Genomic DNA, 69,877 nt, shown 5'->3' with positions numbered 1-69,877 from the left:
TCCATAGTACTGTTTTTCTCTGATATTTCTTATTTCCACTGTTTAATATGTTTTTATTTAAACATAATTGAGAGTCTTGACAGTAGTTTTTTGCAACGTTTCTCTAAGCATGATTCAAAGCACAAACTGAACCTGTTCCAAAATGAATGAAAATGTGAAAGTCCAGATGCTTGATTGCCTTCGTGAGCTGAGGGCAAAGCTTGAGCCACCTGGTATTTACCAGTTTTATTGCTGCACACTTCCCATCTTTAAAATCCTCTTCAATCATTAACTGATCTCTCACAGCTCAGCAATGCAGGTAAAGTCCTTTCTTCCTGCCTGGCAGGGAGAGACAAAATGGTGTCGTGAGTTGAAGAGGCACAGAGGGAGTCCCCATCTCTGCCCCCATTCAGAACATGATTTAATTAATCTTTACATGATGGTAAAAATGGCTGCATCTTCCTTTTTAGTCAGAGTCATCCATCTCTTTCACATCTATATTGCACATCTTTGTCCTCTTGCTTTTTACAAAGAAATTCTACTTCTTTTTTCCCCCATCTGCTTGGTCTCCACTTTCCCTGTGAAAGCTGTGGTGCAGGGAAAAGGATGCTGTCTTGCTCTGGGATAATCTGTGCATTTGTTGGCAGACAATCAGGTAAATAGCAAAGCAGAGAGATTTGGCACAAGACAAAGTCCGAGTGTTTGGTTTTTTGGAAATTTTTTTTATTGTTTCTAGGGGATTTTTTTCCACATCTCTTTTTGGGAATGTTTCACTTAGGCCGCCCTTCAGTCCAGGGAGAGAATAGGAGACCATTATATGAAAGCCTGAGGTTTGATGTTACAGCTATTCACAGGAAAGTGGGACTTTCCTTTTATTGTTCACAACAAACAGTTTCCTTCATGAGAAGCATAATAGAAAGGCAGTTCTGAAGTTAGGGGAAAAAAGTGTTTTGCCCAACTTTAATCAGATATGAATTGCTTGTGAAGTTTTACAAGAAATATATTGTTTGAGCTAAAGAACACCAGCTGATACTTCCTTTCCTTTTTGAATGCATCATTACTAAATAAATATGGGAAAAAATAAAGTGAAAGTGTTCTAATGTTTCACAAAAAAAACAGCCAAACAAAAAAAACCCTAAAACCAACAACAACAAAACCAAACCAAACAAACGAAAAACTGTTTAAAAATAGCTAATAGGTGGTGCTGGGTCTCAGCATATGGTCTGTCTCTTCTTGGGGGTGAATTGCTCTGTTCCTGGATCTGTAGCACCTCTGTGTGGGCTGAGCCAAGAGAAGTGATTCCTCATCTCTGCTTGCAGGATTCACTGAGAACCCAGGGTCATTTCCCACCTGCTTGGCAGCTCTGTCATGAAACATCTTAGAGGTGTCCATGCTAACCCTTTAACTGCCAGTTTTTCATCACCAGGCAGAAATAAATCCCTGTGCTTTTCAGAATAAAACTTGACCCAGAACATAAAAATTTTAGCATTTTCCAAGCCTGGAGTTCTGTTAATCACAGGCAAAGCTTGATCCATTCCCACCATACAGCCCCTTCTTTTATGGAATTTTGAAATCTTCTTTCTAACCTATATGTTCTGGTATAACAAAGTCAAGTCAAACTGGAAGCCAATGAACCTCAAAAGAGCATTAAAAATATTATTCTTTTTTTAATTTTAAAATACTTTTCCTATTCATAATGATTTAATGAAGTCACGCCAAAGATTAAATTGCACTAATTACATATTTTTTGAAATTAAACCCCTTTAACTATAATCTAACAAAGTATAATTAATGCTGGCATGCACAACCCTTAATTAACCATGGAGTTTTTACAGAACCTGATGTTCTTAATGGGAAATTTCTTGTAGGAAATTTCTTTGGTAATTTTTTTTTTTTTTGTAAAGTCACCCCAGGACAGAATATTAAATTTACTGTAATGTAGGAAAGATCCTGTGTTAAATAAATGCATGAATAATTTGCCTTCCAGCATTGCTCTCTAGAGGGATGGGTTCTCTCTGTGCATCCTTTCCTAGGTGTAAATATTGGGAAAGCTCTCCAAGCAGAACTAGAGGCACAGAGTTAGCCTTATGCCAAAAGTTCTTTCCATGTGATCACAACCCACTTTAGAGGGCCCTTGGCCATTTTTGCACATGCAGCAGGGGGGCAGGTCCACAAAATACAGTTTGTTCATTGTCTCAGACAATGTCACATTAATTAAAAAACCCATCCAAAACCACATAAAATTTAGGATCTCACAAGAAGTTCCCTGAGGAAGGGAGCATTAGGCAAAAACCTCCATATTTTTCCTTGGTGTCTTGGTCATGGCACTCATTCAAAAAGAATTTTAGATGGATAAATTGCCTGAAAAAAAATTATTAGAAAGATCAAAGGAGTGGTATATATTACACCAAGATTCACTGTAGCTCCTGAGCATGGAGAGGTACTCACAAAAAGCCTTCACCTTTTTCATCCTCCCTCAGCCTGTCAATACTATGAACCCAGCAGGAGAGCATCCCCACAGCTGATTTTTGCTTGGCCTCTGCACACCGCCAGTCCCACAGTCCTTCTGGTTGGGTGAGCATTGTGGCCTCCCACAAACACTCTGCCCATGCAAGATACCCCCAGAGATGAGGAGAGACCATCTTCACCACCCCATGGTGCTCCTGCTGGAGCCACAGGCAGCAGGTTCATCCCTCAACCCCTGGATTAAAGGTTGGGCAAAATGGTCTTAAAGATCTTTTCCAACCTAAGCAGTGTGATGATTTTACACTTAGGATGTACCTGTGTGTTATCAAAACCCACCTGCCTCAAGCTGGCCCTGCAAACCTGAGTTTTCCTACCATGCAGAGCTGTCCAATTTGGCCAAGGCCCTCACACACAGCTCTGTGGAGGCCATCACCAGCCACAAATTACCAGCTGATTTGTGTGGGGCAGTGGATCAGGCCAAAAGGAATTGATATTGTTGATTGTTGTCTTGAAGTGCTGCAGCCTACTCAAGGCAAAAAGTGAAATTCACCACGAAAACTGAGAGTTCCCTGTCCAGATGGATCTAAGAGGATAGCTGAGCAGGGCTGGCTGCAAAAAAATGTGTGGGAGGTTGTTTGAAGAGATGTCCTGTACTTCCCACACTGAGCAATTCCACTTTCATGTGATCTTGGTGCTCTCCACTGCATTCTGTCATGGACAAAGCAGAGACAGGAGGCTGCAAATGCCACTGCAGCCTGTGGTGACCCAGCCTCCGATGCTCCCTGGGAATATTTCAGAGATGTTTTCCTGAGATGTTTTCCTGGGAATGCAGGGAGGTCTCAGCAGGGCTGGAGGGAAGCAGGTAGCCCTGCCAAGAGTTTGTCACCTGATGTATTTGGCATGCAGCAGTTCTGGGAAAGATGTCAAGTGAAAACAGAAAACAAGTCTGTATTGATAATTCAGACCAAGGTGGTGCAAAGTAGATGAAGATGACTGGCCCAGCTCAGAGCAGGGAAGTAGTGGAGCCACCATTCCTGGAGGTATTTAAAGGATGTGTAGAACACGGCACTTGGGGACATGATTCAATAGTGGGCTTGGTGTGTTAGGTCAGTGGCTGGGTTAGATCTCAAGACTCCTTTCCAACCTAAACAATTCTATGATCTGCTGTCTGATTTGCTCCAATGCTTTTCTGACCCTGATTTTTTACCAGCTCCATCTTCTCCAAAACTACACAGACCTTCCCAGAAGGGAATGAAGGGCTGTTCTCATCATCCAGCAAAGAAGGGCACCTGTCCCCCTGCTGCACCGTGTCCCTTTGGGTGTCTCACACTGGCAGCAATGAGAGCAGCACTGCCACACTGTTGTTAGATGGCACTGAATGATGTCTCTGACTTGCAAATGTTCTTTAATGTAGCACCAAATAAGACAATAAAACCTTAGAGGGAATAGGGTGCAAAGGGCAGATGTGTCACATCAGAGAGGCAAATAAAGCACTTCAGTGATAGCTGCCTTAATGAAAACACTCCAGAAATACCATGTTTCAGCCCAGGCTTGCTGTGGGGTCATTAAAAAAATCCTTAAAATCAAACAAATAAAATGTTATAAGTAAGTAACAAATACATAAAGGGCATTTTTCAGACTTTGGTCTTAAAATCCACTGATGACACACACAATGAAGGTGCATTTCAATATAGTGGGCAGAGTTAAGGCTCTGTTTTGCAGTATGTAATGTGCTATTTTATACATGGTTGGTTTTTTTGGAGAGAATGAACATGTTTATTATTTATGCAAGACATAGAACCTGCCCATTCCTATCAATATTCTGTGCAGACACAGAACTGAAATATTTGTTCAATGCATATCAGTCCACAGAAGTGTAGGTATGCCAGCATGAAAGCCAGGCTCAGGGAAAAGAGGCCAGACATGTGCTCTGTGCCATGGGGAGAGTCTTTGTGTCAGGAGTAGCATGATCCAGTTTCACCTTTTCTGCATATTCTAATTAGCCAGCAGCAGTCTTCCACCCTGTACCACTCTGGGCAAGCAAAAAATAGCACAAAGCTCTCTCACTTTCCTTTTAAAAGCTTTCTCCTTCCACCTTCCTTTTAAAAGCTCTCTTCTTCCCCCACTGTTTTTCCTAGGGGAATGGCTATTATGACTTTTTGAGCCTAGTTACTCTTTTTTTTTATCTTCATTTCTGATTTCATTTCACCTCTTCCAAAGTATCACAAACTGAATCGCCAGGGGTCCTCCAAATTGCAAATGCATGCCCAGCTCCTGCTGGGAAAGAGGGTCTCAGATGGAGATAGAGGCAGTGGACTGGTATCACAAACAGCTGGAACCTACAGTGTGAGCCAGGGTGGGAGCAGAGGGGAGATGAGCCACCCACAGGTGCTCACCTAGGACAAGATGAGCACCAACTACAGCAGTTATGAGAGCAACAGTCACCCTAAGGTCAGCTTGAGCAATCTGATCTAAGGAAAAATTTAATGGCAGAGAGGTTGGAATAAAGTGATTTTTAAAGATTCCTTCCAACCCAAACCATTCTATGATCCTCTCAAACTCCATCCTAATGTCCACAAGTTGCTACAAAAGCAGCTCTTTATAGTCTGCTGTAAGCTCTGCTTTCTGTGAAGCATCCACCCTGCAAACCCAAGAATCACAGCATCTGTTTATAGCTTTAAAGGAAAGGTGAGTTTCTACCCCAAAGGCACAGAGCACTTTGCAAAGGAGAATCATGCTCCTTCTGAAGCCTGCTGTTTGCACACGGTTAAGAAGTGGTTATTGTGGTGGAATAAACATACAATCTGTTTTGCAGACCCAGGTCAGGCAGAAGAGGTTTGTTTGTGCTGCTTTTGGAGAGAAGGCAGCGATCCGTATGAGCTGATGCAAAATGAAAGTGCTGGGGCTTGTGTACATTTTCAGCAGATAAAAAACTGCCCCGAGAAAAGGCATGGAAAGAAACTTTGTTAGAGCAGATGTGCCCGTGCCTCATTGGTAACTCAGGGACTGCAGCCCTGTGGCCTCAGCACAGCTCTGCTCAGCCTGTCCCTCTTGCTCCAGATGCTGCCGTGTCCTCGAGCAACTTCCAGGCCTGTGTCCACATTATCCATTATTTCACAGTGCTGCGATTCCAGGCAGAGCTCCTGCTTGAGGAGAGAAGGATCTGTCTCCTGGCTTCCAAGGATACTTCAAAGAATATTTCATTTCTTCCTTCTTTGTCTTGCACGACAGATCCATAGCTAAAGATGGGGCAATGTTGGAACATTTCTTATAGAGAAGAGCAGGTATCAGGCTGGCAGAGTAATTCCTGTGCTGAGTTCTGTGCAGGAGCCAGACCACACCGTCTGTACTGCCCATGGGCTGTATTGCAAAAAACCCTTCAGCTGTATGAACACAGTTGAACGAAACCTGCAGGAGAGGAAAAAAAAGATTTAAAATCCCTCCTTGTGCTGCACCCCTCCGTCAGTAGATGGCTCTGCACGCCTGGCGCTGCCGGGATAACCACGGAGCTGTGGCGGGGCTGGGGCTCAGGATGGGCTCAGGATGAGATCAGGATGGGCTCAGGATGGGCTCAGGAGAGGCTCAGGAGGGGCTCAGGAGAGGCTCAGGAGGGCCTCAGGATGGGCTCGGGATGGGCTCGGGATGGGCTCAGGATGGGCTCGGGATGGGCTCGGGATGGGCTCAGGATGGGCTCAGGAGGGGCTCGGGATGGGCTCGGGATGGGCTCAGGAGGGGCTCAGGATGGGCTCGGGATGGGCTCAGGATGGGCTCAGGAGGGGCTCAGGAGGGGCTCAGAAGAGTCTCGGGATGGGTTCAGGATGGGCTCAGGATGGGCTCAGGAGGGGCTCAGGATGGGCTCAGGATGGGCTCAGGATGGGCTCAGGATGGGCTCAGGAGGGGCTCAGGAGGGGCTCGGGATGGGCTCAGGATGGTCTCAGGAGGGGCTCAGGAGCTGCTCAGGATGAGGTCAGGAGGGGCAGGAGGCAGCCCGGCTGCGGGCCCTGCTGCAGATCCTGCTTCCCACCTGGGGAAATATTGAGGTGTCCCAAAACCTGCAAAAACCCACGAGCTTTGTCTAGCCACTGTTTTCTCTGTCATTTTTCCCAACCTGACTTTATTCTTTTTAACTGACGCCCATCCCACCGTGCTGGCTCCGGATGTCCAGCCCAGGATGAGCAGGGAGTCACCCATCGCTGCCCACCCCAGCTTTGGCTGCGCGCTGCTGGCACTCGCTGGGTGGGAACCTCAGCTCAGCAGCTCCGGCAGCCCTGCCCTGCTGCCCGCAGCATCCCGGGCACCGCAGCTGCATTTCCACAGCGGCATCGCATCCCCGAGAGCGCTGGGAGCACCTCAGCTGCATTTCCACAGCGGCATCGCATCCCCGAGAGCGCTGGGAGCACCTCCGCTGGCCACAGGGCGCCCTCAGGCACCGAGCAGGTGAAGGCAGCAGCTGCCATCCACCGCACCGCAGAAAATCCAGCTCAGAACAGAGCCTTGTAGCATCTCTTCCCATGCCTAATGCTGGAAGCCTCCAGAGGTCCAACCTGCTTGGCTTTTTTTCCTATCTGGCAACTCAATTTACTGGCGTTTGTCTCCTGTGACCGTGCAAAATCAAAAATTGCGTTTCATAGAGAACACATTTAGGTTGGGGATGCAAGCCAAAAGCACTCTTATGGAACAGCACAGGCTTGGAACAGTCAGGGAAAAGTGCAACCTTTCCAGCTAGAGCAGATTGCTATGGAGATATCAGGAAGATTTGTCAAGGGTGGCAAATGCCTGAGTGGTTTAAATCATTTTTACCTACACAGTAGCATCCAGACTGGCAAAAGGGGCTGCAGCTTTACCTGTTATCTAAAAAAACTGAGCTTGCTCTCTAAAATTAGAATCACAGAATCATTTATGTTGGAAAAAACCCTTAAGGTCCTCAAGCCCAACGTTTAGTCCAGCACTAAACCATGTCTCCAATCACCACATCTACACATCTTTTAAATACTTCCAGGGGTAGTGACCCCATCCAGCCCCATAGGCTCCTGTTTGTCCAAGTGGTGTAGCAGGTCACTGACCATTTCCCCTTGGATTTGGGGGTCTTCATTTCCTCCTCATCTCTTTTCCAGCTCAGGGGCCTGGCTGTCTGGAGAACAACTGGTCTTAAAAGACTTAAATATTGAGGTAAATAAGGCATTAGGTACCTCAGCCTTTGTCACTACCTGTCCGCTGCATCCAATAAAGGACAGAGATTCTCCTTAGTCCTCTTTTTGTTGTGAATAACTTTATATAAACATTTTATATTGTCCACTACAGCAGTAGCCAGATTAATTTCTATTTGGGCTTTGGCCCTTGTAATTTTCTCCCTGCATAATCCCACAACATCCTTGTAGTCCTCCTGAGTTGCCTGCCCCTCTTCCAAAGCTGGTAAACTCATTTATTTAGCCTGGGTTCCAGCCAAAGCTATCTTTTAGCCAGGCCAAGTCCTCTCCTCCACCAGCACATCTTGTGTCACATGGGGTCAGCATGCTCCTGCACTTCTAGGATTTCTTCTCTGAGGAATGACCAGCCTGCTGGACCCCTCTGCCCTTCAGGAATCCGGTACTACACTGTAACCGTGGTTTTTGTTCTCTCCCTCACCACACAGGGTATGATTAAAAAAGGTCTCTGAAGTTGCTTAGGCAAGGGATGGCACCATTTCTACACTGAAGAGGCACAGAAAAATTTTCCTCAGGGGATTGGAGCTGACTTGAAGGAGATTGCCTGTGACTGGGGGCTTGGTCAGGTCATTGGATGTGGGCCGAAAAGACCCCCCTTTATCCACGCTGAGCCCCTTCAAAGCTCTTCCATCCCCAAGGGACACACATTGTTCTGCCTGTGCAGAGCATTCCTCAGCTGGAACCTCACCTTAAACTGGTACTACAACCCTGTTATCAATGTTTTGTTGTTTCTTTTTAAACCCTGCTGCCTTCCCTCCCTCCCACTACCTCCACTTTCTATTTATTTCCTCTGTGTCTGAGTGTTTTCATTTATGAAGATAAAAGCCATGGAGAAGTGAAAGTGAGAAACTTTCCCACTTGAATTTCCACAAAGGCAAATCCTTGACCCTGAGCTGCCAGAGAAGATCCTTGCATGGTGGCAGCGTGCCTGGTCCCAAAGAGGGACACAAAGGCCCCATCTGTGTGAATGCAGTGTCCAGGCACTGGTGCCCAGCTGTCTGCACGCTCATCTTGGTGGGACAGCCCTAGACACATACTTGGCTACAGCTCCCCCCAAGCAATTCCTGGGGTGTATTCAGGGCTTAACCCAACACAGGAGCCATGCCCAGCAGCAAACTGGATGCACACATTCCTTTAAAAGGTAAAAGTGTCACAGGATGGATGCAGCCTTATCATACCGTGCAACCTCAAGGTCAGGGAAAAGGCAAAGAAGACTTTTATAAGACAAAATTGAAAGTGATGATGTTTCAAAATGGAAGTAAAAATGTTCTCTCTCAGCAATGCTGAGCTTTGGCTCCCTTGACAAATTCCAGACAAATCAAGGCAAGAGCGTGCTCATTTGGACAGACAGTGGCTGAAAGCCATTCCTTCAGGGAAGCTGGCACAGCATGCCCAGCACACAGAACAAACCATGCTCTGCCTATTCCCACCTGCCACCAGAGCCCTGTGTTCAGCAGGGTCAGCTTCTCTGGGGGATGTCCCTTGGGCACTGCAGGGCACCATTTGGAAGGGAAATGTAAAGAGCCCCATGTCACATGCACTATAAAAATAGCTACATCCATCTACAGAGCCTCTGCCCTGCTTTTCAACTCAGTCCCACGTCCTCCCTGGAGCTACAGCTCCCAAACAGACCTGACTGTGCAGAACCTGTGTCCACACCGTGGCTGGGCAGGACTGTGGTTCAGGCATCTTGGTGCAGACCACTTCATGGGCCAGTTTGGTGGAAATGTGGAGTTGTGGAAGGCACCAGGTGCCTTCCCTCCTGTCCCACCTGCTCTGCTTCGGCAGAAGGTCACAACAGGGCGGCACAGGAGCAGTGCCAGGCACCACAGCTGGATTGGGCAGCTGGTGTGTCACAAGAGCCCAGACTCCAGGATGCATCCCAAGAATTCCATCCCCTGAATGCAGTTGTCATTTGGGTAAGCCACCCATGGCAGCCATCACCAGGGGACTTCAGTGACTGCTCATATTTCTGCTCTTACCGCAAATTTGCAAAAGGCCTTGAGATCTCTGGAGCAGCCCCATAGTTCCAAAAGGGCTGCCCAAGCCATGAGCAATTTGCTGCTGGGGTTGCCTGGGCTGTTGCTCCCTGAGATCCTCAGTCTTCCCATGCCTCACTTGTGCACCACTGAGCACAGGGAAGGAGACATCCTCCTGCCATCTGGTCAGGCTGTGTAGGAGGAAAAAGCAACCCCATAACTCAAACCAGGACAGCCCTGCACGGTGTGAGGGCAGTGCTTCAGGGGCAGCAGCCTTAGGAATGAGCAGCAGTGCCTCTCTCCCCTCCCATCTCCATGTGCCCTCCAGCCACTCCTTTCCCCTTTTCCTGGTGCCCATCTCCTTCCCACTGAGCTGAGCTGCAAGCCACTGCTCTGCCTTTGCTATGGCAGGCTCCTCATTGACTCTGGGTCAGAACCTGTGCTGGGGCCCTTCTCCCCAGGCTCAGTCTTGTTGAGAATCCAAGCAGACAGGGACTGGCCTCTGTGCTGGGTTTTATCATTACTCATCCAGCTTGGGCAGGATAGGACAGGGTAAAGGTTGCACAAGGAAGATGCTTGATGCCTTGTAAAGGGCCAGCCTGAAGAGCACTGAAATCCTTGGAGGATCTATTGCCTAAGGATGCCTTCATGACTCACAGCTATGAAAAGGAGCCTTGCTCTCTGTACTGGGCCCTGAGCTGCCATACAAAGGCATCTCAAAAGCATCCTGGGCTGGGCTGATTGGTAAATGGCAAAGTTTTCAGGTGTTTATGAGTGAAAGGTGTGTTTGATGACTAGGCCATAACGTGTTAATGCCTGCTGTGCCCTGATGTGCAATGTGTTCACTATTTTATAATTAGCCCCTAAGATTTGTTTCAAATCAGCCCTGAAGGATAATAGCCTGTGTCTAAAAACCTCCTGTGTCAAATAGTTTCAGGACCCTCACTGTGCTATCACTCAGGGACTGAAATCTGCAATCAAAAGCTCTGCTGAGCCTCCACTTTCCTTAAAACATTTCCCTCCTTGAGTACAATCTTCACATCAGCAGCAGGAAAGCATTAGCTCCTTCATTGCTGAGCAGCACCAGCACAGCTGTGCATGGCTATGATTTTAAGTTCTGATATGAAGGAGCTGATATGGAGCTGCTTTCTCAGCAGTAGAACTCCTGTCCCTGCTTAACCACTCACATTTACTCCTGGCTTTAGCCCCCAGCCTCAAATCAGCATTGGGACACCCTGGGCTTGTGCACAGAGAGGGCCCATGGGGTGGAGGAGCAGAAGGAGGGGCAGCAGACCTTGGGTTTGTGCTCACAGCAGCTCCTGTTGTGTTGGATGAGTGGAACTTGATGTGTCTCAGAGACCCTTAGCAGCAAGGGGAGGGACGTGGGAGTATTCCTGTGGTGCAGGCTGGCTGCCCACGAGTACAGGAATGAAAGGGAAAAATCACACTGGAAAGAATTGTTCATCCATACCAGTCTCACTCCCAGCCTTGTCTGCGCCTATGTGCTCTGCTGGCATCATGAGAACTCCAGGTGGGCCTGGCTAAATGCACTGAAGGGTGTGAAATTGGTTATTCCCTTTCCTACTAATCCTCCTTCCCCTCCCAACACCTCCACCACTGGCCTCCTTCAAAATCTCATGTCAGATTCTCAGGATGTCTGTAATCAAACAACAAACCCAGCAATCAGTAGAAGTCTCCATGTACCTGTTGTACTGAACAGAGGCATCTGCCATGGTCTCTCCTGGCAAATGCCCATCCCCTGAGCAGCCCTGAGACCCCTGGACATTCTGTTGTTTTGATCCAAAAGCTGCCAGGCATCTTGGAAGCCAGATTTTCTTTCAAAAAAAGTCTGTGTTTCCAAAACAAAACTGCAGGATTTTGCTTTCTTTAATGTTGTTTGAGGTTCTCTTCTAATCCCACATGAAAATAACTCTGCAAATCCCAGCATAATTTCAAGGAAGCGGGGCTTCCCAGTCAGCTCTGGCATTGTCAGCCCTCTTTTACCTCCTTTCTGTTGTGCCTCCACTTGCTGAGACTTGGAGGCACCACTGTGCTGGTTTTAGGGAACACTGTGCCAGTTTTCCAGAAGAGCAAGAAGCAAGAGGACAAGGTTTTAAACTGAGCCAAAGTCCAGGAGTTTCCATATCCTTCTATGTAATCGCTTCCAGCAGCTTGCTTCTCTTCTTCTGTTAAAGATGGGCTCTCCTTGAGGTCTTGCCATGGAGGGGCTGCTGTGGGGCAGTAGCCCATGTGTCAGAGCCTTACAGGGTGCAGGATGATCCAGACCTACTGAAGCAATAACCCCCAGTTAGCCTGAAATGGTGCAGATAGCTCCAGGCAAAATAAAAGTCTGTTTCCCGAACTGGAAACTGGAGGGAGACCTGCTAATTCCAGTACTGATCAACTCTGCCACTAGACTGAGGGGAAAAAATTAATATAATTGCTGTTAAGAGCTGGGGATTGTAGAAAGACTGGTGGGATAATCAGTGAGAGAGCAGTTGTACCATGGCCTGTCTCTCTTCCAGCAGCGTAGGAAGAATATTTCTCCATGCTGTGGGATGTAGAGGAGAACAAGAAACACAGGCAGTGCCTATAGAATGGGGACTCACTGTGTCTAGAAGAGGATTTGAGGGATTTAGGGGGATCATCTGTACCAGCTCTCAATGTGATGTTGCAGCAAAAAGGACTGAGACTGCAGAACAGATGGGAAATCTGTGCTTTAGTCAAACACAAGCTGTTGGACACAACAGGAGGAGCTGGTTACATCTTATAATTCTGTGTCAAACAAGAAAGCAAATGAGATGTTCCAATGGAGTGTAAGTTTTTGATTTGCCAAGGGTCACACATGATATTTATCATAAAAAAAGAAATGTGAAGACGTCTGTTAAGCCCTGTGGCCAACATCCATCTTCTGAATCTTTCTCTCTCTTGAACGAGAAATAACAGTTTTCATCGCTTTTCCTTTCTTTTCCCTCCTTAGACTGGAGTGGGCTGGCTGAGAAAGCTGTGGTTGTGAAAGGCTGCACCCAGCACTGGTATTGGGAAAGCTGCTTTTGAGCAGAAATTCTGATTACAGCACAACCTTGTCCTGCTGCACTTTGCACTCAATCCTGCTTGGATCCTATAGCACGAACCTTCTGCAGATTCCGCTGCAATGGGAAACATCACTCTCACTCCAAAGGTTCTCCTGGTCCCTGCTATCATTGTCCTGGCTCTCATATAATTTGCTCTGCCTCCCTGCCCTGCAGCAGCAGTGAAATGGGCTCAGAGCTTGGATTTGGTTTGGAAAAACATCCAGAAGGGAGAATGCTCCCGGCATGCTGGCAGCACTTGTTAACTCAATGTCAGAGCTGCTACGCCAGGGACGTGGGAAGTGACATGCAGCTCATCTGGGAAGCTTGGCAGCACTTTCCCTGCAAGCAGCTCAGCTGTGCTCCTCAGGGAGGGAGGAGGAAGTGTCCTCATTTCCCCACGAGCACGAGGCACAGTGTGCTCCAGCATGTGTGCATGAGAGCTGTACCTTCACCTGGGATGGGACCAAGGGACATTTCCTTCCCTCTTACAGAACCACGTCACAAGGGAGGTTGTAGTAATACACAAGAGATCAAAGATATTTTCCTGCTAGAGGGCTGGGAAAAGAAGGGTTATTAGGTGCTTTCCCATCCAAGCCTTTGGGAACTCTGCTGGAATTGCAGAGAGCCTCTGTGCTCCTGCTGGCCAAGATGTGAGCTGCCTGGGAGGGACAGGAGCTGCTCCAGGGAGCAAAGCCATGGACAGGGATGCTGGCAGGTTCCTTGCAGTGTGAGAGGGACCCTGGAGAGCAGCAGAGAAAATTCACCTTCTCAGTCATTGCTGAGCTCATGCTCCTAGCTCCTCCTTTCCACACCTTGTCACCCTCAGCTCTTCAGCACAAAGCCTGAGCCAATGTCACCACAAAAGCAAGGACAGCCCAGAGAGCTGTGGCTCATCTCCCCGTGATGAGGTCTCCATGCTGACCTGTAATCAAGGAAATTGCAGCCTCCAGATCAGGACCAAGGATGACATTCAGTCCTAGGAGAAGAGGGAGGAATGAGTCTGGTTTCCCAGGGCTGCTCCCTGTAAGTGCGGGGGGGAAAGCATGAGGAGTTTGTTGGAGCACCCATTTCTCAGCGGAAGAGAGGTGTCTTCAGCCCAACAAGTCTGAGGACTGAGATAAAGGGATGGTGGAAGGACAGTGGTACCAGCACATCTCCTGCTTGCTGCTGCCCAGAGAGTGCTGAGTATTCCATTGATCCATGTGCCAGGACAAGGTGGGGCAAGCCAGTTGGGCCACAGTCCCTGAAGGACACTGTGCACAGCCAGGGCTGCAGCCATGCCCTCGGCCTGGGCACTGGGAATTCTGTGGCTGTCTCAGCCAGTTCCCAGCTCCCTGATCATTCAGTCCTCCAATATTGTCTTTCTCTCCCTCTATCACAGACATTTTTGGCATTACTGATGCTCATTCATTTTTAACGCTGAATACACTTTTCCTGCCCAAAGCCTTCCCTAAACATCAGCTAATGAAGCTTCTGTGCTCCCCTCAGAGACTGGCATTGGATGATGATCCCTGTACCAGGGATTTGCCCAAGAGCATGAAACAGCTCAGCTCCAGAGCTGCTCTTGGGCCTGGAACTGGAGAGGCCCAGGGCTGTGCTCAGAGAGGTGGGTGTGAAGCATCCCACCCCTTCCCCTGGGAGGGACACACACAAGTGGGGGTAAGGTCTTCACCCAGCGTTAGGGGACAAAGGACTGATGGTCTGTATGGGCTAAGCTGCACACCCAAACTGCCATAGCAGATGTCAAGTCATATTGGGGTACAAACTGAAAGAGGGGAAACCAAGGTTAGATATAAGTAAGAAATTTTTTTCTGTGAGGGTGGTGAGACACTGGAACAGGTTCCCCAGGGAGATTGCAGATTCCCCAACCATAGAAGGGCTCAACACAAGGTTGGATGGGACTTGGAGAAACCTGGTCTAGTGGGAGATCTCCCTGCCCATGGCAGGGGGTTGGAATTAGATAATCTGTAAGGTCCTTTCCAGCCTCAAACACTCTGTGACTCTGTGATATACAATATAGAGGATAAGAAGTGTGGTCCTGCCTGTCTGTACCAAGCCTGTCAGCTACAACTGCAGAGGTGTTTTGCTCCCAGCAGAGACCATCCATCACCCAAATTAAGGCTCTGAGCAGCAGCTCCTTGGTAAAGGATGGATGTTATTAGCTCCAAAGCTCTTGTGTCTAAAAGGCAAAATAATTCACCAGCCTGCTCCTGTTGCCTTGGTGTGCCTGGCCCAGGGAGCATCCCAGAGCCAGGACCTATCTGCATCCCAGCACTAACAACCTTCATCATCATCATCATTATTATTACTAATATTATTACCACTGTGATGGTCTCCCCTGTGCCTGCCTGCAGTTTCCTAGAAAGGGCAGGTCACTAAAGCAGTGAACAGCACACAGTACAAGCACAGCTGAGGGAGCTGGGAGAGCACTTCTGTGAAAAAATGATTCCTATTTTCCAGATAGAAGCTTTGCTTCCAAGTGGCAGCTGGATCAGATAAGACAAACCAGGGAGCAGGAGCTGCTTTGATCTGCTGCGTGGAGCTGGAGCATCTCATCACTGGAACCCAGAGGTTCCAGGCCTGGCTCAGCACAGAGGGATGCCTGTGCCTGCAGGCTGCTCTGCACATTTCCAGCCAAGCCCATTGAAGGATACCTCACTCTTTATGTCAAGTTGTTCCTTAATGTGCTTTCTTTCCTAGGTGGCATTTCGAGAAACACATAAATGTCACCGGTGTGTTAAAGGAAAGACAGATGAAATACAGTGAAAGGCCCATAAAAATGAAATGTGTGTATGCCTCAGCCTCCCTCTTTTCCACTCATTTTTCTTTCTTTTCATCTAGAGTGGAGCAGCTACAGTAGGAGCAAAACCAGCAGGAAGGAACTGGGCAGAGAGCAGGTGAGGAATGGGGCATGTCAAGTATTTTCCCTAAGCACAGAAAGTCTATGGGTTAAGGTGGTAAAATGTGTCAGTGCCAGCATGACCCTGGTGTAAGGTGTGTTCAATCAGAGCAGCAGATTCAAGCTGTCCTCTCCCCTCCAGGGCAGGGTGTGCAGGGCCTGGCCATTCCTGCAGCCCCAGCCCCACACACCTCCTGCTCTCCCCCATGATCCCAAGGGACTGCATTCCCCAGCTCCATGTGTAACACGGGGTTGCAGGGATGCTGGATGTGTTTATCATGGTTATCCAGGAGCAGGAATGCTGTAGCCATCACTGCCAGTGCTGTTCCACTGCTTTTCAGGTCAGTAGGGGCAAACCCACAAAGGATTGTGTACCAGGGTTTGGGCTGCTTAAAATCCTTCTGAATGGGATGCTATAGAGCAATATCAACTTTTAATGGTGCGTGTCAGTGTGGGGAAATATTCACAGGCACAGATTGCCCAAACAATTTGTCAATGCTCCACCCCTGGAAGTGTTCAAGGCCAGGCTGGAAGGGGCTTGGAGCAACCTGGGCTAGTGAAAGTTGTCCCTGCCCATGGCAGGGGGTTGGAACTGGATGTTATTTAAGGTCCCTTCCAACCCAAACCATCCTACAATTGCATTAATAAATAACACACACTGGGCTTTCCTGGGTGAGGCATATGTAGGCACTGCAGTACCAGGAGATGCTGCAATGGGGTTGTGCAGATCCATGTGCTGGGTTGGCATGGCCAGGTTTTGGTTGGGGGAGAGCTACAGGAGTGGCTTCTGTGAGAAGCTGCCAGAAGCTTCCCCCATGTCCAGCAGAGCCAATCCCTGGCAGCTCCAGGATGAACCCACTGCTGGCCAAGGCCAGGCCAGTTAGAAATAGTGGTAATGCCTCTGTGATAATATATTTAGGAAGAAGAATAAAATGTTATTGAGCAGGTGTAATTGCAGCCAGAGAAGAGCAGAGTGAGAACACGTGAGAGGAAGAGCTCTGCAGACACCCTGACACTGCAGACACACTGACACCTTGGCAGGTCAGTGGAGAAGGAGGAGCAGGAGCTGCTCCAGGCACCAGAGCTGGGATTCCCCTGCAGCCCATGGAGACCACGGGAGAGCAGAGGTCCTCCTGCAGCCCATGGAGGAGCCCCCAGGGCAGCAGGTGGATGCCTGGGAGGAGGCTGTGAGCCCGTGGGAAGGCTGTGCTGGGGCAGGGTCCTGGCAGGGAGCTGTGCAGAGAGAAGACAATGCTGGAGCAGGTTTCCTGGTAGCATTGCGACCCTCTGGGGCCCCACGATGGGGCAGCCTGTTCCTGCAGGACTGACCCCGTGGAAGAGGGACCCACAGTGCAGCAGTCTGGGGAGCACTCTTGCCCATGGGATGGACTCATGCTGGAGAAGTTCCTGGAGCACTGTCTCCCATGGGAGGGACCCCAGGGTGCAGCAGGAGAGCGACTCCTGTCCCTGAGCAGTGGGAGAAGCCACGGGTGATGAACTGACCATAACCTCCCCTCCCTGTCTCCCTGAGATGCTGGGGGAGGAGGTACAGCTGGGAAAGAGGGAGAGGCGGGGGGAATGTATTTTTAAGGTCTGATTTTGCTTCTCATTTCCCTTCTCTGGTTTTGTTATTCATAAATGAAGTTAATATCTCTAATTCAAGTCTGTTCTGCCTGTGATGGTATGTGGTGAGTGATCTCCCTCTGTCCTTGTCTCCACCCATGAACCCTTTGTTACATTTTCTCTCCCCTGTCCATCTGCAGAGGGGAAAGATAGAGAGGCTTTGATGAGTGCCTGGCGTCCAGCCAGCACCAACCCACTACACCCACAACCTTAGCTGGCTGTTTTTTGAAAATTAAACCCACAGACAAAATGTGCAGCAGATATTTAGTGTTTAGGTGATGTGTAATGATGCAGAGCTGTGTGTGTGCCTGGGGAAGTTAGAGGGGAGTCTGTAGCCTTTATTTCCTGGACCATATGTTACCCCAGATTTGCCAGGGAGGAGCAGCAGTGTGCAGAGATGGACACACTTAGAGGGCAATGTTTATTCCCTGAGACCTCATCTCACCCTGCAGTATTATGTTGGATAATCCCAGAGTGATAATGGGAGTGATTTTTGCTTCATCACCTTCTTTGCTTCAGCCTTGCTGGCAGGGGAGTGGTTATGTCACATCCTGACCTCAGCAAAGCAGGAACACTTCTGTTCCCAGTCACAGACATGGAAACAGTTTTCTAGGGGTTTTTTATTTATTTTACTTTCATCTCTTCAGCCTGGGGATGTTCTTACTGCAACGAGTCACTGGGTGCATATATAAGAGACAATACTTGGCTAAATGCACAGGGGAGCACAAAGAAACACTAAAATGTACCAGAAATCAATATATTTACACTAGATTTCACTTCTGGTGGTTTCAAGCTGTTCATCAAGCCAAAGCTGTTTTTTCTACTTTGTACATGAGCATTTATAAAATCAACATGTACAGCCTACAAGCAAGTGTATTCTTGTGTCCCCACAGTTTACTGCCTTCCTGGAATTACCCCTCTGTGAGTCCAGAACAGATGTCGACTTCAAACTTATAATAAATCCACCAACCGTCCAGCCTTGCATGCAGACATGGTGTCATTTTTTTTTTTTTGTTTAAATTGGACAGAATACAAACAAAGGAAAGAATTTGTTATCAACAACCAAAAAGGGAGAGAGTTTTTTTCACACACGAGCGTGTGAAAAGCCAGAAGGCAAAGCGGAGATGGGAATCTGGTGCCTTGGAAAATGTGCAAGCAGTTTTATGTGTCAGTCATATTTTACTGTCTTGTCCACTGTGTCATGAATCTCTGCCTGTATCTGCATGTAAAAATGCCACAGCCTAATTATTAGCTATTAATTATATGCTGGATTCAAGCGAGAATTACCATAATGTGCCACAGCATCCATAAATACGAGATCCAAGAGGGGCAGAATGGCCTTTTGTTTCCCTCTGCAGAATTATATGCATGACCCAGTTTTTTCTAATACTGCAGTGGCAGGAGAGACATAGCATTGTTTGTTCCACACAAAATGGGGAGGGGGGAAGGGCTCTATTTTGAAATGTACAGTAAATAAACTCTTGCATTGCAGAATAAGACCGGAGAAAGGATGCTCGAGCCGCTTGCTCCAGCCAGCCACATTTGCAGAGACATCTCACAGTTAATTATAATACTTGCCTGAACAGTCTGAGGCCACTCTCAGAATCTAATTTTCATGTTAAATACCCCTTTACTGCATGCTGGCTCTCCTGTTTGTGATGCAGGTTGGCTCAACCTGCTGGTTTGGGAGGGGACCTGTGAGTCCCAGCCCCTGGTGCCTGCAGGGTTTGGAGGGGCTTGGGGTTCCCTGGGTGCCAGTGGAAAAGAAGAGAGCTCAGTGCTTAGGCTTGGATGCCTGTGGGACACCAAAGCTGGGAGATGAATGATCCTTACCCCCAAATACCTCATTCTTCAAACTGTGTGGTCACTGGGATGAGCAATGAGAGAAAAGGCAGCCAGTTCTGGCTGGGAATGAAGATTTTGGTGGCTGAATTTTCACAGCTGAGAACCCCACACCTTGGGCAGAGGTCTAAAATTACAGGAGAAGAGGGAGGATCCAGTTTTCTTGGAGAAATTGCTGGCCTAAGGGTGGCCCAACAAAGGGAAAAGGACAATGCAGTGATTATCAACTTCCCCCAGGAGTCAAGGAGATAAATAAATACACCGTGAATTCTTCAGCACAGTCCCAATGATGACAAAATTGCCAGAGAATGCACAGCACAGAAACCTATTTCTGTCCTTAAGGAGCAAATCTGGGAAGAGCAGAGGAAAGGAAGGCAGTCCCAGAAGGGCACACAGCAGGGCCTGGGATGTGACCATGGCAGGAGAGGATTTTCCAGTTATCAACGACAGTGAAAGTGAGGGATGTTATTTTAATTCCCCACAACTGGAAATGAGACAGAATCCCAGTCCGGTGAATCCCTAGGATGCTGGGGACAACACTTCAGCTCAGATGGACACACAGTACATTCACCAGGCTCCAACCACGAGGAGCCAGCTGGGAACTGAAGGAACAGTGATTTCGGGGAGAGCAGTCACAAAGTGGCAGACTTAATCTTTCTCACAAGCAGAGAGATGCAAGAGCAGGGGTAGAGGGAGGCTGGACCCAAACCAGGTGATTTTGGCACCCATGGGGAAGCTGTGGGTACCTCCTGAGGGAGAAGGAGAGCCAGCACAGCAGGGAAAAGGCCTAAGGACACTGGGTGGTTTATCCTGCCAGGAGGAAGGCAGAGAACATGAACACTGAGCCCAACACCAGAGGCCCTGCTGCAAACCCAGGGCAGAGGGAGGTGGGACTGTGGGAGCTCATTGTGTATTTACATCAAAACCTGCCCCACTGTGAAACCACACAGCCTGAATGAGTTTCAGCTAGCACGGGTGGGAAACCAGCAGGAGGATCTGTAAACACATCAGGAGAAGAAAGAGGAAGGAGAGGAACCAAGGGATGACTTGGGAAAGGCCAGTGCTGTGTTCACAAAAAAGGTTCCTTATCATCAGCTGACTGTAATTACCAGTTAATCAAACCAAGGGGTAGAGCAGAAAGAAGTCATCCAGAGGTGGTTTAGGTGGGACAGAGGAGATGGAGTCAGCAGAAGCAGAGGATGATCCTGAGGGAGGTGAGCAGTGGAAGGAGTTGGGATGTTCTTCCCAGACACCCTGGGCTAGGAAATACCCTAGGGAGCAGGAACCAGCAGGCACAACGTCTCCCTTTAAAATGCAGGATTTATACATCAGAGCCTAACTCTGAGTCTTGGAAAAGACCCAGAACAAATTATTAAACAAACAGCTGATACAAAGCCAGAGGAAAACATAGGAATAAGAAGAGAAGATAAATTTGTCAAAAATGAATTGCCCAAACCAGAGCAATGTTCAACTCTGGCTCTCTCGTGGGCAGCTGAAATGTGCCATGATTTAAGCCAAGCTTTTGAGATAGTCCCATCTGACATTTTACCAATTCCCTTAAATTAAGGAAATATGAGAAAGTGAATTTAGGGACAATTTAATAAAATACAGCTGGAGTCACTGCAGATAGTTTTCAGTCACAAGGAGGAGATTTTGAGCGGGGTCTTCCTGGATCAGGCATAAAGGTGATCTTATTCAGCATTTTCATTTACTGACCCAAGCCATGGTCTAGGGAATGCTTTTCTAAAATATGCAGGTTGTGCTGGATGTCAAGCACCTGGGGGACTGGATGAGAATTCAAAACTGCCTGGAAAAATTGGAGAAAAAGCCTGACTTGAATCAGTTGAAATCCAGTAAATAATACAAAGTATGGCTCTGACAGGAGCATATCAAACACACAGTACCCACCAGGGAGCTCCTACCCAGTGATAGTACAGCAGAAAAGGAAGGGGAATGGCAATTCACAGAGGATGGAGGTGAGAAATCTGCAGTTGGGAAAACACCAGCAGAAGCAAATCTCCTTTCTGGATGCAATATTGGAGTGCTGTGTGTAAGCCAGAGGAGGTAATTGCTCAGCTTGCCTCCATGCTGATAAGGTCTCAGCTGGACCAAGTCTCCTATTTAGGGCACGCTTTGGCAAAGATGTTAATTAATTAAAAAAGATTAAGATAGGAAAAAAGTAGAAAGGTTGGAGGATTTAACTTTGTTTTGCCAGGAAGGAGAAGCTGTGATAAAAAGCTCCTGGATACAGCCAATTCTTACAAAGAGCAGATATTCAAGTGTTGCAAGAGGCAATCACATTAAATTGCATCAGGGCAGGAGCTCCATCCCTGTTAACCTTTTATCTGCCTTTTTCTGTCCCTTGTCCCCCAGCACACCCTCTTTGGGTGCAGGGATCTGAGCAGCTCATGGGGCTCACTGGCTGCACTGGGGCTGAACACAGCAACAGGGGCTACCTGGTGCCCCACTCTCCATCTCCCTCCCCTGTGTCCCCTCCTGCCCAGGGTTCCTGGGCTCTGGCAGGGACATCTTGGCTGGACTGCCTCACCCAGACACACAGATCTGAGCACTGCTGAGCACAGAAGCAGGGAAAAGGCAGCCACGGCTCTGCAGCAAAGGCAGCAGGACAGGGGTCTGGAGCTGGATGGTCCAGCTTAGGCACCAGATAATGTGTGTGTGTGGCCACCCCTGGAGTGGGTCTTCCAGCCCCTGCCTCAGCCCCTTGGACTCTAATGTGGGCTCGAGCTGTTGGATACGCATCAGTTGAAAATAAACCCAGCAATAATTAAAACACTGTGCAGCGCTTTTCCCTTTGGGGAGCCGGGGGGAGGGAGGGGGGAAATCTGTTTGTATTTTTGGCCTGGTTTTCCTCATTTTCTGCCACAGAAAACAATTCTTCTTAATGATGACTGTTCCACATTCCCACTCGTGTTCCCTGCCTTTGTTAATGTGAAGATTTAAATGCACCATTTAATGCCAACATGGGCCAATGAACTCATGGCTGCACTCGCTCTCCCGGGCTGCCAGGAGGATGCACGATTCTATGACAGGCAATTAAAAATCCCATTATGGGACTAAGGAATAAGAAGTAGATGATGTATTAAAACAAGGAACATGTTTAATTTATAAATCCAAGTTATTGCATGCTGTGAAGTGCTAGGGAGAGAAATGAATAAAGAAAGGACTTTGTAGAGCTGCTCGCTATTAAGTATTATAAACAGCAATATATGTCTGGCTGTCAGAGCCTCCTGGCAGCTCTGCATGCCAGGCAGACCTCTGCCTCCCCTTCCCCCAGGGCAACTAATTTCTTCTATTTCCAAATCCAATAAGAATTTTTGCTGCATTAGCCAAAAAAACTCACAGCCGCAGCATCAGGGAGTGTGACGCGAGCAACCTGGCCTAGGGGATGGGATCTAAAGTGGAATTGCACAATTGCTCTATTAAAAATTCAGCCACGGTAATTAAAATTTGATAATAAAGACCTGCTCAGCACCTTGAAGCTGTAGGGATGAATTTCTCAGGCATGTGCCTGTCCCTGCTGTGCCCAGTGTGGTGGTCTCAGGATTGCTCTCCTGGATGCCTGGCTGGGAGAGTGGGCTGCCAGGGACTCCCACATTTAATTTCTGGAGGGAAAGGGAGAGGTGTATCACATAGATATACAAATAATTGCATAGATGGCCTCATCCTTCCAAGAAGGATCGATGCAGCATGGTGCAGTCCTGGTGTAAACCCCCCCCAAGGATGGCTGTTGGGTCAGATTGAAGTCCTGAAGTACCTGAGCCCAATTCTCCCTCCAGATGGGAAGGCTGAGGCTTCTCCATGCTTCCTTCACAGTTGCAGTTATCCTCTGAAGGAAAATGCTTCTGGCCACAGCAGCTCTGGGGACAGAGGGATCCTGCGAGGGACACTAGCCTGGGATGACCCAGCAGCCTGATCAGAGGAAATCCCAGAGATCAGTCAGGGAGACAGATAAGGGGAGGGCAAAACATCCAGCAAGACATCTCTGTTCCACAGGGAGGGCTGGGAGAGGAAACGGCCCATTAGCAGCGTCTGGGGATATCAAAGAGCCATTGTGCACCGGGCTCTGCATGCAGCTTTCTCAGCGTTTGCACCTCCTTGGGGACACTGCTCCAGCCTCTCACCTCCTTACGTCAATGCATTTCCCAGCAGATTTCCCCATCTGTTTATCATCTCTAGTGGTGAAGGGTCTCATGGGGAGCTCTGCCTGCTCTGCATCTGCTCTTGTGACAGGCTCCATTCTGTCTGCAAGAGATGAATGAGCAGCCCTGGGGCGGGGAAGTCCTGGGAATAAATACTCTGGTCTGGGGAAGGGACCTTTCTATGGCGAGGGTGAGACCCTGCACTGCTGCTGTGGTAAGCTGGAGAAGAATGGGAGCCAAGGGGGTCTTTGTCTTCATCCCCAGAAAAGCAATGACATGTTCCTACATGTCCCACTTCACATGAATGATGGAATGGTTTGGGTTGGATGAACCTCTAAAGATCATCTCGTTCCAACCTCTCTGCCATGGGCAGGGATGCCACCCACCAGACCAGGTTGCTCCAAGCTCCATCCAACTTGGCCCTGAACACTTCCAGGGATCTACAGCTTCTCTGGACAATCTGTGCTAGGACCTCACCAGTCTCTGAGTAAAGAATTTCTTCCTAACATTTAGACTAAAACTCTTGTCTCTTAGTTTGCAAACATTCCCCTCTGTCCTATTAGTATCTACTCATGTAAGAAGCTGCTCTCCCTCTTTTTTATAAGCTCTCTTCAATTACTGGGAAGCTCTCTAAGGTCTTCCCAGAGCCTTCTCTTCTCCAGGCTGATCCACCCCACCTCTCCCAGTCCGTCTGCAAAGGACAGGGGCTCCAGCCCTTTGAGCTTCTCTGTGGTCTCCTCTGGACCTGTTCCAACAACTCCATGTCTTACTTGTTCTGAGGACCCCAGATCTGGACACAGCTCTCCAGATGGGGTCTCACAAGAGCCTGTAAGGATCCTGCTCTCCCTGGATATTCCTCAGGGAAGAACATTATCCTGCCTTGTCTCCACCAAGGCAGTGCCCATCTCCTGACACGCTCATTGGCCAAAGGACACACACAGCAAAGGAAGGTGATTAACAAATCCCAGACCAAACATGCCCCACACCAAACTGTCTGAGAGTGGGCTCCAGGGGGACCTGGGCACAAGGGGAAACAACCAGCAAGAAAAAGTCCAAACGATGCAAAGCTCAGCTCCTGCAATGCACAAATGCCCAACTCAGAAGGGCTGTGTAAACAGAACGTTTGTGGAGGGACATCTCACCCAGGCAGCCAAAGGGACTCCCAAAGCCAGGAAGCACACATTTGCCCTTCCCTCCTGTCTGTACCATGCCACTGGAGGACACAGAAGCCCCTAGCTCCTGAGGGTTTTGCATATGACAGATTGGTGTGAAAAGCCCTGTGTCCTCCGGTGTTCCCCAAGTCCCCACCTCGGCGCTGGGTGGCTCTGATTCCTGGTTATATCACTGACCCCTATTCCTGCCTGAGCTTCCAGCCATCACAACATCCCAAATAAGCAGATTTTCCCCTCTAAGGTGAGGGCATGGTCTGCTAGATGGGACTTTCCAAACCATTACAAAGTGAAAGTCGCTGTGACTCGGGGAAGTCCACAAGACACTTGCTGCCTCCTCACTCTCTTTGACTTGATACTGCAACGATATTCATGGACTTCATCCAGGGCAAATGCCATGTCCAGCGTCTGGGAAGGAATAACCCCCAGGCTACAACACAGGCTGGGGGTGACTGGTGGAGGAGCAGCTGTGCAGAAAGGGCACTCAGTCAGCAATGCATCATCACAGCAAAGAAGGCAAACAGGCCCTCGGGCTGCATTAGGCAGAGCATTGCCAGCAGGTAGAGAAGGCAACTCCTCCCCTCTGCTCAGCCCTGCTGACACCATGAATGGGTACTGCAACAGCCTCCAGTACAAGAGAGATGGAGACACATGGGAAAGAGCCCAGGGAAAGGCCATCAGGACAACCAGAGCTCACACAGCCCTGTGGGATCACACAGCCTGCGAGGGGAGGCTAAGCGTGCAGGGCTGGAGAAGAGAAGCTCTGGTGTACCTGCAAGGAGGATATGGAGATGATGAACTCAAGCTGTACACAGAGGTGCACAAGGGGAACTCAATAGACACTGGACATTAGCTGAAGCCAGGGAGGATCAGACTGGATATGAGAAAACTGTTCCCACTATGAGGAGGTCAGGTCAGCACCGATACAGGGTGTCCAGAAAGGCTGTGCTGCCTCCAGCCTTGGAGGTCTCTAAGAACCAACTCACTAAAGCCCCGAGCAACCTGGTCTGACCCCAGAGCTGGCAGGATGAAGAGGTTGGGCTGGAGACCTCCTGCAGTCCCTTCCCACATGAGCTCTCCTGTCATGCTACAGTGCCCAAGGCCATCCCATGCCCAAGACACACAGCGCATCTGTGGCTCAGCAGTGCCAAATGCTGGCTTTCCTCTCTAGGAACAGCACTGGTGATTGCATCTCCTCCCCTGCTGGGGGACCTCCACCAAACCCACAGCTACCAGATGGCCAAAAGCTGCCTCCCCCAGCACTAGCAGGGAGAGGGGGAGCAGGGAGCCTCCCGGCGCTCTCCCAGGCATCCCTAACCACAGCACATTGTTCTGGGCATCACACAATAACCCCAGACAGAGCAGGGCGTCGTGGGGGTGTGGGATCCACAGTCACGTCCAGGAACAAAGCCCTGTGGGAGGGCAGGGGGCTGAGTGCCTGGTGTGGGGTGCAGGAGGGAAGAGGAGGGCAGCTCTCCTTCCTCTGTCCCAGTCAGAATTTGATTATCCATACCCGGCGATCGTAAATGTCCCCCACTCATCTGGTAACAATAAGAAGCCAGGGAACAGCTTGTCCTCGCCTGGCACCGCGCCACTGCCCGGGCCATGCAGCCAGAGCCACCTCCCCAGGCCCCTGATCCTCACCCCTGCTCTCTGCAGACACCTGCAAGGGTTGCAGCAAGGGGGGGGTCAGCCTCTTCTCCCAGGGACCTAACGAGGATTAGCCTCAAGCTGCACCAGGAGAGGTTCAGGTTGGACATCAGGAGGAAATTCCTCATGGAAAGGGTTGTTAAACATTGGAATGGATTGCCCAGGGAGGCAGTGGAGTCACTGTCCCTGGAGATGTTTAAGGAAAGATGGGACCTGGCACTGAGTGCCGTGGTCTGGTTGACAAGGTGGTGTTTGGGTTGGACTCGATGATCTCAGAGGTCTTTTCCAACCCCACTGATTCTGTGAGTCTGAGTCACTCCTCTTCCACTCCTGCTTGAGCACAAGGTGAGCCTGGTGATGGAAACCAAAGGTCTACAAGTTCCTGGGTCAAACTCCTCTCACTCTGTGGCCTTTAGACCTGGGCCCAGCACCACCAGTATCAGAAATTGTGCATAAAAAATGGCTGCCCCTGGGTTTTGACTCTATTGAGTGAGTTTGATTCTGAGAGAGGACAATATGGGGCTCCTGCTAAGGGCACCACTGATGGGTAGTGGCTAGTGGAGATGGATGGATGGATGGATGGATGGATGGATGGATGGATGGATGGATGGATGGATGGATGGTGGATGGATGGATGGATAGCTGATGCCTGGGAGAAATGCACAGTCTGCAGCTTGAGACCAGTGAACTGGCACAGTGGGAGGCTGCAGGATGGAGGCAGTAGCCAGTTTTCCTAGGGGCCCTGGAAAAGCAAAGAGAAAGGGAAAGATGAACACGCCTCTGTGTACTTTGGATGGGGTTGCTGTTTGTTGTTACATTATCTGCTTTCCTGTTTCCCTTTCCTCCCTTCCCTCCAGTGGAGCACTGTTTGGTTAAGTTTCTTTGTTCACAACTGGGGAAGGATAGCTGAGGAGGGAAGCAGGGGGAGGATGGCTGAGGCATGGTGTTAGGGAAGGGGCACAGAGGCAGATGTGGAAGGCTTATAGGGCAGGAGAGTCCCTTGAGTATCCAAGCTGGTTTGACTAAATTTTCCAATGTTTCTGGCTAGAAATTAGTGACGTGTTTGTGAGGACCCTTAAAAATTAAGGGTTCCTTAATTGCTCTCTTGTGTTGCCAGAAAGGTTACATTTATTACAGAATTACCTCGGTTGCAGCATCCAGAATTTTGAGGGATGTGTCCTGGCTCATTTTCAAGGATAATTTGCTCCACAGACACTTCAGGACTTGAAGAGGTTTCCAAAGCTGAAATAGAAAAAACTGCTAAGAGCAGGAATGTGGTAGCTACATGTCCAGCCCTCTGCTACCTCTAACCAGGCTTATCCCATAGCTGTGGCACTGGGGTGCCACCATCCCAGTGCCTTGCAGTGATGGGGCAGGGCTCTGGGTGAAATGAGCTGCAAGCAAGGCCTGGTGCAGCCACAGTGCTCCCAAGGCACTCCCCAGCCATGACCATGTCACAGCAGTCATTCCCAAACTGTCCCAGGAACCTCTCAGCAGCCCTGCCCAGTTCCCTCAGTCTCAGGCCTTTAACCCCAGCTGTCACTGTAACCCCAAATGGCATCTCTGCTTCTCCTCTGACCTGGGGTGACCTTGTAACCAGCTCTGCTGCAGCATTTGTACCCACACTGATTATCTTTCACCCACAGGCTGCCTGGAACCATCCCTCACCCCCACCCTATCACTCTTGCATCAGCTTTGGTGTTGCGCAGCCTCCACACACCCAGACTACTAATCTGGCACAAAAATAACTGAGTGGGAAAAGGGAACAGGTTTCTGCTAAGTCAGGGCCGAGTTACCCAGCACAAGAGCTAAGATAAAGGGAGCATGGGCTGGAAGCCTGGAGCTGCAGGAGAAAGGACAGGAATGAGACCTGTGTGCTGGCAAGCTCCTAGGCTGGCTCAAGCTGATGTGTTTAAACCATGGCTGAAAGTGATTTGAGCTCAGGATGTGGGACTCATGCCTCCTTCTCCCTCACATCCAGCTGGAGTTTAACTGGTGGCAAACAGAGCAGAAACAATCACAGAGAGGGTCTGACAAGCTGCTGAGGGAACAGAAAAACTGCCCGGTTTATAGAAGGACCTGGAGGCTGGTGAGATGGGAGGGATGTGTTCTTCCCAGGAGCTGGCCTGTGAACTGCTCACTGCTTTACACATCCAGCCCTGTTATTCTTTCCAGCAAGTCTCCACTAAGGATCCTCTCCTCCAAAGTCATTTAGCACCGGGGCTAATTCTCAGTTTCCTGGAGGAGGATTTGCAGGCAGTTAAAATGTGTGAAGGCAGGAGAGTGCCAGACTGCAGGGAGCTTCCTACAGCCTCCTCTTGCCTCCTAAACTGGTGTGTAATGCAAGGCTGGAGCTCTCCTGCTGGAAGCCCTGCTCCCTGGGTTTTCATCTCCACTGAAAGCTTATCATGGCATAACCAGCTCCTTGTACAACCCACCGGGTTACTCTAAGCAGTGTAAAGTATAAACTATAAAGGACTATAAATTAGTCCTTAAGCTCTGCTTATGTGATGATTAAATGGCCTGAAGAGATTTAAATCTGCCAAGCTTGGGCGGGGCTTTTAAGGAGTTGCGCTGGCTGCAGGAGCCCAGGGGAGATGAGAACACCTCGCCACCTCCAGGTGACCCTGCCCTGCTCCCCGCGGAGCCCAGGACACCCAGGCACTGCCTGGAGCCCGGCAGCTGCCGAGTCCCACCAGGCTGCTCCAGGCACATTTCCCACCGCAGCAAAGGCTGGGAACACCCAGCGCTGCCAGGGCTGAGGCTGCACAAACCCCGGTGACTCAGAGAGCCGGCGTGTTCCCAGGCTCCGTCACCTACCCACGCTGAGGTGACCCGTTACTGATTTCCCCGATGGTTTCCTCTGTGCCATCTGGGACCTCAGCCTCATATTCCTCCCTGCTACTTGCCTCCTGAGCTGTCCCCATCCAGGGTCTCCTCCATCCCCCGCCATCATCCTCACGGAGGCAGGAGAGCTTTGCCTTCCTCGCTGCGCTGTCACCGGATAGCCCTGGGAGCCGCTGAAAGGCTCTGGGTCTCGGTTTCGGGAGGCACTAACCCACACGGAGGCAGCCCTTGCCCCTTTTCAAGGACACTTGTGTTTAATGTGTGCTTTTATCGCCTGGTCAGGCGCTATTTTAAACTCTTTGCATGTCTTTGTTGTCACCCTAAACTGCCCTGAATAACTCAGTATCCAATACACATCAAATACGTGTGCAGGGACAGTAGAGCCCCATGTGAGCTACATCTCACCCTGATCATCCTCCCCTCCACCACTACCTGATTAAACTGTGGCTGAGATTATCTGTGACCACTCAGCAATGAGATCCGCCCTGCTGGGGGCAGCTGGGCTGCTGAGCATGGTCACTGGGGAAGTGACATTTTCCTGGGGCTCCAAATGAAACCCCAAGGGTGCAGAGCCAGCTGAGCAGAGGGAGCAGTGTGCTGTGCTCTGTGCAGTGAAGCCTGTGGGGTTAGAAGTGGTGAGAGTTATTTGCTGGTTCCCCTCTGTACCCGGAGGATGTAGGCTGGATTAGGCAGTGGCTGCCCGTGCCACTCCAATGGCCCTGCAGGTGACACAGGCTCAAAGCTGGCAGGATCGCGTGTGCTGGGTAATCTGACACAGGGGGGATCTTGCACCCACAGCTGACATGGATAACGGATTGGCAGGGAGGGCTGCTCGCTGTTTGCATTTGATGTTGAACCTGCAAGAGTGCACAGTCCTTCCTGGAAAGCAACTGGCTTTGGGAAGCTCATACCGAGCTTTGCAGGGCTCTCTGAAAGCTCTGCAAACCATCCCGTCTCTTGTCACCTCCCAGTGCCACTTAGGCCATGCTGCCCACAGGGGAGCAAGACAACACGTGATTGATCCTCTGCTTGGCATGAGGCTCTGAGCTCTGCTGCCAGCGCTCTGCTCATGGCTAAAACACTTAATCCACTGCTTCACTTCCTCCAGGGTAAACCCAGGGACATTGCAAGGCATTCCGGTTCATCCACAAAAATGCTCTTCATAATTTTTCATTTCAGCTTCATGACCATCAAGATACCCCAGCTGAGAGCAAGGCTTGGCTTTGTTAGGCACTGTTCAAGCCTCAGCCCCAGAGCACCTGCACCAAGGAGAAGGAAAGGGATGAGGAAGGGAGGAGGGAGGTGAATGAGGGCACTGGAGGAGGTGCCCAGGGTCCCAGTGCTTCTGCTGAGGTTAACAAGAGCATTCTGCTTCTGTAGCCAGACCTCACTCTGCAGCTGAGCCAAAGCACCTCCTGCAAAACAAGACTCCAAAGGGATAAAACCCCAAAACAAGAAGCTTCAAATGCATCCATCATTTTAACTTGGAGAGGTGCAGATGTGACTGCTGGGCTTGTTCCACGTGCACCAAACCAGTCAGATAAAAGTTGTCTTGCTTGACAGCACTTGCATGACTTGGGGGTCAGGGAGGAAATTTCTTCACAGCAAGTCACTGACCAGGGAAGGATGTGAGATGCCAGCCTCATGAGCCTCACCCCCTGATCTCACCAGGGGAGAAGATGCAGGGCCACCTGCTCTTTACCTGCTGCCTCACCTCCCCATCCCACCTGCTGGTTATCCCACAGCCCTGGACACAGGGCTAAGGTGGTGCTCATGCCTGGCCATCAGATGCTCTTTCTCCTTTCTTAGTCCTCTGGGAAAACAGGGTCTCCAGCTGTGCTCCCACTGTTTCCAGAAGAGAGATCAGCTCAGGTGTGATGGCAACCACATCTCCACCCAACAGTGCCATGCTTCACTCCCCATCTGCCACCCCTGGCTCCCTGGTGCCTGGCCCTGAAATCCCATGGGGCTCTTGAGGTGGGAAATCCATCAGTGATAACACACCTGGCTTGAAATGTCTGTGCTTTTGTATACATGTGTGTGTGTATATCTATATATTCCTGCTGGGAACATCTGCTCTTGGTAGACATTTCCCTTCCCAGTTTCCTGGAGATCATAGGGAGGGTCAAAGGGGTGAGAACGCCCACCCAAACTCTCCCTTCCCTCACCCAGGGAAGTCTATGGGCTTTGTTGATTTAACTTCCCAATTCATGTTAATGCAAGTTGTAGTTGTGGTTTCTATATGAACTGGAGTCACAAATTTTCCCATGCAGCAGCTACTTTCCCATAACAACAACACCAACACAGAAATGTTCTGTTTCTATGGGAGATGTGGAAGCAATGGTCCATGTACAGAGAATGAGGCAGTCTGAAAGGAAATTATGTCTGCCCCATTAGCCTGGTGTCTTCTAGTGCAAGTAGGGATGAGAAATCACTTCCTGGAATGTTTCTGGTTTCTACAGGGTGAAATAAGTGATGGTGCCCCATCCTCAGAAGGGTTCTAGGCCTGGCTGCATAGGGTCCTGAGCAATCTGGTCTAGTGGAAGCTCTTCCTGCCCTTGGCAGGGGGTTGGAAGGAGATGATTTTTAAGGTCCTTTCCAAGCCAAACTATTCTGTGATTCCATAGGTCTGTGGCATATTCTTCAAAATTTCCCAAATAACTTCTCTTGGCAAGACAATTCCTCCCATTTCATGAATAGGCTTGAATAAGCCTCAGGTGAGTAAGCAGGAGCACTGGCTTTCCTCACAAGGCAAGAGACCTTGCTGTTGGAGAGATGATAATTTCTGGTGGCAAACCAGGTCAGTGGATGCCTACTCGGACTCCTACCACCAGCTTAGCAAAGACCCAGCAGTCTTTGGCCAACATGAGCAGTGAGTTTCGCCTACTCTGATTAAAAAAACCCTCCTTGTTTTTCAAAGTTACCAGTTCACTGACCGGGGTGTATTTGCATGACTCACGGGGTGGCACAAGGGGGAAAAAGGAACCGAATGCAGGGAGGTGAGGAGGAACTTCTTGAGCTGCTGCTGCTTCCAACAAAAACACTTCACACGAAACTCCAACCTCAGCCATCCGTTCCCTATTTTCCTCTCAAAGAGTGACAAAAGTGGAGAAGCAGCAAGCTGGTCACTAATAAGTAATTTACATCTCAGCCAGTATGAACCAGTGCAGGCAGCGTGACTGGGGTTTGTCATTGCAAGGGCTCTGAGGGGGGAGGGACAGGGGATTTGCAGATCAGCCCGTGCATTTTTGGATAATCTCTGGACTGCCTTTAGGTTCTGTATAAATAATAATAATTAAAAGCGGATGTAACTAATTGGAATCCATTCCAAAGCAGTAACATGATCCATCTTATTGCCAATCCCCTGAGTCACCCTGTCCTCCAGATGATTATTTTTCTGCTTTTCCCTAATACAAGCTGAACGCTGCCCTTCACAGTGCTGATGGACCAGTGTGGGTTGGTGCTGTTGGGGCTTTTCAAGCCCTCTTCCAGCCCAGACACAACCAAGCCACTTAGTCCTGCACCAAGAGTTGCCCTGTACTTCATCAGAGAGCTACACATTCTTAAAATTAAAATTCACTCCACCATCCACAAGCCTGGTGTTAACCCAGTTGTGTTATTGCCTATTACTTGCCCAATTTATTTTGAATTAAAAGCAGCGATGGGCATCCCATTGCTTTTGAGGAACCTTGCTGTGTCTTGGTTTGCATTTTGATCTCTCTTTGGGATGAGGCTCCCCTTCGCTGACCTCCTGGGAAGAGCACGCTGTTCCCGGGTTTGGGGGCCCCGAGGGAAGGCAAAGCCCAGAGCAGGGCTCTGCAGCACTTGCACAGAGCACAGCCAGCTGTGGGGAACATCTTCTCCCTGCACACGTGACACACTCGGTCTCACTCCCCCCGGGAACAGCAGTCCCGCCACCGCCACCCCAGCTCCGGGAGGGAAGCTCTCCTGACTCATTCCCAGGCTCCCAAGGGTCATTACTCCTCTCCAGCTCCCTTCCAGCAACAGAGATGGAGAAAGTGTGGGGAGAAAAACTCCACTTCGTCTGGGAGAGGAGCCTTCTAGCTGGACTCAAAACTCCCTGGAATCGGAATGAGGCTTCTGGTGAGCTTCAGAAGGGCTTGGATGGAATCCATGCCTCTTTAGAGCAAGAGCACCACATTTCCCCCAACCCTCCCCCTTTTTAGATGGGATTTTATAAGTTCTGTGCTGTTTCCTTTGGCAGGGCACTGAAACCCTCCCTTGGTTCATCTGCCTTCAGGGGATCTCCAGAAGGTGACTGCTGGTCATCAGGATTTCTGCAGGCTCTGGAAATCAGGTGTTTGAGTGTTTTTCTCAATACATAACCAGAAATGTGGAGACTCATAAATAGTCTTGATTTGCAGAACTCATAAACCTTGAAGGCCCTGATCAGCCATGCCTGGGGGTGCCCTGGTCTCCTGGTCAGACTTTGGAACAACGCTGAAGTCTCACCTCAATTCCCATTTCCTGAAAGGACAGTGGACACAGGTTGCATCCTTTCCAGTCCTGACTCTGGCCCCATCTCCTGTTCCCCCTGATGCCCTGGACAAACCTGGATCTGTTTCCATCACTTGCCACAGCTATCGATGGACACTGTGACCGTCACCCTGCTCTGCCCACCCTGCTCAGATGCTGCAAGATGGGCAGTGAGGGCACTGCCATCCATCCTCCATAGAGGGATGGGTCTGTTCCCTGATAGGAACAGGAACATTCCATCACAGGGAATGTGGTACGTGTTCATAGAGTCATGGAATGGTTTAGGTTGGAATGGACATGTAAAGGCTGTCTAGTTCCAACCCCCATTCCACCGGCAGGGATGCCACCAGGCTGCTCAGAGACCCGTCCCAGCTGGCCTTGGGATGAGGGACGAGGCAGGGATGGGGCTCCACATCTTCTCTGGACAACCTGTGCCAGTGCTCACCACCCCTTTCGTGAAAAATTTCTTCCCTGTATGTCTGACATTGGACAACACGAAAAACAAAACAAACAAAAGTCTCCCCGGAGATTTCACGGTGCCGAGCACCCACACCTCGCTGTGATTCCTCCGCGCCCGCTACCCCGGCACGGCGGAGCCCCACCCGACCCAAGGCAGGGGGGATGCGGAGCGGCCGCTGTCCCCGGGCCGGGCCGGGCGATGGGGACCGGGGCGGGCGATGGGACCGGGGCGGGCGCCGTCCCCGCGCTGTCCCCGCGCTGTCCCCGCGCTGTCCCCGCGCTGTCCCCGCGCTGTCCCCGCGCTGTCCCCGCGCTGTCCCCGCGCCGCGGGAGGGCGCCCTGGCGCGCGGGCGGGTGACGCCACGGCCGGGCCCCGCCCCGCGCTGTCCCCGCGCGCCGCCCCCACGTGCGCGCCGCCCCCGCGGCAGAGCGCGCGCGGCGGCCCCGCAGCAGGGCAGGGCAGGGCAGGGCAGGTGGGAGCGCGGCTGGGCCCCCGCCCCGCCCGGCCCGGCCCGGCCCCGGCCTCGGCCCCGGCTCGGCCCCGGGCCCGGCCCGGCCCCCGCCATGGGCGCCCGGCCGCCGCCGGCCCCGCGCCCCGCCGCCTGAGGCAGCGCCTCGCCCGCAGCCCCGGCACCATGGGGGCCGCCGCGGCGGGCCGGAGCTCCGCCGGGTTCGCCGGCATCCTCGCGGTGAGTGTGCGAAGCGCGGGGATCCGTCCGTGCGTGCGCCGCCCGCGCAGCATCCGCGTGTCCGCGGCGTGGGTGGGGATGTGCTGGGGATGTGCTGCAGTGCGGGGCCGCCCGCCCGCCCGCGCCTCCTGCCCCGCCCGGGGCAGCTCGGCAGAGGGGGAGGCTGTTCGGGTGTCCTGCTGACCCCGCTCCGCGCGTCGGGGGCCGTGCCGGGCCCCGCTGCGCCCTCCCCGGGGCTGCTGCCCGCCCCAGCCCCGCGTCCCGGCAGGGGACGCCGGCTGGGTGCGATATTCCCTGCGATATCCATCCTGCCCATCCCTACGTTAGCGCAGGCGGCGGCATCCCCCAGCCGGGGCTGTGCCGCTCATCCAGAGCTGAGCGGATCCTTGCTCCGCTCTCTGCGCTGCTCCGGGAGCTCGGCACTGGAGAGGGATCCATCCATCCATCCGTCTATCCATCCATCCATCCGTCCCTCCCCTCCGCGGCCGCTTTTCTTGCCACCCTTTGGACAGGCAGTAAAACTCCCCGCTGCGAATGGCAGGCGGCTGCCCTGGCTTATCGCGGAAATGTTTTCCGGCGGCTTTATCTCCCCTTTTACCTGCCCAGGTAGGGCACTTCCCAGTCAGCGCTTTAGGTCTGCGTCCCGTCTCTTTGGGGAGAGACAGTAATTCGGTGTGTCAGGCAGACGCCGCAGCTGCTGCGGCTGGGTTGTGTAACCGAGGAGAGCACTTGCTCTTGAACTCAAGGTGGATCTGAGCAAGCTGGCGCTGGCTCGACAGGAATCCGAGTAAACAACAAATAATGTGAACCTAGAAGGGCATTAGCCGGGAAGCAGCCTCTGGAGGCGAAGGGGAACTTGGCGCAGTGGCGGAGCAGACGGGGTCCGTGCTCGGTGCTGGCTGGGCGCTCCCCAGGGCTGCATTCCCGCTGGGAGAAGCGAGCCAGGAGAAGCCTGAGCTGCTGCACGTCTGGAAGATGAGATGCTGATGGGGAGTTTCAGATATGCGGCTCCAGCTGGGATCCTGGAGGTCAGTTGGGAATGGAGGGTGTAGAGGGAAGAGGTGGAAAAAAAGAGTGATGTAAAGGTGTGGGGAAATACAACAGCAATTTTGGGGCATGAAGCAAGACTGAGCAAATTCACATGTATGTTACTTGTGTGTGTGAGTGTGTTCTCACTCCTGTGTGTGGGATTATACAGGCAAGGCAAAATTCCCATTTGCTTGTGAGCTTGGGTTTTCATCTGATACCTTCAACATTTGTTGGGCATCTCCCTTTGGTCACACAAGGAGTTTGTGTCTTTCCAGCCCGAATGAAGTATGTTCAAGGGAAGTATGTTCAAATAGATAGCTTGTGGGTCTTTTACCAGCACAGCAATCCCGAATTTACCTGGCTGCTGAGTTTTGGAGCAGTAGCAGCTTGGCAGCAGTTGTGTGGGGCTGTGTTGGCTGTGATTTCATTTGCTTAGTGGATTTTTTTGGGACCCCGCTGACTGCAGCAAGGTAGTTTCCACCATCTCCCCTATTACCCTTGCCTGGAACCAGAACAACATCACCTTACTCCAGCTTGGGGCTTTTGGAAAGCTGGGGGATTTCATCTGTTTGGGGTAGAACTGTGGCTGGCAGGGGTGCTTCCAAGCTCTGGTCCGTGCTGGCTGCAGGGCTGGCTGCTGGGTTTTCCTTCATGGGGACCAGATGTTGTGGTGCTGCTGTTCTGGCTCGCTCCACTCCCTGTTTCACTCTTGAGATGGGTAAAAGAACTGCTGAGCAGTGAGTCCCAGACTCTCATTTCACAAACCCCAAACCAGCTGAAATAGCTGGTCATGTTGCAAGAAGCTGAAATTTGCCTTACTCTTCATTACCCTCCTTACAGGCAACTTTTTTGGGACTGAGTAATTTGATCCTTTTTGCAGTGATCAAGGCAGGACGTTTTCTGTCTGCCAAGTTACGGTAAAACTTCCAGACCAGTTTATTTGTCTTTCTGGTGTTTTTATGTGTTTATTTCTTTTACTTTAATGTTGCAAGCACTTTCGCAGTAGTGTTGGCGAAGGGTGCAGCTGACCTCTGGGAAGGGCGGCAGGCAGTGCAGCTCATCCCCAGCCTGTGCCAAGGCAATGCCACAGAGCCAGCTGCCATTCCTACCAAATTCTGCTGCTTTTGCTTGGAAACCATTCCCAGAGTATCAGTTTAGCACTCTTGGTCCCTACTCACTTGCAGGTCTCTGCCCCTGCTCTTCTCTACCAGTATCACGTGCCCTGTGTTTAGCTGCAGTTTGTGTTTTGGGTTTTTTTAATTTTAATTTTTTTCATTTTTTACTTTTGTTTTAGGTTTATTTCTGTGTTCCCACAAGTCTGGCAGCAGGGCAGCACTGTACACAACCTGAGATTATGACAGTCTCAGTGTTGCAGCATTTTAGGACACAAATTCCAGGACAGCAAGTTGATTCACCAACTTGCTGCTGGTGTTTTGACTCACTGTGCAGGTTTGGGTCCCTGAAGGAGATGCTGTATTCATCAAATCATAGAATGGCTTTGGGTTGGAAGGGACCTTAAAGATCATCTAGTTCCAGCACCCCTGCCATGGGCAGGTTTGCCAACCACTGGACCAGGTTTCCGAGGTGCTTGCAGCTGCATCCTCTGTGCACACACCAAGGCAGCTTGTGGTCCCTGAGAGCAGTTTCCTGTGCAGATTGCCCATCAGGTCTCCCTGCAGCACAGTTATTGAAAAAGGGTGATGGGAGCACAGCGCAGAGGCACCCTCTGAGGTGGAGTCATCAGGCTGGATGGGGCTGAGGTGGGTCATGCCCACAGCAACTGTGGGGTGCTGCTGCCTCCAGGGTTTGTTTGCAGCTGAACGTGGAGGTCCCTTTGTCTGAGTGTTTCCTGGTGTGGGGAGCTCAGAATGATGGTGTCCCTCAGACTGATCTGATTTCCTCACACCTTAAAGCCTTCATGTGCTGAAATTGGTGAAGGTGGCTGGGAGGTGCCTTTGCCTGTGTGGTGCAGGGCGTTGGTGCTGAGTTGGGGATGCTCTTCAGGCTTGTGGCCACCCTGTCCTGCTTGACCCTTTTGGAAAGGGACCCCACCCCATTAAAAACCTTTGTTTGTTCCTGCATTGGGCACAGAGAGCATTGCTGAAACTGCTGAAACCGAGTCTGCTCTTTAGTGTTGTCTTGCACCCGTTCTGTTTTTTTTCTGTGTTTTTTTTGTCACCCTGTACACTTCCTTTGGTACCAGAGTAATGAAATGGAGTGCAGTGGCTCAGCAGAGCTCACTTCATTACTTAGTTGCTTTTTTCACTGGAACTGGGAGTGTCAGCCAGAAAGCTCCAGGTCTGTGTGCTGCTGGGCAGCCCTGAGGGGAGAGACCAAACCAGCAGACACTCCTTTTTGCTGAGGAAATCCTCCTGCTCCTGGCCTTCACTTTCAGAGACCTGGGTGCTGCAAAACCTGAGCAGATGGATTATTTTAGGTAGCAGAAATACCAGGCTGAATAAATAGCAGATGCTCAATGCTGCTTAGCCATCCCCCACTGGAACTTGCTGTTCTCCCTTGGAAGTGCAGCTCCCTTGGAAGCTGAAGATCTTGAGATGTTCAAAAATACCAGCACCACTTTTCTTGAGATAGGGTTTAAAAAAAACTCAAAAAAAAGCCAACTCAAACCTAGTGCTATTAAAGGCTTTGGTTACCGGGGTGAGGGATGGGAAGATGCTGGAATGGAAGGAGGGAACCCATGACACATGCTTGTAGCGGGGCTGTCCATGGGTTTCCCAAAATCTAGCTTGATACAGAGCAAGAAATCAGGATCTGAGACAGCAGCACACTCTCCTGGCAAGGCAGGAGAGCCACTGCCTTTCCTGCCTCTGCTGTCACCCTGTCACCCTGTCCTGTTCAACGCTGGCACCGGAGCAGGGTGAGTAACACAGGTGACCCCTGCTGCCACTTTAAGAGGCCAGTTTGCTAATTCAGGGATGCGTCATGGAGATTACAGGGGAGGGTGGCAGGTTTCCTTAGAGCCAGCTAAGCGCTTTGTTAAATCATGTCTTAGGGGAGGGGAAAAGTAAAATGCATCCTGTAAGCCTTTGCTGCCTGCCAGGGCAGCCCCGGTTTTTAATTTGACGTGCTGTAATTAGTCTAGCCGCTGCAGGATCCTCGTCAGCTCCTGCGGGCTTGCCTGCTTCTGCCTGCTCTGTAATTGCTGCTTCAGGGGCAGAAAACTAAATAAAAAAAAAATTAAAATACGAAGTGTTTTGTACAAATCCCAAGCTGTAAATTATTTAGCAGGTGAAACAGAAATGTGCTGTGTGTTTCCAGGAAGTGAGAGACTGCACCAAAAACGATGCGGCGCAGCTTGCGGCTCTGCCGCTATGTGCCTTCTGCAGAGTCATGTTGTTGGGAACCTTTTTTATTTTTTTTTCCTTCTGAATATATTCTTGTTGGCTGATAGCCCAGAATAGGTAGCAGAGCAAGAGGCAATGGATTGTATAACACAGCCAAGTGATTTATGTGCTTGGCTCTGCAGCTGAGCAGCATTAGGATCTCTGGTCTTTTTACCTTCAGTGTAGAAAATGTTTGAAAATTCAAGGTAACAGTGACTTGTTCCCTCTGTCCCTCCAAACTTAGCCTGTGGCTGTTTGGAAATGTGTTTCCTATTACTTTGCATGCTGTGTGAGGTTGTTTCTGCCTTTCTTTTGGTATGCCTTTTGTTCTTGCTGACTTATCTCTGCTGCTGTAACTGACATTTAAATCCATGGACCAGAGGGCTTTTGGAGGAAGCAGATACTTCTTGGTAGATGGAACTTCTCTTAGGGATGGAGAAGCAAGGAATTAAGAAAACAAAGCTTTAGGATTGGAGGTCAGTAGAGAGAGATGGATTTATAGCAAAGCCCAGTTGCTTCCAGTTTGGTGTCTAAAAGCTGCTGTCCTTTTTACCTGTGTCTGATGCAATGAGAAGCTGAATTACAGCAGAGTTTCTTGAAGAGTGTGAAAATAGCACCAGGTTTTTTCTCCTGTTGCTAATGCAGCTGGTTTAGAGTGGATTCAGATGTGGTTGGAGGCTCAAAGCAGAACATCCCTTGCGGTCTTGCCAAACCCAGCACTTGCACTGGGTCATAAAAAATCGTGGAAAGGCAGAGGAGCGAGAAACAGCCCAGAAACAGCCGCTAGCCTGGATTTCATCCTGGTTTGTGTTACTCAGAAAGGTAACTATTTGAACAAGTGCAGATTAGCAAATAGGGAAGGAAAGTTTTACAGGTCAGAGCTGCCATCTGCATGTGTTTCTTGTCTTGTCAGTGAGCGCCTGCCTCGTGCTGCAGCCTCTCAGCCTTGAAATGCAAAGCTGCTCTGAATTCTCCTGGGGTGGCCAGGTAGCACATACTGCTGAAACACAATTAGCAGTATTTACCACCCTGGCAGGGTTGCAGTGTAAATGATGCTTAGTTTCACCGAGAAGTGTGGTGTCAAGTTTAAGCAATTATAATCGTAGTTGGAGATGTGTAAGGAGAGCGTGCTGCCACCTACTCCGCTTCCATTCCACTCCAGCCTTGCTGAGGTCCCTCCTCTGGCTGTAGTAACTTGTCCATGGTCCCACAGCTCTGGGACAGCCTGTGTGATCCTACAGGGGGTTGCTGACAGAGAGGACTCTGTTTGCATGCAGTTGTTGGCTGATACCTCCTGTTTGTTTTCCAGCTGCTCATGCTCCTTGGCACCGCTGATGGTCAGTCGAAGCTGACCTCTGAGCAGGATGCCATCAGCCTCTCCCCTGGCAAGTACCGCCACCTTGACCGTGCCACCAACGAAGAGCTGACCTGTGACAAATGTCCTGCAGGAACCTACGTGTCCAAGCACTGCACGAAGAGTACCTTAAGAGAGTGCAGCCCTTGTCCAGACGGGACCTTTACCAAGCATGAGAACGGCATAGAGCGGTGCCACTCCTGTAGGAAACCCTGTGAACTGCCAATGATTGAGAAAACTCATTGTACTGCCTTGACTGACCGCGAGTGCACTTGCCTGTCTGGTACATTTCAGACAAACGATACCTGCGTCCCTTACACGGTGTGCCCGGTCGGCTGGGGCGTCCGCAAGAAAGGAACCGAGACCGAAGACGTCAGGTGCAAGCCGTGCCCTCGTGGTACCTTTTCTGATGTGCCTTCTAGTGTGATGAAGTGCAAACCCTACACTGACTGCTTTGGGAAAAACATGGTGGTCATCAAGCCGGGGACAAAGGAGAGCGACAACGTCTGTGGTTCTCCGGCGTCCCTGCCGAACACGGCTTTGACTTCATCGAGCACCGAAGCGGGTGAGCAGCCCTATGAAGTTCCACCAACCGCTGATCTTCCCAAAGGTAATGTCCACTCCTGGAACACAGGTGTGGTTCTGACTGAGGGATTGTGTTCCTGCCTCGGTCAGGGTTGCTGTTAGGCTGTTAACAAACAACCTGGTTTAAAGCCTGGGTGGCGCTTCTGCTTCATGGCATCGGGTTGCCCTCATTTGTATTAAACCACGTTTAATAACATTTTCACTGAGACTGCAGTCCTGATTGGACTTCTGACTCTCCTGCTGTTTGGGTTGAAAGGACATGGCTTTCCCCAGCCTCTTTTCCTGTCTCTGTGATGTGCTGGCACAAGTCTGTGTAGTTGTGGTGAACCTAGGCTGGGATGCAGCAGGAAAATCCCTGCAGTCTCCCTGCAGCAGGGAGATTTCTCCTCTGATGGATTCACTGGTTTTGTGCCTGTGCTTTCCTTGCTTCATTTCACTCTATACTGTGTCACAGTATTGGTTGAATGGGAACCATTGCTGAAACAGCCCTGCAGGAGCCTGGGCTGTCCTGTAACTTTTTCCTACAATCTCATAACATTACTATGTGGAATTCCTCTCGCTTAATTGGAAATGACTTATCCTCACAGCCCTTATGGTGATGCCTTAGCTGTGGCTGATTTCAGAGGTGATGTAGGACTCCACTTAAGGTGGTATTCTGCACTCCTTGGAAAGCAGGTTCCCTGTAATGTCTCAAATGAGGCATTTTAATTAAAAAATGCAACTTTTGATGACCTCAACAGCTGAATTAGTAAATATAATAGCAGGGAAGTGTTGACAGTGGTGGCTTCCAGTGCTTCACCTTTGTTAGGTCTCAGAGCTTGCCCTGACATTGGTGTATCATTGGGAGTGTACAGGAGGGTGTTTCCTGAACTTTGAAATCAACTGTCGACAATTACGTAAAAGTTGAAGTGTTTTCCCTGTTTGTGTCCTGATTAGGGTGTTTTGAGTAACCAAACCGGGGGCAGAACCAGGTACAGACGAATACACCCAGTGTCTGTCTCAGCTGGGATGAGACACAATCTGCAGAAGATGACTTTCCAAAGTAATCTGTAGGTTTTGCCACAGCAGCCTTTCTTCCTCTTCTCACCAGGCTTTGGCTCACATTTTGCATCTGGCTGGCACCTGAGAGGTGTTGGTTGATAAGGAGACTCCATAAAGATGGAAGGTAGCTCTTAGGGGGAAGTTTGGTTGCTTCAGAGACCTCTTTTTTAGTTGATTCATCTGCAGCTGCTTGCAGGGTTAATAAAAAAGAGATTTTGCTTCCTTAACAAACCCGGTGGAGAGACATTAAGCCTACAAATTGTCATGTTTTTTAGTGCTTTTAGTCCAAATACGAAATTCCACAAATGAGCTAAAATTAGTGTTCATAAACCTAAAAAGAAAAACCAACTCACTCAAAGTTGTTGGTTTTCTGAGAAATGCTGAATGTGGGACAAACACAGGCTGCCAGCATGCCTTTAGGAACTCATTTTTTGTAATAAGCTGCCTCTAGCCTTACCCAGCAAGGGTCAGTTTTACCTTGAAGCTCCCTCTGTAACCGTACCCATCTGTTCCCAGAGGCAAACCTCAACTTCACCTCTACTCTTTCTCGCTGCCTGGCGTTGGGTTTCTGTCTGCTGGCCAAGCCGATGCTCAGGCAGGTCTTAGCCCGCGATGTGAAGCCATATCGCGTCTCCAGGGCCGTGACACTCAACTCTCCTCTCCTCCCGCAGGTCTGAACTCTTCAGTTCCCGATTTTGTCCCCTCTCCGGCGCCGCGCGCGTCCAGCAGCATGGTGGAGCGGGCACGGTACTACAACGAGACCTCAGCCAACGAGACGGACGGCATCGGCAGGACCCTCGTGGGCTCCAGCACCACCAGCCAGGCCCAGAGCTACCGGCACAAGCAGACCAGCCAAGCGCTGGAGAAGCAGCCATCCCTGGAGATGATGGGGGGCGAGAAGCCGAATGTCCCGTACAGGCCCCCCCGGCGGGGCTCGCAGAACGTCCACCAGCACTTCGACATCAACGAGCACTTGCCGTGGATGATTGTGCTGTTCCTGCTGCTGGTCCTGGTGGTGATCGTGGTCTGCAGCGTCAGAAAGAGCTCACGGACTCTGAAGAAGGGACCCCGGCAAGATCCCAGTGCCATTGTGGAAAAGGCTATTATGAAAAAGTCCACCACCCCCACACAGAACAGGGAGAAGTGGATCTATTACTGCAACGGGCACGGTGAGCAGTTGTGACCGAGTGGGGTCCTCCCCACTCCAACACAGGGCTGTGGAGGGGCCAACCCCACAGCCAGTGACCTGTGGCTTTCCTCATTTGGTGGGTCTTGTAGTGAAAACAAAACCCTCACAAAGCGTGGTTCCTCAGATGTTTCTTCATCCTTGGCTTCTCCTCCCTCTAGTTCCCATGGTGTGTCCCTGCTCCTGAAGGAAGGGTTAATGGAGGGAGTGTCACCTGCTTGCTCCAGCTTCTCTTCTTCTTCTTCTCACCCAGCTTCTCCAGCTTGTACCCTTCTTCCATTGGTAGAATGATTTTGAATGAAGGCATTTTTTCCCCATTTTCTTCTCTTCCTGCTTTTCTTCTGTTTCATATGGTCCTTATTTTCTCTGTGACTCAGGCATGGATCTGGTTGTCTTTCGTGTCGTCCTTTATCCCCTCATTCCTGTCTGTTTCTGGAAGGCTGAGTCATCCCCCACCTCTTGGCACTGCCTCAGTTTCAGTTCTTAGCCCTAAATCCCAAGTGCTGGCTTGTGTCCCAAGCCCTCTGCCCACACTGGAGCCAGAAAGGTTATCCTTAAAGGCTGAGTCGTGGATGTGTACAGCTCCACAAGTGTCATCAGGTCTGCCTGGACTCTCTTTTTCATACTGTTTTCTGTTCATTTAGTGGATGATTTGCTGTCAGCTCTCTGATGAGACTTTAAAGATGGCATGTAATCTTCAAGCTGAAATTTTAAAAAATCAATTATAAACTAATGGTGGCATGACTGTGAGCACCAAGCAGCCAGGATCTCCCTAGTGGGATGTGCAGTTCTTCCTCTGCAAAGCTCCCATGGCAGTTTTGACCTTCCCTTATCTTGTGCAGACTGACGAGTCCTTACTTACTTTGGGTTGACGTTGCTCAACCTTAAACATCCGTTCACAGTTAACCTTTAGAAAAGCACATTTAACAAGGGGGGGGCAGCAAACAAAGAATTAATTGAACAAAGATTGGAAGGTTTAAGAGAGATCAGTCCTTGATGAAAGTCATCCTTGAGTGCTCAAGTACAAAGCAAAGAAGGTTTTGAATAGGGCGTCTTCTGTCCTGTACTTTCTTCACCTTCCTGCTGATTAACAGACCTACACTTTGTTTGCCTTCATTAATTCATTTATACAACCAGTAAGATCTTGTTGGAATTGGTTTTCTGCCTTCTCTTGTGTTTATGTTGCTTATCAGTTTCCTTTTAACTCTTTTGTGTTCTTGGGCTGCAGTTTCTTAAACTTTTTTCTGTTTCTGATAACTTGTTCCCATAACCCCTGCACTCCATTGTCCCTAAAACCTGTGGCACCCAAAGCATGGTCCGTGAGACTGTGATGAGTGATCTGCAGTGGAGTTACAGAACCTTGTTAGACAGCCTTGTTTGTGGGCACTACCAGGAATACAGGAGTTTGGCCATGATTCATAGGTCAAAAACGAGTGGTTGTTGCTAACTTGCAGTAACTCCTTTCTCCAAGACTTTAATTACCAGTTGGTTGAATTTCTGATGCTTTCCTGTTTCTTGAAGCACCTCAGAGCAGGGCAGTTTGTTCTGGACAAGGAATGCTCAAGTGCAGGGACCAGACCATGCTGCTTTGAGTAGGTGCAGCTCTGGATTCTATCCTGGTGTTTCAGACCATGCTGAAGTACCTGTGCTGCAGCTGATCCTTCTGGAAGCCGCCTTAGAGCTGCCTTTGTGGGCACTGCTGTGTGTTGGGTCACTAATCATGATTCAAGTTGAAGAAATCGTGCAGGTAAGAGAAGGTTCATGTGGAGAGGGATGGTCTGTTTTAACCCATTTAGATAAAACCTCACCTCCCAGATCTTGTCATCCTTTGGGAGACAGCGTGGCGTCATTCACGGGTCATTCTGTGTTTCCCAGGGTGAGTTGTTCCAGCCTTCTCTGTCACAAACAGCTGCATAAATTTCACAAGATCCTTGCTAATTTTCCCTTTGTCTTGGGAAGGAAGCTAGGTGTAACAGCAAAACCACACTTAGGTGATAAACCAGCATGGTGTGATTGAACCTCTCCAGTCTAGAGGTGAATGGCGCCGTTACTCCCAGTGATTCCTGCAACAGTCACGCAGGTTCCCTTTGGCACGGCCAGCTTTGTGACCTCCTCCTGCCACCACATGTCCTCAGATGAACTTTGTGCAATAAAGGCAGGCACACAGGCACAAACCAATTAATGCTTTGTCTTGCTTTTAGTGCAAACCAAATTGTGTTGCACTAGCTGGAAGGGCCTTGCTCATTAGCTCTTACATGGTGGTGCTTCTCTGTCATGTCAGATATGGAAATTCTTCTCCTCTGCAGTGGAGCATAAATCCCTCTCTGCCTTTCCTGTTGAAATGTCTGGCTCTTAAGACTGTTTACTTGAGAGGAGAGGTATAGTGCCATAAAGGAATTGACCTTTTATTTAATAACTGGCTGTACAGCTGAGATATTCTGCAGAGCTGCCATGTCATGGCTTAGCTTTCTGCTGCTCCAGCAGTGTTTGTTCCCAAATCATACTTCATCCTGAAGCAGCATTTCAGACAGGGATAAGTTTAGTCAGGAGCAAACTTCTGTTGTTTGAGTGGAAATCTGTTGCAGAGTGGAAATCTTTCCCCTCCTGTGCTGCTGTGTGGATCCCTCCATGGTAGGCTACCAGAGCAAAGCCTCCTGAGATGTGAGGACCACAGCTGCTCCCCAGGTTCAGGTGGCAGCCTGGTTTGTGGTTGCACTGGGTGTGTAGAGGGCAGTCAGAGTGAAAACTATCTTTGTGGCTGGGGGTGAAGCCCCTGGGCTGGGTGCAGGCAGTGCACCCACATCTGTATGACCTCCATCCAGAGGTTGGCTGGCACACCATCAAGGGTCTGGGGTGTGTTTATTGCCTGTTTATGTAGCTCTTGCAAACAGTCTGCCCCCATTTGTTCCTAGTTTACCATCTCCTCCCTCGTAATCCTTTCAGTAGACAGCCTTAACCTTTGAAAGGAAAGTCCGGGTCTGACGCAGGCACTGGAGCCTCTCCTCAGAGGAGCTGTCCTTGGGCTCCTGCCCTCACTGGCAACTCCATGAGCCTCCCACGGCACCAGATGGGCATCCAAGGCTTTCCCTGTTTGGGGGATTTTATTATTGATTTCTCCAAGGCTGTGGGTGCTGGTGAAGTGTGGACAGGGTGGCACTAGCACTGCTCGCTGCTGGAGCAAAGACATGGCACTGTGGTTGGGCTCCTTACCAAAAGAGGAGGGGTTTAGGGTGGAAGCAGGGACTAAAACTCTTCCCCAGTTCCTGAAGGGACTGAATTCCTGAATTGTTTAAATAATTGAGATAGATGTGTGATCCTGATCAGCAGCTGTTGTCAGGAGGAGGTTCACTTGTCCTCATGTCCCCATGAGCTGGTATCTGTGCCCTGTCCTCTCTCTGGTTATAATACATGCCTTAAATAACAGCTCAATCATAAAAATAGAAGTAGCTTGGGAGGCTGGTGTTAGAACTACACCCATGTCCTGAGCATGGATATGTTCCAGCCTAAGCAGCAAATGCCAGTGCTTCTCACTGGATTAAATGATTCAGAGGTCTGGGAAGACCTTGCAATGACTAATGGCCTGAGTTAGCAGCCAGCCTACCTCCATGTGTGTCCTTGCGTCCATCCTCACAATAGGGGCTGTCCAGAGAGAGATTGAGAAGGTAGAACAGTGTAGCTGTGGCTGGGGAAGCTGGACCTCTTGCTGCTTCAGCTGGCTCTTACTTTGCAGCCCTACAGATAGGAATCCAACAGTTGACAGTTTGTCAAAGCTTTCCTGAGAAATTATCCACGTGGTGCCTGAGTGACGTGGGTGCAGGGCTGATAGGGCTCTGTGGTTTAACCTTGTATGTATGACTTCTTTCTTTTAGAAGATCAAGAACAGCCTACACACTAGACTCATGCCTTTATTTTACCAAATACCCATTCCTTTCTTCTACCACATACCCATTTCTTTTCTTCAGACATCTCCAGAGGTGAGAAAATGGGTTTGCAAGAGCCTTTCAATAAAAGCTGAGAATTTGAGCTTGTCTCTCAAATACCATTTTGCCACCATGCCAAACATGAGGGCTTGAATTCTTTTTGCAGAAATTGCTGATACTGTTGCCTTTGACTTTCATCCATTTAGTAGCAGAGGGTCAAAGACAAAAACTGCAAAATGTTAGGGTAAAACCTGTGTATAGAAGCAGCTGTCTGAAACTATATGCCAGGAGGCAAGAAAAGAGTTTGGTGATTTTTTGTTTTTTGGAGTTGAAAGACTGAAGACAAGATCTTGGCAGTGCTGGCCTGGCATGAGATGCCACTTACCTTTTATTTTTCTTCAAGTCTTGTAATTGCCCATTATTGCAGTGGGTGGTGAGAGCAAAGCCAGGAAGCCTCTGGTTAAATAATCAGAGAAATTAACTGTTCTGCAAAAGCTTTTTGCAGCTGGGGTGGAGCTGAGGCTTGACTGCATGTAGAAGAGCATGTGCTTAAAATGGCTCAAAATCAAAGTGGGAACTTGAGGTGTGATGCTGGAGAGATGGTGAGTGCTGGGATTTGGGAGTCTTGGTTTGTCAGTTGTCAGCACATTAAAGGCCAGGATCTTCTTGGTTGGTAATGTTTAGGGAGTAGTCTTGTGTACTGATTGCTGAGGGACCAGGACTGGGCTTGAGCTTGGTCTGCTCCCAAGGAAGTCCCTGAGGGTGTTGAAGGGGGACCACATCTTGTACCTTGGAGAGTCTGATGCTGTACTGCAGCTCAAAAGCAATGCCACATGAATATAACCAGTGGGGCGTGGGGACAGCAGGGTCATTGCAGGCAGGTTCTCAAATGGAATCAGGTGCTCATTTATGGTTAGTTGCAAGATGCTTATCGAAGTAAAATTACATGATTCTTTGCAAGAGACAGCACATTAAGGTTATGTGTGGGCTTTTAAAGTCAGTCTTTTCTAGAGATCCATCACCTAATGAAGGGAAGCAAGTGCATGGAAACAGTCCAGCTGAGGATGTTATTCCTCAGGCCTATTTAACTGCTACTCTGAGTAAGGAGACTGCTGCAGACTTGGCACTTGCAGGTCTATGGGGTGACACTGAATGCTACTTTAGGACCCCTCCTTAGTGCTTGTGTGGATAAATGAGATGAAAGCTGCTTAGTGTAAAGGTTTTGTTTGGTAGAGGTAGTTTTCCCTGGATCAGCTCCTGAACAGGTCCCAGCAGGTGGCAAGAGGATCACACTGGGCTGGGTAAGGATGGAGGAGCTGCTGTGGAAGCTGCTGGGCAAACAAACAATCTTTTCAAGCACTAAAGCTTCACCAGCCTCAAACTGTGGTGGCCTTGAGGTTTTGTGCCCAGGCCACAGGTAGAGCAGAGATGCCCAGAGCATCTCAGGAGGGCAGGTGTGCCCATTGTTGCTGACATAATTCGGTAACTGCGGCTACGCCTGGAGAGGAGCAGCTCTGGGCTTGTGTGCAAAGCCTAATACAGCTCTGGCAGGCAGAGCATGAGATGAGGGATTGATGTCTGTCCACCTGCCAAAACAGAGAGGCAGAAGGTGTTGTGTTGTTTTTGTTTTCCAAAGCAGTCTCTCCTGTGGCATCTGCAGCTTGATGATGTACAGATGATTGCTGCTCCTCTGATGACAGCCTGCCCACCTCCGCAGGGAGAGACCCAGGCAGAAGGGGAGCTGCTTAAATTGGAAGAGGCAGGAATGTGCTGGGCACCACAAGGAGTATGGATGCTCCCTCACTGCAGCTTGTTCTCCTGCATTTCATGCTGTGTTTGCTCCTGCACGGGCACAGTGCTCTGCTTTGGGTGGGATGGAGCATCTCTTCATCTGCAGCACAAATCTCTGCCACGGGAGTGTTGGAGTGGCATCTGACAAGTTCAGAACACCGTCTTCCTCAAACCACTCAGTGTAAAATGTTGCTCAGGTTTGCCCAAAAATCATTTTGTCCTTTTGGGAAGCTATGTGATTTGCAAAGGGCATATGCAAGAGCTGACCAGGGCTTCATGATGAAAGGGAGCCTTGGAAAGTGCAAACGTGGGAGGCTGCTGTTCTGCTTAGAGAGGAAGAAACCTAATAATGTGCAGGTTTTATCATCTCCTGTTCCTCAGCCTTATTGCATTAGCACCAAAGACTGGTGCTTGATCACTTTTAATGTGTGTTGCTACGTGAGCTCTCTATCTGCAGCATGTACAGGGCTGTGAGTAGCTCCTCTTGGAAGCTGGAACATTTGTTCCCAAGTCTGCTTCAGAAAAGAAAACCCAAATTATCCAATGGTCAAAATTCCTGGGTGGCCCTTGTATTAGTTTAATGAGGGATTGGGATTTGTGCCTGCCCATTAAGGTGTAGAGCTGAGTGTGGGAGGCAGGGCAGCTCTGCAGGAGAGGATTGTCCTTGTAGAAAACCACTCTGAGCCTGGGGTGTTTTTGCCAAAAACCTGACACTGGTTTCAGTGCTGGGAGGGCTGTGATTTCTCACATCAGTGAGGCTCTCACACATCACTCCTCAAATAACAAGGTTGGGTTTTTTTTGTTTTTTCCTTGCTCTTCAAGACTGGGAGATAAAAAAATGCAGGAGGTGAATTTAATCCTCGGGTTGGCATCTGTGGGTGTCTGGATATTTATATGGCTCTGGCTGTGGCAGTGTGTGTGCTCAGGGTTACCAGCTGTCCCAGAGGGTTATAATGAAGATTAACTCTGCAAAAGCCATTTAAAATTTAATAATTACATGAAATACTTATGCTGGCCATTCTCATGCAAACTAAAGCAAGAGCAAGTTCACTCAGCATGTCCCTGGTGTAGCATCCTGTGGTGGTGGGCAGGAGTTCAGATGGGTCCCAGGAGGGTTGGACCAAGGGGGTGTTAGAGATGTGACTTCCACACAATGTATTGGGAAAAGAGGTCTTATCTCATGATGATTTTCAAGTTCCCAGTTCATAAACATGTTCATAACTGCATGTGGCTGATCACAGACCTCTCTCCACTGTCTGGTTTGGTTATTTTCCAGAAAACTTGTGGGAAGTGATTGTTAGAAGTCCCTTTCTGCCTTGCAAGATTTTCAGTTTTGTCTTTAAAAAAAACCCCAACAAACTCCAAACGCACCATTTTGTGATTTGTTGCCCAAACAGCTCTTGCTAAGGATATGAATCACTGGGTCCTGGGAGGGTCTGATACCAACACTGTCCTTCGTAGTTGGGAAAATTGTTCTGTCACTAACAAATATTCATGAGTGTGTCCTTTCCAACAGTCTGACAAAAAAACTAGAGATCATGTAGTTTCTAACCCCCTACTGTTGGTAGGGATGCCACCCCCTAGAGCACATGGCTCAGCGCCTGTCCAACCTTGAACGCTTCCAGGGGTGGGGAGCCACAGCCTCTCTGAGCGGCCTGTTCTGGGGGCTCACCACCCTCACAGCAAAGAGTTTCTTCCTTATGTCCAGTCTAACCCTGCCTTCTTTCACTTTTAGGCCATTCCTTCTTTTCCCCTTGTCCTGTCACTGCATGCCCATGTTCAAGGTCCCTCTCCAGATCTCTTGTGGCCCCTGTATGTACTGGCAGGCTGCAGTAAGGTCACCCTGAAGCCTTTTCTTCTCTAGACTGAACAAACTGTCTTCTTAAAAGAGTTGCTTCTGCCACTTGACCATTTCTGTGGCCTTCTCTAGACCTGATTTAACAGGTCCACATCCTTTTTATGTCAGGGTCCCCAGAGCTGGACACAGCGCACCAGCACCTCCAAGTCCTTGGCAGAGGTGCTCTCAGCCCCTTCATCCTCCCGCCTGTGCCAATACTGGTGATTGTCCCGACCCAGGTGGAGAACCTGGCACATCTTCAGACTTCCTCATCTAGGACCTGAAGTATATTTTGAGTGGCAGGGAGAAGAATTGAGTTTCCAATAACTTACCCTTTATGGCAATGATTAGTGGAATTTTTGCATTTTGAAAAGGTATTTGTGTTGTGCACTTGGGATTTCCAAGTCCTGGTTTGGTTGCGCTGTGGTATCTTGTCAGCTGCAGTGTGGATGTGCTGCATCCTGGCTCTCTTGTACAGGCTCTCAGTGTGTGCTCAGACATAAAAATAGGCTGCTGTGGCTGTGTTTCACATGAGTCAGGAGGATATTTGGAGGATGGAGGTGGGCTGAGCTCAGGAGAAGAGCTGGCTTTGCAGTGATTCGGAGCCTTTATCTGGGTGTAGGGAAGGGTTGTGCTGCATCACTGTGGTTTTTCTGTCTGACTTGTGTGTGCCCTTGGGCTGTGCTCTCTCTCTGTGATGCTTCATCCAGCCTGCCTGTCGCAGTCAGGATTTGTCACAGCATGTGGTGCACAGATTAATATTGCCCATCTCTGAAATACCTCTGTATGTAGGTGGTAGAAGCTCCAGGTGCTCCAGCTCAGATTGGCACTGAAATGGTGGAGGTCAGTTCCTCCAAATGTCGTGGGTGAACTGGTGGGACCTTGTCCCTGATGATGAAGGGCTGGAGAATGGAGTTTCCTGAAATCCAGCCTTTCATGAAGCTGTCTCTGGAACCTTGGGCTGCTGAGCTGCTCACTCCATGGGACTGTGTATGCCAGAGGTCCTGGGAGATCTCCTAAATTTTCCTTCCCAGCTGTATAAGGCACTTACAAAACTTGAACTGATGTTGTGTTAGTCCTTTTCTATGCACTTTGTCCCTTCATTACTAGTGGGTTGAAGGACACTTGGCTTGGAGGGGCTGACCATGAGGTTTCCCCTTAAAGGTGGCATTTTCTTGAGGACCACTCTTATGAAAGGTGTTGTTTGACTTGAGCTCTGAGAATGAAAACAACGACATTGTGAGAGGGTGGGGAGAGGAAGGAGCCTCTGTGGCTGTGGTTTGACTTCTCTGCATCTGCTGTTGGGTGTGGGGCAGCTCTTCCTCTGCTCTTAAGTTTGCTTGAAGTTGTGAAAAAATAATAGCAGAGCAGAGAAATGGTGCCTTGCAGGTGCTGTGGGTGACCCTGCCAGCACTGCTGGTCACAGCCCTGCACCAGACTGGCTCCTTGCCCTGCTTGAGGCCAGATGATGCTGAGGAACTGGGTCCGTGTCCAACCTGCAAACAGCACGGCTTGGGAGGCCAGTGAGGCTTGTCCAGAACAAGGCATTAAGGCTCAGCCAAGTCCCAAGTGCGTGTTTGATGACCACCTTGGTGACGTGGAAGGACTGATTGCTCTGTCTACATCAAACTGTTCTGCAGCGAGGCGGGGCACTTCTAAAGGAGCAGGAAGTGGATGGGAAAAATCTTGAACCAGATTCAAAACAAGCAAGTGGAAGTCACTGAATAAACTGAAATGGTGTTTATGGGGAAGATGAGACAGAGGTGAGCAGTGTCCAGAGGAGGGAAGTGGAGCAGGTGTGAAAGGGATGGAGCACAAGTCTGAGGAGGAGCAGCTGAGGGAGATGGGAGCATTTAGCCTGGAGAAAAGGAGGCTCAGGGGGGACCTTATCCCTCTCTACAACTACCTGACAGGAGGTTATAGAGAGGTGAAGACCCTGCTTCTCCAGGAAGGTGCTCCCTTCAGCTCAGCATCTTCGTAGATGAACTGAAGGGAAAACCTTTCTGGAGAGGCTGGACTTGTGTTTGCTTGTGCCAATCTGGAGGCATTTGTCCATTTCCAGACTTGTCTCCATTTGTTCCAGTTTGCCCTGGCTGTAGATGTGCCTCCTGGTTGTGCCTGTGTTCCCATGTGTGTACATACTCCCTTGGGCTTCCCACTGGCCTGTGCGCAGCATCTCGGCCTTGTCCTGGCTTGAAGGTGTGGTTAACACCACCTTAAAATATTAGGGGGATACATGGTGTAACCCAGCACAGCATTTAGAGACTTTCAGTGTTAAGATATTGACAATTGAAATGCCACCTGCTCAGGTACCTAAGACATGTGTGAATGTCCTGACTCCTTCAGATCTGTCCTTTTCTTTTCTGGGCTGGAAAATGCAGCTCAAAAACACAGCTCAGCCGGATGCAGCTGTGGGTGTTCCTCTTTAATTCCATTGTCTGAGGCGTGAGCAAAGCTGGTGATCAGTGGTGATGGTTCCTGACATGGTGATGGAGAAGGGTGGAGCTGTCTCCCACTTTAGCAGCAGGATGGTGACAGCTCTCCTAGGCTGTTCCTGTAGCCTGTGGTGAAAAAGGAGGACAACTCAGGCTGCGGAAAGCTTGGATCAACTTTAGCATAGCGCCAACATGGCTGTGAGCAGCCTCACATGGCAAGCATAAAACGTGTGGGTTAAAGCACCATCTCTGCTGAGCTTGGCCATTTTACTTGGGGTAGCTGTGGTCTGCAGGTCTTTGAGCACCATTTCCAGCCCAACTGTGCAGATGGGCATGGTGGAAGAAGGTCCACATAGTTCAAGGAGAAGGAGAAGATCCAGCACCTGTGGTGGAGCTGGGATTTTTGTTCCAGTTTGTAGGACTTCTGGAAATATGGAAGTAGTAGGATGATAAACTTATTATGAGTATTTTATTTTAGTGTGAGCAGTAATACTTGGCGGTGTGCATCCGCAGCTTGTCATGTAATGGTTTTAATCTTATTTTTTGAGAGCAGAGGGAACAATGTTTTTCTTACTGACTGGAGCCAAATCTGCACTCTTGTCCACATCTCTTCATATCTCTCTGGGTTTTGTTTGCACAATATTGTAGTGGATGTAGCGAACATATGGGCCTTAAATTCATTTAATAGTTGCAAGAAAATGAGTTTAAGGTTCTTATAGTGTTAAGGTAGGCATTTCCAAATTCATTTTTAATGGAACATTTGTTCTCCAAAGATTATTACGCACCATTAAGTCCTCAGCTGCCTGGTGTGTTCTTGTGCCCAGAGATGTTATAGCCAAGGGACATAAACATGTTTATGGGCCCAATTTATTGAACGGTGAGATTAAATATACTAAACTTGAAAATGTCAGTAGAAGCATGAGCGCTTTGTCATAAATCCTGAGTGAGAACATTTGGACATAAATGTCGTGCTGCTGCATAAAACCGGTGCAAATCAAGTTGTGAGCAGCTGAAAACTTCTCTCACCAGTACAGCAGTTGTAAGCACTGGGATTTGTCGGCATGAAATATGTCCAAGGGAGCAGGTAGTATATGGGTTTTTCCTTTTCTGGGCTGACTAGATGTTCCACATGGGGATCATAAACCAGCAAATTATGTTTTAATGCTTCTGTGTGTTTGACATGCATGGGAATGGGTGTGGGCAAAGTTCCCATGCCCAGCCATAGCTCATTGTCTCACTGCAGGGCAGCACTGGCAGGGAGACCTGATGCTGCTCACTTGATATGTGTGAGTGCATTAAAAAATGGGCAGCATTATCTCTCTCATTCTCTCTCTCTCTCTCCTTCTCTCTGTATGTGTGTGTGTGTGTATTTTTATATATATATACCAAAGCAAAAATAATTGCTGAATATGTGAGCAAAGAAGCTCTGCAAGATTTGTACAGTGAGATAATGACTTAAATGCTCTCTATATATATACCTCTCTCTATATATATATCTATATCTCGGTGCATAAGTTATCTATATATATCTATATATGGATATATAATAGTACCACATGTGATTATACCTTTTTATCTTGGTGCACAAGCCTTAGAGAGCTTTTTCTACCCTTGTGTTCATGGATTTTTACTTTTTTTATCCCCTGGATTGAGATAAAATCAAGCAGCGCTGCATGAATCAGGCATTTTGCTGCTTTTGTGCAAAAAGAAGTTGGGTTTTCTGCTTTGAAGGACCTGACTGCAAACCTGAGTTGTCATTTGGGCTTCTTACCAACCCAGGTGTGTGATATCAGAAGGCACAAGGGCTTGGCTGCCAGTGTGGTCTGGGCTGCCTGCACAGCCAGCCTGGATGCATAGTCATGGAGGAAGAGGAATTTGGGATTTGCCTGGAAGCACACAGCTCAGTCCCTTGAACTGAGGGCCACTGGGTCTGCATCTGAGTGATGGGAAGCAGTAACGAAACCAGGCTTAATTCCTGCTGCTTTGCTGTGATGCAATGTGCACCAGTATCTAATGAGCTGAGTCACATCAGTCACTCCACAATAAATCCCAGTAGCAGGTTCACAGCCTTTTCTCCATAGTTAGAACCAAGCCCTGAGGGTGGCTTAGGTTTTTTGGGTGGGCTGCATGCCCCATGCTGGGCTGGTGGGCCAAGATTTTCTGGTAGGAGAAGCCCCAGCTCTCACAAACTCCATGTGAGATGGCACAAGCACGTGTCTGGTGACGGCTGGGAGGGAGCCGTGGTGGTTGTGGTGGGAGGAGGGCGGGGAAGTACCAAATGTGGTTTGCACTTTGGTGTTCCTGATTTAGAGTATGTTTAGCACTGTCTGTGGATGCTCCAAGAGCTGTGGGCTCTTGGCTGTGTTATCTAGTTTGGAAGTGAAAACTAAGGTCTATATATAGCAGGTTTGATAAGCTTTCCTTAAGTGAGAAGAGGTTTGGTCAAAAATATCTTTGTGAACTTTATAGGTTTTTACATACTTCTTTTTATATAAGCATATGTACATATAAATGTAAAATACCTATGTTATATAGAGAGATATACAGAAGTATGTATAATATATACACAGATACAAATACATAAAATAATACATCAAGCTGAATAGATACTTTAGAGATGTGTGTGTATATTGTATTGGGTTCTTGTGGTCAGGTTTTGGTAGTGGGGGGCTACAGGGCAGCCTGTGAGGAGCTACCAGTAAAGTTAAACTAATTTCCCCAAGCTGAGTCTGGTTTTCCAGTGACAGTCACTGGTGAGGAATTTCTCCCTGCCTGTATCTTGACCCATGAGCCTTTTGTTATATCTTGTTATATTTTCTCAGGTGAAGAAGGCACGTGTAGAACAGCTTTGGTGGGCATCTGCTGTCCAGGCCATATACATATATGTGCGCACATCTTTATAAAATATCTGTGAAATACATAGGTACAAAAATCTCTACCGTATATACGTATGTGTATATACACATGCATGTGTATAAAAAAGGATGCCTATATCAGTCTGTATAGTTTCTATAGATTTTTTTTTTAGGATGTATATATTTGGCTATATCAGAACTGTGAACTGAAGGTGCAGTGGGAGGTTTTGGTGCAGGTTAAACTGTCTTAGAAAGTGTTAAATTTCAGGCCAGCTGGAAAAACTCCAGCTATGATATTCTTCTGTAAGCAGCTATTTTTGCTGTTGTGCCTGCAGAGCGAAGGAGAAGTGCTCCCTGTAACCATGGGGGCACACTGGCTCGGGAGGAAACCTGAGGCGTGGTTATCTCTCTGGAGAAAGTGAGTTTCTTTTTGTAGCTCACAGATGATGACCCTTCACGTTGCTGTTTGAAAGAAGGTGTTGCTCAGCTTGATAAAACAGGGTTAATTAGTTGTTTTGGAGGAGATATGGCTTTATTTGAATCTTTGACTCCTGACCTGTAGTAGACTCAAGGATAAGTGTGCTGTTTGCATTGCTCTCTGACCTACACGGAGAAAACCCTCACAGTCTTGAGCCAGGATATCTCAAGTGCTTTTCTGGGGGAAATTCTGCCTTTGTGCTCTCTGGTTTCCTACCAGATCTTCGTTCACCCAATGCTCACCTGGCACAGTCTCCCACCTCATGACTGAGTCATCCTGCCTGTCTGCACTGGAAATGGCTCTGAATGCAATCCTAGCTACTGTATGCACTTGTTATGGAAATACTCATCTTTATAGAGGTGATTTGGTGACTCACCTCTTAATCCATCTCTTTCTCAAAGCAGTGGCTGCAGTGCAGGTGTGTGGGTGAGTTTGTGCTCTTCTGCCCTGTTCCTGCAGCTGTGTGGTGGCTGAGTACCCAGGGTCTTCCTGTGCTGAAGAATGCAGGAGATTTTACAAGTAAATTCTGATTTATTAGTAAATCAGAAGAGTAGAGTGTGTTGGATTCAGTTTGTTGGATCAGAGTGTAGAGTGTGTTGGATTAACTGATGGGTTTATCACTCTTTACATGCATAGTAGCTGTTGAACATGTTATTGGTGCTGCTTCTCTGCAGCCTGAACCCATAAAAGGTGTTAAAACAACAATAATAATGATAATAATTGCAACAAAATCTCAAAAGACCTACCTAAGCAAAGCGCGGCCATTTGGGGATGAGAGAAGCTCTGCTAGACCTGATATCTGCAGACCCCCTGCTCACCTGTGGCTTCTCTGCCCCGCAGGCATCGACATCCTCAAGCTGGTGGCGGCCCAGGTGGGGAGCCAGTGGAAGGACATCTACCAGTTCCTGTGCAACGCCAGCGAGCGGGAGGTGGCGGCCTTCTCCAACGGCTACGCGGCCGACCACGAGCGCGCCTACGCCGCGCTGCAGCACTGGACCATCCGCGGGCCCGAGGCCAGCCTGGCCCAGCTCATCAGCGCCCTGCGCCAGCACCGCCGCAACGACGTCGTGGAGAAGATCCGCGGCCTCATGGAGGACACCACGCCGGTAACGCCGGTAATGCTGGGCTGGGCTGGGCTGGGCTGTGGTGCAAATCTCGCCTTGTGAGGTGTGGTGGCGTGGGACACAGCTGTGCCCTTGAGCTTGGCTTGTGGCCAGGTAGTTCCCTCTCTTCATGATGGACTTGAGTTGAAGCAGCAAGCACATTGCTTTTGAGCGAGGCTTTGGCAATGTTTGCTCAGATCCCAGTCAAAGTTTTGATTGGTTCTGGGTTTCCATGTGCTTTGTGTATATCTTTGGAGGTCACCAGGAGGGTCTGGTACCTGAGCCCTTGTGCCAGGAACATGGAGGAAAAAGCATCCCTGTTAGCATGATATTTTCTGAAAAATCCCTTCACCGGGATTTCTTCTCCTGGGAAGCTGAGAAGCCTCAGAAAAGAATGAAAACAATAATTATCTGATTGCTTGGGAATGTGGTCTAGAGATGGTTTACCAACAGGTGCATCTTTGATTGGTTCCATGTGAATTGTTTTAACTTAATGACCAATCACAGCCAGCTGTGTCGGACTCTGAGTCAGTCACAAACTTTCATTATCATTCTTGTTAAACTTTCTGATATATCCTTTCTCTTTCTTTAATATAGTTGTAGTATAACATTCTTTAATATAATGTATAATATCATAAAATTATAAATCAGCCTTCTGAGAACATGAAATCAAATTCTCATCTCTCACCTTGTCCTAAAAACCTCACGAACGCCACACATTCCCTGATAAACTTGCTCAAATACTGTGGATTTGTGAGAAGGGCCAAAGTACCCTTGAGCACAAAGTGTTGATTCCTCCAGGATGGTGACTGGTGGCATGAGGGAGGCCATGCATGCAGTCCTCCAGAGTTGTTGCTCTTCCTTGCCAGCACTGGCCTTAAACTGTCCCATATTTTGGGAGAATAAATAAATTGCTGCAGAAGGTCCTGCAGTAGGTTCTCAGCTGGGCATAAGTCATCAGGAGGTCCTTCTGTGACCTTTGCAGATTTGTTTTGGCCACTGCTGCCTTACTTGTTTCAGTTTTTTGGGTCTGATAACTCGGTGGTCTGCCAAAAGTGTTTGTAAAGGTGATGAGTGGGGCTTTTTCTGAACATAGAAGCCAGTGGGACGACATGTTGAGATGGCAGTGGTTGAGGCATGGCTCTTCCCCCTAAACTGGCTGGTGAAACATTTCCCTTTGCCTTAGCACTGACCCAGACCCAAAGGGGAGCAGGTGGGTTCTTGCAGACCTCTCTAGGCTCTTGGTGGGGCTTTGGCAGGGTGGAACTTTGCTCACAATAGAGCTTATGAAGCAGAGCATTTGTCAGGGCAAGGAATTCCCAAATTCTGGTTTGACTGACAAAACTTCCCCTTATCTGAGGGACTGTGATCCCTTCACTGTGTTGCCTATCTTAAATTATTTTGTTTGTTTGTTATCTCTTCACTGTGTCATATAAATTATTTTGTTTAGTGTATGAAACACCTTGTTCCCTTGTGACCATTGTATGAAATCAGAAGTTGGGATGTGTTGGCAGGAGCCCTGGGCTTGTTTTTCTGAGAGACCCTGAGTCAGGTGTTTGCTGAACATCCTGCCCAGATCTTGGATAGGTGGGCTCTGCCAGCTGCCTGATCTCTCCTGCTCAGTTGCTAGTTTTTTTCTTTCAACTCTTGGTAACTAATAGCATGTGGCCTTCTAATTGGTGGAAAAAATAAAATTTAAAAACCCAAGATAAAGCTATGTTTAGGAAGAGAAGTGAGGCAGAGAAAATTGCCATTTTGCTCATATGAGTTAAAGTTTCCAGCATGTGCACTGTCCCAGAAGGACATGTTGTCCTCTTGCTCTCCTGGAGCAGCTAGTAACCTGTGTCCTTGTATTTACTGCTTTGACTTTGAATACTGGGACAAAGCTCTGGGCAAGGACGCTGGGTAAAACATGGGACTTGTTCCTCAGCACGACACATAATTAACAGACTTGGGCTCTGCAGTGCTGAATGCCCCTGGCTCTTTTGGCCAAGACCATCAGGTTGTGCTTATAAAGCAGTACAGAATGCAGGTGGTGGCTCCAGGAGCAGAGTTTATGGAGTGACCTGTCAGGGTGGAGAACTCCCAATGATGGAGTAACCACAAGCTGTGCCCATAACTGTGAAAATACAGCAAGCAGATGTTCCAGAGAATGAGCAAACCCAAATCTCAAGGATAACTATATGCAAGTCTCCTGGACCTCCCAAGCAGCTTTCCTGTTTCTCTTTATTTTTTAAAAGAGTGTGTTGTCTTTTCCAGTGTCCAACACACCTGGACCCTGGGGTGGTTCCCCATCAGTTTCACTTGTTTTTCTAGAAATGAGTAAAATTGCATTGTTGATCTTTCAAGCAGGTGGCTCGAGTCCACGTGAGAAATTTGGCTAATTTCAGCATAGGAGTTGTTTTTTAACAAATTCACCCAAGCTGTCACATCCTCTTTCCCTATTCATCTGATTGAGCTTTTTCAGATGAGCATCCCTCATGATCAACCTTAGGAGGTGGCCATTGCCCTGCCCTGGAGATCCTGGAGCCATGTGTGGGATGTCACGGCCTGGCAGCACCCCAGGGTACAAATCCAGCAGGGCTGCACATTGTGTTTCTTGAGGTGCTGCCTGCTGGAACCTGTCTGCCTCCTCTCCCTGAGCTGGCTCCTGTGCTGTCTGTGTGGGTGGTGATACAACAGCCCTGCAGGGAATGGGGGAAGCAGCTTGTACATTGGAGACCAAATGCCTGGAGAATTGTGCTGGTGGCTCATCATCCTCACAGCAGTCCAGGAAGCCAAGAGCTCGGTGCCAGGAGCAGGCATGGAGGTTGATCTTTGGGGTTTTTTTAATCTACTGGATGGAAAGCCTTTAATTAGAGCTAATTGAGGTTTGACTCTGGGTGATTTGTCTATCCAAACACAGATAAATTGAGGCAGTTTCTCTGTGTACCAGAGTGGTTTGATCTGGAGGAACGGGTCACCCTGTTGGTGGTAAGAGTGGGTGCTGTGGTCTCCAGCCCTGCAGAAGGAGTCTTGCAAAAAAACCCCTAAAACAGCAAAAAAAGAACGAAAAGAGTTTTTGGTTCTGCAAGGGGAGTGAGGACTCTCATAAGCAATGCAAATGCATGCATCCTCATGTAGCTAAGCTGCCCAGAGAGGTTGTAGATGTCCCATCCCTGGAAGTGTTCAAGGCCAGGCTGCATGAGGCTTGGAGCAGCGTGGTCTAGAGGAAGGTGTCCCTGCCCCTGGCAGGGTGTTGGAACAAGATGATCTTTAAGATCCCTTCCAACCCAAACCATTTTGTGAGTCCAGGTAACAGCATGATGCCCCTAGGGTGACCTGAGCCAGCAGTGAGTCTCCAGCTGTGCTGGTGTATCCTACATGTGCCCAGGAGGGATAGATACATGCACGGCTGTGCTGTCTGGGATGCCTTTGGCTCTGCCCAGCATCCCTGGGTGCAAAAAGGAATTTCCCCATCTCTCTGCACAACCCCCTTGTTGTAAGAAAGCACTGATAACTCCAAGTCACGGGTAAAAATTGTTATTGAATGCTGTAGCTGTCAGATGGCAAATCAGTACCCTAAACATATTTCATCCCACCCACATCCTTCTCTTTAATCCTTTATCTGGTGTCTGCCTTCAGCTTGTAAAACCTATGGAGGCAAGGCTGTTCTCTCTTGTAGTGCCCTGTTCCCTCAGCAGCCTTTTGTGCTCTGAAATCCCAATATTTACAACCCCTGATAGGAATAGGAAATTATGCGAGTCTCTGGAGTGTTACAGCAAAAGGCAGGAGCATTTTCCTCGAGGTGAGGAGCAGCTCCACTGCAGACTTGCCTGCTTTTTTAGCTGTGGGAGATTACGCTGGTTTTGCATGGCACTGGATGAATTTAGGTTAAACTGAGATTAGCCCTCTGAATCATTTTGCTCAGGGTTTTTTTTGCCGCTGAGCCAGAAAATACAGTGAATGCAGAAGCTGTGGAAAGGTTTTTAGGGGTGCATTTAACTCATAGGGCTCCTTTTAAAGCCTGGCCCTGGCACGAATGTTTGTTGGACTCAACGTTTGCAAAATATGTCCCCTCGCAGGCAGGTTTGCCAGGCAGAGGCAAGCCTGGGCACTGCTTATCAGGCACAGGCACATCCCAAGTTAGTGGTGCTGACAACAAAAACAGGGGAAAGAGTGGGGAAGAAGGGAGAGATTTCTCCCTGCCATCCCAGCAAACTACAATTCTCCATTTTTGGGGTTAAAATCAGAAAAACTGATTTTTACCAGTATCCACTGTTAAATGAGATTTTTTTATGTGTGGTGCATAACAGCATTTTGCAGCTACCACGGGGCTCTGCACTCACCTGGGCTGGCCTGGGGTGGAGCTGGCATAGCTGGGCTGCATTGGCTCCTCTGAGTGTCCTGCTGTGAGCAGTGCTTTAAGCTCTTATCGTTTTATTTATGGCTCTGCTGGCCTTGGCTGAAATATTTCAGGGGCTGGATGGAAGGCAAGCAAACAGCCTCACTCAGGGCATTCAGCAGCACAGCCTCAGCAAAGCTGAGAAACAAACCCAAACCATGAATAAGGGATATGTTGAAAGTAGAGAGGGGAAGGCTACGGCCCCAAGCCCAGCAAGGTTCAGTTTCATGGCTAGTTTCATGCTGCATATAATCCCATGAGTCAGCAGATGTGACAAGGCTGGGGCTGGTGTGAGGTTAAGCTGTGGGGTTTTGGGGTATTTCAGAGGAGAAGAGGATGTGAAAGCAACCCCATGTCCAGGCACGTGGCTGTGGCAGGGCCTTGTGGCTCCATCTCTTGCTCTTTCACAGGTCAAAACCCTGAGGGGGAAGTCAAGAGCCTGGAGCAGGGTTCCTCAAACTCAGCCCCTGTCAGCTCCCACCCATCCCCTTCACTTCCTCTTGTGGCAGTGCAGGACTGGGCTGGGCCCAGAAATTAGCCATTAAGTTTGTGCTGTGTTCACATTCCAGCACTGGAGTGAGAGAGGGTAAAGCTGTTGGATGGATTTCCCAGCCAGAGGGGCCTGTGGTCTGAGGGCTGGGAAGTGCCCAGGCAGCCAGGAGAAGAACAAAATTGCCTTCTGGAGTTGCATCAGGTTTTATTTGAGGCACAAAGCTGTAAGGTGAAGTGGCCAGAGCCCTGGGGAAGGTGTAGGGCTGGCTGGGTTTTACTGGAGTGGGCATCGCTCCAGGTTTGCTCTAAGCCATGACTTGATTTTCAGCAAACTGACTTTGGGTTTGAACTATGCTGGAGAATGTGCAATAAACAAAATGTAATAATTCATAAAATAATGCAAAGAGAAACAGCATAAACACAAAAATATAAACTATAATGCAGTAATATTGAGGTTTCCCTGCTGTGCTGGCAACATCTCTTGGGGTCTCTGTGTTTGCAGTGTAATGGGTTTAGGAGCATAAGAGGAAACTAAAAGATGGTTTCTTCTGCTAGCCAAACTCAGTATCAACTAACTCATCCTGTAATTGGGTTTGGAACCTCTTCATCAGGGTTTCATCACCTCATCATTATGGTTTGAGTTGAAAAAGTGAGTGGGCAAATCCACAGAAAGGGGAAGCCACCAGAGGCCTCATGGAGAAATTATCTGCTTGAGAAGCACTCGGCCCACAGACAGCCAGGGCAGGGCTGATGGGGAAGAGCCGTTTCCTCCGTGGGTGGCTGCAGTTTTGGTTGTGGCATCTAAACCCTGCCCAGACCCAGCATTGCCCATCCTGAGTCATGTGAGGCTTGGCTTGAGCCCTCCTCCCCAGGGCTGCCTTGTGTTAAGGGAAGAGGCTCCACCACAGAGAGGGGTCGAGCATTCTCCTGAAACCACACGGGTGAGGTGAAGGGCACAGAGAGGAAATTGGGCTTTCCCACCCCAGCACCCTCCTGGTCTTCCCATCCTGGCAGGGACATGCCTTCTGCTCTGCAGCACCACACACCATCACTGCCCTTCTGTGACACCTCGGTGAGACCTCATGGCCCTGCCAAGGTGTTTAACCTGCCAGGGTCAGTGTGCCCCCAGGGAGGACCCCCAAACACCCTGTACACCATGAAACTGCTGATCCACAGGGATCCTCCCTCCCTACCCCTGTGAGGTCCACAGTAAGACCACACCAGCACCACTCTGCCTGCAGCATCCTCTGGGCTGCTGCCCAGCCCACTCTGCTCCTTGTGCTGGGGTTTTTCCTGCCGCATTCCCTACGGAGGCATAACAGACCTGGGAATAAGGGCTGGTGTCAGTCGGGTGTCATCTTCTGGCAGGGAATCTGGGAAGTGACTGCCTCGGCACTAAATTTATCCCCCCCACATCCCAGAGGGTGCACAGCCACCCTCAGCAGCAGCAGCCAGCCTGCCACCCGCCTTTGTTCCCGCCTGCTTGCGGCAGGAGGAATTGCTGGGAAGCATCACCTGAGGGAAGGGTGTTTTTTAGTGCCTGCTGCTGCTCCTTCCTAATATTAGCACAGCAGCTGCAGTTTCTGTTTGTCTGAGCTAAGCTTTTATTGCAGTACTGTAAAACGGAGGCAGCAAATGGGACCAACCCGTTCAAACAGAGCTGGTGACAGCAGCTGTGAAAGAAAACAAAGCCAAGCCTGTGTCTTCTCCTGCCCCATCCCCTTTTGTCCTCTTCTCTCCTCCTGTGCCTATCCCCTTCTGTTCCCTTTTCTTCCTTTTAGGAAGGGCCTTCAGACACCCTGATCTGCTTAGAGCACCCTCCCAGATGCATTGGGATCCAAGAGGGTGCTGGTGCTTGAACTGCAATCTAAAGGGCTGCAAGTACACAGGAACTTTTAGGATTTTTTAAATTAATATTTTTTGGCATTGAAAATCTCTTGGTGCAGTGCTCAAAAAAAGAAAAAGCCTAAAAAAAAAAACCTGGCAGAGCATCTCTGATGGGTTGTAGGAAGCTGCTGTTGTGACAAAGCCACTGCAGTGCCTTTGGTTTCCGTGCTGGACTGTGCATCTAACAGTGTCCCACGTGTCTCTCTCTGCAGGCGCAGATGCAGCCCCAGTGGCAAGCGCAGGAGCCCAGCAATGAGGATGTAAAGGTGAGAAATCCCATAGTTGTGTAAAGGCTAAAGGGTTGCAAGAGGGGTTTTTGGGGTTTTTTTCCCCCAGCCAGAGCTTGGTTTCACCCAGTCACCACTCATAAAAATAGGAATGGCCAAGGTGGTTTCAATGCAGTGAGTCACAGGCTATGAATAGTGTGTTTTTACACCTATTCCACAGGCTTCACCTCACAGCAACCTTTTGCATTCCCTGGTCTTTCCAAGCCCTCATTCCCAGTTGCTTTTTTCCTGTGGTTTAAACATTAACACACATCCAAGCATCCTGTTTGCTTTGCCTCAAGCTTGCAACTGTTCAGCTATTTGGAAAGCTTTGGGCTCCTGGGACAGCTACAGTCAAATAACCTGGGTGATTTTGTCTTTCCTAGCATGTTTTAGCAGCTGTTTAATTAAACTCCAAATGAGTTGGTTCTGGGAAGACAGAGCTGGGGCAGCTGTCTGCTCCCTGCCCTCCCTTGGCCAATTGTTGCTCGGTCATCAGGATCCTTTTTGGGAATTGGTAGGTGGGTTTGTGGTTGAATATTAGGTAGATGAGTTGCACAAGGCAAAACTAACCCCTAAAGCCTATAGTATTTTTAAAGGGGATATCAGAGCATATTACAATTTGGAAAGTGGCCAGCTGCTGTCCTGGTCCTTCCCTTGATATTCCCCCTTAATGGCCATAGCTGATTCTCCATGATGAGCTGTACTGGAAAGGGAATTTCAGAATAGAAGGCAGATTCTTTTAATTAAAAATTAAAGCTGACTTTTATTTTTAACATGCCTATTGCGTAATGCACTGTGCTAGAACAAATCCTCCCCTGTTTATTTTCAATGAGGGGAGAAAAAAAAACCCCTTTTATTCTACCAGGAACAGGCTTCAATGTTAATTTAATGTGAACTAATGGGCATCCCGGCAGACATGTGATTTGTGGGTGGCGAATTCCTCGACACGGATGAGGAATGTTCAGGCACATCCATGCTGGCGCGGAGGTGGCTCAGCAGCTCCCTTTCCCACAGCCTTTAATCCCAATTTTGCATTTCATCTCTGGGTTGTAGGCAAAAGCCTGTTAGCAGGAATAGCCTGATCTTCCCTCTGTAGGAGAAAACAGGGTTGTGAAATGCTGTTGGGAGAGGGAATTGCATGGGGACAGGGCTTGCAATTCTTTTCCCTGGCAGGTCAAGCAGGGCCACAAGGTTGGGGAAAAAGGTTAAATATTGGATGGCCCTTAAAATAACCTGTTTAGAAGGACTTGGTGACCTGCAGAAGTGCCCAATCTGCCGGCCAGGGATGTGAGCATGCTGGCCCAGGCATCTCATCCCTGCAGGGAGTGGGAACTAGGAATGCTCTGCTTGAGATTTGCACCCTGAGGGGATGTTGAGAGGCAGAGGAGGGTAGATAATGTTCGCTACTGTCTTGGAGGTGGGAAGAAGTTTCAAGAAGAAACATGCAGAGTACAGTCAGCATAGGAAGCAGGTTCACACCAGCACCCAAATTCATAGAATCATAGAATTGTTAAGGTTGGAAATAATATTTAAGATCATCAAGTTCAATCCTTAACCCAACACTGCCAAGTCCACCACTAAACCATGTCCCCAGCTGCCACATCCACATGTTTTTTTAATGCTTCCAAGGATGGTGATTTCACCACTTTCCTGGAGAGCCTATTACAATTCCTGACCACTCTTTTGGTGAATAAAGTTTTCCTAATATTGAATCTAAATCTCCCCTGGCACAGGTTGAGGCCATTTCATCCTGTCCTGTCTCTTGTTACCTGTCACTTGTCAAATGGTGCTGCTTTCCAGTGCAGTGCTTCTCAGCAGTGCTTGCTTCTCCTGATGTCTTCAGAACTGTGCAGCTGAACATTTGCTCTTAGCTCACATCCAGGACAGGAAAAAGCAAAGGCACTTGGGTGACACTGTGGTCAGTGCCAGCTCCTGCCTGTCCTTCCTTGCTCTGAACTTGGAGTCTGATGGGATGGACTTTTCCATCAAGCTTTAATGGGATGCTCTTGGGAACAAGGGTGAGGTGGGGCAAACAAATCATTAATTTGATATGGAGCTGGTCAGTGGAGCTGGTCAGAGCCATGTGCTGTACTGGAGATCCCTGAAGGGTCTCACAGCCCTCGTCCTGCTGCCTTGGCACTCACTGGAGCTGTGGAGCCAGCTTTTAGCAAACAGCAGGTATGGAGCAGGTTTTGGGCATCATCACCTCTTGCCTCCAAGAGCTGTGCTTTAGGTTTTAATAAACTGAGTCTGAGAAGGAGAGCCCACCTAAAATGCTCTGCTGAGGTTGCACGTTCCATCCTGGTGCAGTGGTTGCTCCTACCGGGTGTCCCAAGGGTGTGGGTTGTGTTACTGCTCCTGCCTGATGTGCCAAAAACCAGTGCTGATGTCCACCCCAGGTCATCTCCTGTGCCTGTTGTGGGCCAGCAGAGCAGGTCACTCCTTGCTGAGAGTGGGCTGGAGTGTTTTGAAAGCCGGGGTGCAGGTGGGTTTGGGTGTTACCCATTGTGTAGCGTCCCCCCAGTTAATTTTCCCTCTGTTTCTGCCCCCAAAGCTGGAAGGTGACAAGCTGGCGCTGCCGGTGAGCCCCAGCCCAGTGAGCCCCGCGCCCACGCCCAGCCCCAAGCCCCCCGAGGCGGCCGTGCTCACCGTGGAGCCCTCTCCTTCCGAGAAGAAATGCTTCTTTGTCGACGAGGCCGAGCCTCTCCTGCGCTGCGACTCCACCTCCAGCGGCTCCTCTGCGCTCAGCCGGACAGGCTCTTTTATTACCAAAGGTACCAAACCAGCCCAGGGCAGAGTGGGAGGACAGAAGGGACACCATGGTGTGTCCCATGTGGTCAGCACACGTGGTAGAGCTGCCCAATACACGATATCATTAAAGTAAATAATTGGGAAAACTGGCTCTCCAGGATATGCTTATCACATCCTTGTTCCCGACCAGAATATCCTGTTAGCAAAGACGATAACAATTTGAGACAGAAAAACATCTTTAAAGGCTTTTAACTCTTTGAAGTCCTGCTAGGGAAGTTGTAGCATCCCTGGGTGTTGGGGGTGTTTCTCCTGACTTTTGGCTCTTGCGTTGGCCAGTGCATTTCTGCATGAGATTAAATCAGAGAATGTAATTTCCAGACTGATTCTTGTTTCAGGTTTTTAAAAATTTTTTTTATTCTTGGTCCTCTTTGCTGCAGACATAAAGCACCATTAGTCACCCCCCTTTGTTTTAGGGGCTTCAATTTACTGCATTTAACTTGCTGCATTTAATTTCTGATGAAGGTGAAACACTGAGCTCAGTCAATATACCAAATTTATACTTGGGTATGAAAATAAAGCTGATCCAACAAAAACAACTTGAAAGAGCAGAATTCAGCTTTTTTGGCTCCTCTCCTGCCCTCACTTTTCCGAATTGGCCATTCAGCATTTACAAATGCTGTGTTTGCTCTTGCAGGATCCTGGCTGAGGTGTCTCAGCAGCACTGCCTTCTCCATCTTCCTTCATCCCCATCACTTGTCACCCTCCACCTTTTCCCTCAGTTCTCCTTGTGGCACGTCCCTCTCCAGAGGTGCCATCAGGGGACGGTCTGAGAACAAGCCCTGGTTAGCAGAGGTTTCTTGGAGAGTTCCTTGACCAATCCCTTTCCTCCTACAGAAAAGAAGGACACCGTCCTGCGCCAGGTGCGCTTGGACCCGTGCGACCTGCAGCCCATCTTTGACGACATGCTGCACATCCTCAACCCCGAGGAGCTCCACGTGATCGAGGAGATCCCGCAGGCCGAAGACAAGCTGGACAGGCTATTTGAGATCGCTGGAGTCAAGAGCCAGGAAGCCAGCCAGACCCTCCTGGACTCTGTCTATAGCCACCTTCCCGATTTACTGTAGGCACTGGGTCACCGCACGCTCTCCAAATATCTGCTAGAGCTAGCTTGGCACTCGTTAAGATGACCAACAATACGCAGGCGGGATTTTTTGTAGAATATACGGCCAGTATTTTCATTGAGGTGTCCTTGGTTTTTGGAGGAGGTGCAGTTTGCCAGCGTTGCACCCCTCCACCGTAACTCTATCGCTCAGTCCGAGTCTTTGCATCCCTGCCCCCTCCCCGAGCCTCTCTTCTCCTTGTTCTCATTCCAATCAGATCAGACAATGCACTTTAAAAAAAAGGAAAACAAACAAAAAAATCCAAAACTGCAGTTAATGAACTGAAAGACCACCAATCTGGTGTAATCTAACACATCACATTGGGGATTGCTCTGTAATCCCCTTCCTCTGTCAAAGCTGTCGCTCCGAGTGACCATCTCCCACCACTTCCCTTCACCTCAGGGCAGTAAATGGTAAAATCACGCAAAAATCCCACCCCAATTGTTGCTGGTTACTGTCTCTTAACGCAGCTAAGCTTCCCACCCGAGCTCTTTTTTTTGATGTACTCTTGTTTGGCTCATATCCATTGCTGAGATTTTACTAGCACGGTTATTTATTGTATGGTTTTCACCCGGACAACGCATCGCGCTCCTAATACGCTACAGCAGAAGCGCTTAAACCACAAGGAAAAGGGTCAAGCCCCACCAACCTTCAAGGCAGTGGAAAGATCCTTTGCCTCCAGTCGAATGTAAGGAGTTAAACTGCCTTGCCACATGTGGGAATGGTGGGGCCCCAAAGGGAGCCGGTGCTGAACGTGGGGAGGCAAAGGCCACCACTGGTCCTGCTCTCCTCGTGCTGTAAGACTTAAACCAAGCTATGCTTTTACACTCGTGTCTCTTGTTTTTTATACAGATGTGGCCGATAAGTTCTCCAAAGACCTTATGTGGTCTCAATAGTCTCTTCAAATCACACTTCACTTTTTATTAAAAGAGGTCGGGGGTGGGGGGTATGGGGGACAAAAAGCTGCATCGTAAGAAGTCTGTCTGATTATATTTGCAATTATTATGCTCCCGTAACGAACAGTCTGTACTACGCTCAATTTGAAGAAATAATGGTATGAGGGTGGCATGAGCTGCCCCATGGGAAGGGGTGGGAGTGGGGGAAGAGGGGAATGAATTGAAAAATTGCCTTCCGGTGTACTAATTTATTAATAAATACTAGGTGTTTGTTACTTGACACGATTCTGTGTTAACCTCCTTAACAGCTGCCTCTGCTCGGGGACACCTGGGTTGGGGCTGGGATTTGCTTGGGGTGCCCATGAGGGGGATTTTGGAGTTTGGGGGTCGTGAGGAGGAAGCTTTGAGGCCAAAACATGATTGCTTTCTCTTGGTAGCACTGTCCTGAGTCCCCATGGTCGCTACTGGAGCTCCCAGCAAGTCCCCACCCTGTGCTGGGGTGGGGGACCTGTGCTAATCCCCATAGCAGTGACAGATCAGATG

At 49.3% G+C, this 69,877-nt stretch overlaps 1 protein-coding gene across 3 annotated transcripts; it reads left to right on the top strand.

The window, feature by feature from the left end:
- The first annotated feature begins 34,447 nt into the window (after positions 1 to 34,447).
- On the top strand, positions 34,448 to 69,614 carry TNFRSF21 (TNF receptor superfamily member 21). 3 transcript variants are annotated; one of them, XM_058019822.1, is made up of 7 exons: positions 34,448 to 34,537; positions 40,220 to 40,874; positions 42,562 to 43,059; positions 57,233 to 57,507; positions 64,471 to 64,524; positions 67,082 to 67,301; positions 68,173 to 69,614. In XM_058019822.1, the coding sequence occupies exons 1-7, from the start codon at positions 34,484 to 34,486 to the stop codon at positions 68,400 to 68,402; spliced, it is 1,986 nt and encodes a 661-aa protein (XP_057875805.1). In that variant the 5' UTR covers positions 34,448 to 34,483; the 3' UTR covers positions 68,403 to 69,614. The 3 variants fall into 3 exon arrangements, with proteins under 3 accessions (XP_057875805.1, XP_057875806.1, XP_057875808.1); XM_058019823.1 differs by lacking the exon at positions 34,448 to 34,537 and adding an exon at positions 34,841 to 35,565; XM_058019825.1 differs by lacking the exon at positions 34,448 to 34,537 and adding an exon at positions 38,360 to 38,444.
- Positions 69,615 to 69,877: the final 263 nt, after the last annotated feature.

This window comes from Melospiza georgiana, chromosome 3 (genome assembly GCF_028018845.1).
Source record: "Melospiza georgiana isolate bMelGeo1 chromosome 3, bMelGeo1.pri, whole genome shotgun sequence".
NCBI classification, from domain to species: Eukaryota; Metazoa; Chordata; class Aves; order Passeriformes; family Passerellidae; genus Melospiza; species Melospiza georgiana.
This window is presented reverse-complemented; position numbering and strand designations above follow the sequence as displayed.

Bases quoted from the DNA above. Each gene is read 5' to 3' on its own strand.
- TNFRSF21 (XM_058019822.1), top strand. From the start codon at position 34,484: ATGGGGGCCGCCGCGGCGGGCCGGAGCTCCGCCGGGTTCGCCGGCATC. The intron at 40,875-42,561 runs GTAATGTCCACT...CTCCTCCCGCAG, and splicing joins AACCGCTGATCTTCCCAAAG to GTCTGAACTCTTCAGTTCCC. The intron at 43,060-57,232 runs GTGAGCAGTTGT...TCTGCCCCGCAG, and splicing joins CTATTACTGCAACGGGCACG to GCATCGACATCCTCAAGCTG.